Consider the following 71,661-nt stretch of genomic DNA (forward strand, 5'->3'; position numbering starts at 1 on the left):
TTTTTTCCTCTTTTTGTGTGGATGGTTTTCTGGTTCCTCATTGAAAGAAAAGTGTAATAGATGTATTATTGTATCCAGGAAAAAAGTTGTATGAGTGTTTATTTTTAATGTAGTTCTAGAAGATGGAGTAAGAGCTGGCTACTCCCTAAAGACATTTTCTTTTCCTCCTGGTGGATGTATCAAAGCATGGAGTACCGCTAATGATGAAACTAAGCCAAAGCAACAGCCTGGCAGCTGGATGACATGGGGGTGAGAGGGGAGTGAGGGACCCCAAATGGGTTCCCAAGGGCTCTCTCCTTTGGGAATCCTGGAGATGGGGGAAGAGGATCTAGTTGCTTTTCTTCTTCACCTCCAGTTCTCTGGGGAAGGAAATTTGGATATGGAGGCGGCTTTAGTGGCACCCAGGCTTGGCTTTAAGCAAATTGTGAGGTAGGCAGTTTCTCTCAGCTTCTCCTCCTCCTTTAGCAACCATTCCACTCCTCCCACTCCTCTTTATCCCTTCACCTGTGCCATCCCTCGTGCGTCCATCTCAGGAGGTGCACTCGTCTCACTTGGTGTGTGCCTGTCTCTTTAAATTTTCACCCCGATCACAACTGGCCAACACCCTCTGTGGCTTCTCAGCTGCTTTGGGAGTATTGCTAAGAAGCTCCTCCCAGGAAATTTACAGGTTCTTTAAATCTTTTCCCCAGGGCCAGCTTCCTGGGTTTCAAAATCCCCCTTTTCTTTGATAAATGACTACCCAATTAAGAGTGAATTTTGATGGCAACCTTCATGGGGGCAACATCTGGACCTGGTGTAGTGAGAAGAAATGTGCTTTGGATTTGCACAGACCTGGATTCCCATCCCAGGTCCTCCAGGCCGGGAGATCTACAACCTTTCTGAGCTAGTTGCTTCATCTACACAAAGGATGATAAAACCTGACTTGCTGAATTACCACTAAGATATTTATAAGAGTGCCCTATATGAGCTCCTCACTCAATCTGTACTAGTCTCCTTTTCTTTTACAGGGTTATTATGAGCATTATGTGAGGAGATAAATGTGAAAGGGCTTTGCAACCTATAAAGCTCTCTCTACATGTTGGGTTTTTCAAATAATAATATGTTAATAACACTAATAATAAAAGCACCAGTAGGTAAGGGGAAGAGCTAAATATTTTGGTGGAGATTTGTCATTTTTATAATCTATGAATTATAGCAACAGACATCATGACCATATGTCTAAAACAAACATCAGGACCCATGATCTGACAGGTCAAAATGCATTTGTTGGGGCAGAACATTATAAGTAGGAATTGCACCCCCCAAGTAAAAACCTTCAGATGTGTGGTCTCTGTACATGCAAATGACCATCTTTGATCCAGTGATCCTGGAAATCTACATTGCTGGTTATCAACTCATGATATTTTTCAATTCTGTTTCCAATGGCCAATAATAACAAAGGTAGTAGCTGAGTTTGGCCCCAGGTGTTCTAAGTTTGAATGTTGCTGTTTCCACTTGAGGACCAAGACCTACAAATCTCAGAAGCATTGCAGGGGTTAACAAATTGGCATAGAGTTCTGGAAAAGTTGACCAGTGTAGTTTATTTCTGCTTCAAACATGAAAATCACCCTCCCTAATATTGTGCTGGTAGGTAAAGGAAAGAACATTGAGCAAGACTGCAGCCCCTAGAAGAGTAACAAGCCTGCCGGAAATAATGGAATGTGCATATTGGCAATTAATTTCTGTTCATAAAACTCTCTGCTGCAGATACATGGGAGTTCAGTATGAAGAATAAACAAGACTGCTTTTGTGTAAGATCCCTTAGCTGCTGGGACCTTGGGAGTGCCTTTTTCCACAGGCCTTTTCATGAGGATTTTGCTCTTTATAACCTGTTATTAGGTTTCCGTTTGTGCTGCTGTCATTAATAGAATTTACATAGATCTTTCGGAATTTAAAAAGAAGTTTCAGATCAACTTGGTGCTTTGTGACCACCTAGAGGGGTGGGATAGGGAGGGTGGGAGGGAGACGCAAGAGGGAGGGGATATGGGGTTATATGTATATGTGTAGCTGATTCACTTTGTTATACAGCAGAAACAAACACAACATTGTAAAGCAATTATACTCCAATAAAGATGTTTAAAAAAAAAAGCAGCTTCACATCAAAATATCTTGTTTTTTACTTGTATTAATTTATTCACAATTATTTACTGCATTTATTGTTTTTGAATTTTTGAATTTTATTTATTTTTTATACAGCAGGTTCTTATTAGTTATCTATTTTATACGTATTAGTGTATATATGTCAATCCCAATCTCCCAAATCATCCCACCACCACCCCCACTCCCAGCACTTTGCAAAATATCGTATGTTTTCTTGACAGTCCTCCCGTTGGTCTTTACAATAACATTTTAAAATTTTTTTAATTTAATTTTTATTTTATGTTGGAGTATAGTTGATTTACAATGTTGTGTTAGTGTCAGGTGTACAACAAAGGCAATAACTTTTTTAAAGTATTATTACACAAATAAAGAAATGGTGGCTTAATAGTGAAGTAATCCCCAAAGTAAAATTACTAGGACTCCAATCCTCCGCTTTCTTCAGACAGAAAAATCGGGAGTAAGATCCTGGGATGATTACATGCAGTGATGTACCTGATAACTCTTGTTTCAAATATTGATCTGGAAGAAGAAAGTGAAAATGAGAGAGAGAGAGAGAGAGACGGAGGGAGGGAGGGAGAGAGAGAGAGAGAAAGCGTGCATGCGTGTGCGTGTGTTTAAGTCTCTGGCGTTTCGCCCATCCTTTCAGCTAAGCGAGGGCCAGACCTGAACCGCGGAGGAGCCTAGCGAGGGCCCCCAAAGATCTCGCAAACTCCGCCCCGGAAGGCCCGGCTCCTTTCCTGGAGGCCCCTTAACTCTAGTCCAACGGCGCCACGCCCCTCAGCCCGTAGCTAGCTCTGCCTCCCCGCGGCCCCGCCCCTCCCGGGGCTTCCGCCCCTCCCGCGGCTTCCGCCCCTTCAGCGGCCCCCGCCCCTTCAGCGGCCCCCGCCCCTCCCCGCCTCCCCTTAACCTAGGGCAAGACACTGCGCCCGTCCTCCATGTTCCTGCGAGCGGGTCCGGCCGGGCTGTTTCCGCTTCGCCACGGTCTCCGGCCTGTTCTGGTCGCCGCCATGAGCACTGGCACCTTCATCGTGTCTCAGCCACTCAATTACCGCGGCGGGGCCCGCGTGGATCCTGTGGACACCTCCGGCACCGAGAAGGCGTTCGAGCCAGCAACCGGTAACGGGACGGAGACCGGGCGACAGGGCCGGGGCGGCGGGGCGGGGAACGAGGCGGGGACCGGGGTAGGGGCGAGGGTCGGGCGCGGATTGACTCTCCCTCGCCCCAGGGGTGAACCTAGTCTACCTCCCTGGACCTTCATGTAGTGCATTCAGCAGACGTTTACAGAGCACAGGTAAGTGACAGTGTAGAGTATAAAGTTGTATGTGTAGGCAGCTAACGGTGCTGTGCAAACTCGAAAGCATGTGGACCGGACACGAAGGGGGTCGTAGGAAACTGGACAGGCTGGTGAGTTGCTCGACGGGGTCATGGGTAGTTTTACAACGGCCTGAACAGAGAGTCCACAAAGCCCCGGTGGGTGAGGTGGAGTCTTCGTTACTTCTTTTTTTTTTTTTTTTTTTTTTGCGGTAAGCAGGCCTCTCACTGTTGTGGCCTCTCCCCTCGCGGAGCACAGGCTCCGGACGCGCAGGCCCAGCGGCCAATGGCTCGAGGGCCCAGCCGCTCCGCGGCATGTGGGATCCTCCCGGACCGGGGCACGAACCCGCGTCCCCTGCATCGGCAGGTGGACTCTCAACCACTGCGCAGCCCCTTCGTTAATTATTAAATTTTAAGGTTAGGACTGCAGTAATGTCTTCAACCGTGCACGTAGCAGAGGAGTTCTAGAAGGACGGGGTGAAAAGAAACACTTGTGCCAAAATGGAGGAACGCGCACAGAGGTTTCTAGTTAGCGTGAATGAGGACTTTGTTGCCATCCCCTAGTGTTAAAATATTTCCGAACATGAACCAGAACTGGGAAAGGGAAAAAAAAATCCTGCTTTTATCCCGTGTTTAATGTGTGCCCAGCACTGTGCCAGGCCCTCAGTTTGCCCTGGGAGCTCCATAGATCACAAAGCAAATGAGGAACAGGTTTTTTGTTTTGGTTTTGCTTTGTGTTTGTTTTGCTGGGTGTTATGGGATATTTATGAGGAGAAAAATGTAAATGTTTGTGCCAACCAAGTGGTATGTAGCCAGAGGGATAAAACTGGATTTCAAGAGACTGGAGAATTTACATTTGACCAATAACACCAAACCACAGAGCAGCGACTTGTCAGAGCAGGAAGGGGCCACAGACACCATCAGGCTCTTCTTTAGGTAGGAGGAAACAGCCTCTTGACCCCCACCCCCATAATGATACAAAAGAAAGAAAAATTGCTCTTTATTTTAATTGCCTACAGTGTGTGTGATCCTTAAGCACTACCTTTACCAGTTGGCTACTTAAATTTGTAACAAATAGCAGGTTTGTGAAATCTCTGGAAAAAGCAGAGTCCCAGGTGTTCTTGTGGGAGGGGAAAAGAAACTGCTGACTTGACATCTTAAAGAATTCTTTTTAGTAGAGTCAGTCACAACGCTTGGGATTTGGGTCTAGAAAAACTGATCATTTCATATTTTGCCCAGGATAGGGAATAAGACTGAAATAAGAAAATGAGGGACTGTTTGTCTTTTCTCCATATTTGAGAAAAATTTTTTCTTGCTTTTAGGAATATCTTTTCTTGATATTCTGTTTATTAACCATATTCATCAAGTATCAGTATTATATGACTTGTATAGAACATAAACCAGTGATGTAAAATCAGAGTTCATAACCCAGGAGACGGAGTACTTTGATTTTGTAAGACCTCTGGGATTCTCAAACATAGTTAAGGAGCATTGTGAAATAATTGATTGGAGGTTAATGTTAGTAAACCCAAATGTAAAATAGAGGAAGGCAGGGGTTCTTACCCTGAAGTTCATGGTGTGCTAGGCAAGGGACATGTTCTCTCTATAACTCTGTGATACGGTTCAGTACATTTTTCTGGACAGAAGTCTGCAATTTTTATTAGATTCTTAAAAAGGTCAGCTGCTGGTATAAGGGTAGTCACTAAATCAAACCATACTTTAAAACGAAAAGAGGATCAATAAAAGGAAAATTGGATACACAATACTTTATTTAAAATGTGTGGCAACCAATTGAGATAACACTGACTTTCTCTGTATTTATAGGGCGAGTGATAGCTACTTTCACGTGTTCAGGAGAAAAGGAAGTAAATTTAGCTGTTCAAGATGCAAAGGCTGCCTTTAAAATATGGAGTCAAAAATCTGGCATGGAACGTTGCCGAATCCTTTTGGAGGCTGCCAGGATAATAAGGGTATGTTTTAATTTAATGTCTTCCAGAAAAGTCCTCTTGCACTGTTCTGTGAGTTCTTTATGATGATTTGCAGTTAGACCTTGATGCGCTATTAGGTGATACCTTTTTGATGAAGTAGGAAGACATTTCCATATGCTCACCTTGGTATGTACAACAAGCTTTCCATCAGTGATTTAATTCTGGCTCTTGGCTCCTTGTGACATCTCCCTCGGCAGGTTTTCTTTTCCGTCTTTTTTTTTTTTTTTTTTTTGCGGTACGCGGGCCCCTCACTGCTGTGGCCTCTCCCGTTGCAGCGCACAGGCTCCGGACGCGCAGGCTCAGCGGCCATGGCTCACGGGCCCAGCCGCTCTGTGGCATGTGGGATCTTCCCGGACTGGGGCACGGAACCCGTGTCCCCTGCATCGGCAGGCGGACTCTCAACCACTGCGCCACCAGGGAAGCCCTTCTTTTCCTTCTTTGTTGGAGTGATAATGTATCCTTTGTAGCTTGTCTCCTTTTCATTTTACTATGTATACCTTGTTTCCTTTTTACTTTTTCCTCTGATGACTCTTAAGTTCACTTTTCGTTTTCAGGTTTATTTTCTACCTTAGCTGCCTGGAAGATTTCATAGATTCATCAGTGTTCCCCTCTTAAGAAATAAAGTTTAGTTTTTTCCGTCTTAAAGAGCAAAAGTACTAGATTGTCATTACAGAAAATTAGAAAATTCAGAGGATATACACCAAAATATAAGTCAAGGATATCTCTCAGTGTAGGACTGTGATGATTTTTTTTTTCCTCATCAGTGTGTTATGTCAGAAACTGAGGGTCTAAGAGTTACCCTACTTGCAAGGTTATATGTGTGTTCTGACAAGAGACATGAAGCTTTCTGGATTAGGGAAAGGGTTTATTACAGCACCCAGATGCTGTACCCAGAGCAATACTTTAGCACTAGTTTTCTGAGTCCCAGTCCCCATGGGGTGATGCAGTGAGAGGCAGATGTTAACCCTGTTGCATGCAGTGGTTGCACCACAGGAGAGGAACCCTAAAATTATGAGACTCAGCTTATATGGGGGCTGCACATCTGCCCATTCTCTTCTCTGGAGAGAGGTTACTCATTAAGCAGATCTCATAAGGGGGGAAGGTGTCATTAGGCTTACTACCCTGGAATATAAGCAGATGTCTCCAGGAACAGGAAGTAGAGAGCTTTATATCTCCACATCGCTCCAGTGACCTCTATCTTTTGGGAGACCCTGTCTCTGCCTTCTAAGGCCTTTGTTTTTCAGTCAGCTTGTCAGTGTCCTTTGCTCAGAAAGCCTGGACCATGCAGTAGTGTCAAAATATTCCTGGAGAATTTTCTCCCAACAAGGTATTTTCTGCTATTAAAATTTATTTTTTATTTGATAGATTAAAAGTGGTAACTCAAAGCTGATAATTTATTATTCTGATTTGTCTCTCACGTTTTCCTTGTGCATAAGCATTTGGGCTGTAATATCTTCTTAAGAACTGGCTCCTTTATCATTATAAAATTACTTTTTAAATCCTGAATAATATCTAATTTTTTTTTTTGCTCTGAAATGGACTATCTGATATTAATTTTCTTTTCCTTTAAACTCTCCATTCCATTTTCTTTAATATCTTATATAATATTTTTACATATTACAGTCAAAAATATATTACTATATTTCTCTAAAGCTCTTGTCTGATGATCATACCCTGGATCTGCCTTTACCCAAAACTATTCCGTAACTAAACAAATCCCACCCTCTGACCACAGCCTACAGTTATAGCTCTCAGTTGTTTCTCGTAGTGATTTTTCTAGTTAATCGTGATCTGCATTTCTTTGCCCCTTCCATTTTTAAACTATGCACAATTATCTTTTATAAGATAAAAATATTTGATATTTTCCTACATTTTTAGCATTTCTAGTGCTTTTCATTCCTTTGGGTAGGCCCAAATTTCCGTCTGTTACCATATTTTTTTTTCTGCTTGAAGAAATTTCTTTAGCATTTTTTATAGTGCAGGTTTGCTGGAGATGTTCTTTCAGGTTTTGTATGTCTGAAAGTCTTTATTTTGCTTTCCTTTTTAAAAGAATTCTAGGTAGATAATTCTAGGTTGACAGTTTTTTCTTTCAGTACTTTAAAGATGTTGCACCGCTGTCGTCTGGCTTGTGTTGTTTCAGAAGAGAAGCCTGCTTTCATTCTTATTTTTGTTCCTCTGTTTTTAATGTTTTTTCCCCCTTTGGCTGCTTTTAAGATTTTTCTTCTTACCACTAGTTTTAAGCAATTTCATTATATCTTCCTTTTTTTTTAATTTAATTTTTTTTTTTATGCAGCAGGTTCTTATTAGTTATCTATTTTATACATATTAGTGTATATATGTCAATCCCAGTCTCCCAGTTCATTCCACCACCCCCCGCTTGCCCGCTTGGTGTCCGTATGTTTGTTCTCTACATCTGTGTCTCTATTTCTGCCTTGCAGACTGGTTCATCTGTACCAGTTTTCTAGATTCCACATATATGTGTTAATATATGATATTTATTTTTCTCTTTCTGACTTCAGTCTGTATGACAGTCTACGTCCATCCACATCTCTACAGTGACCCAATTTCATTCCTTTTTATGGCTGAGTAATATTCCACTGTATATATGTACTACATCTTCTTTATCCATTCATCTGTCGATGGGCATTTAGGTTGCTTCCATGACCTGGCTATTGTAAATAGTGCTGCAGTGAACATTGGGGTGCATCATTATGGCTTTTGATGCAGTTTTCTTTATATTTCTTTTGTTTGGAGTTTATTGATCTTGAATCTGTACACTTACAGTTTAGTTAAATTTGAAAAAATATTGGCTATTATTTCTTCAGATATTTTTTTTCTGCCCCCTTTTATATCTCCTCTTCTTCAGAGCCTCCAATTACATATATGTTGGGCTGCTTGAAACTATTCTACAGTTCACTGATGCTCTGTTCATTTTTTCCACAATTTTTTTCCTCTGTGTGTTTTATTTTGGGTAATTTCCATTGTTATGCCTAAAGTTCATCTATCTTTTCTTCTATAGTGTCGAATCTGCTATTAATCCCATCCAGTGTATTTTTCATCTCTAGAAGTTCAACATGAGTCTTTTTTGTTGTTGCTCCACGTTGCTCCCTAACATGCTCATGTTTTCCTCTGCCTTCTTGAGCACATGGAATATAGTTATAATAACATTTAATATCCCTGTCTACTAATTCTGTCATCTCTCAATTCTGGTTCTGTTTCTATTGTTTTTTTCCTCCTGGTTAGGCATTATATAACATTCCTACATTTTGCATGTCTGGTAATTTATTACCAGTAGACATTGTGAATTGTATGTTGTTGGATGTCGAATATTCTTGTACTTTAAAAAATATTAATGAACTTTGTTCTGGGACACAGTGAAGTTACTGGGAATCAATTTGATCCTTGCAAGGCTTGCTTCTGTGCTTTGTTAGGTATGACCAGAGAAGCTAATTTTGCCCCACTACTGAATACCTTTTTGAATACCTAGCTTGATGCTCTGTGTATTAGTGAGGTTTTTCTCACTGTGGCTGGTGGGAACATGAACTATTTCTGGCCCTGTGTGAGTTTGGGGGATTTTTTTCACCTTTTTGGTTAGTTTTTTTCCTGGCCTTGGGTAGTGTCCTCACAACTGACCAGTTCTCAGATGAAGACTTAAGAGGGATCTCTGGGGTTCTCCTGTGCAGCTCTCTTCTGTCCCATACTCAGCCTGCAGACTGTAGCCATCACATACTCCCTGAACTCCCAACCTGTTTCCTCAGCTCAGAGTATCTGTTGGGCCCCACCTAAGTTCCTCCTCCCTGCTCTGTGATGAACTCTTTCCAGGCAGTAGGCAAGAATACGTGTAGGGCTCACCTCATTTGTTTCCCTCTCTCAGGGATCACTGTCCTGAGCTGTCTGTCCAGTGTCTGAAAATTGTTGTTTCATGTATTTTACCTGGTCTTTTTAGTTGCTTAAGGTGGAGGCTAAATCTGGTCCCTGTAACTCCACCTTAGCTGGGAGCCCATTGACTCCTAGTGAAGTGAATGGTTTTTAGTATATTTATTGGTCTTATGTTTCCTTTTTCACTTTGAATCTTTTGATGCTTTTTATCAGATTATAAAGATCTTAATGGTAGGCCCCAATCATTTCTTAGTTGGAGTGTTCTTATGAAAGTAGCTATCGTTTGGCTTTAAAAGGAGAGAGAAAATGTGTTTTAAAACTGTGATAACACATTTACATATAAAAAGATTGTGTATATAGATTATGCACTTGCCTTCAGTGACTGCTTTGCTCAGCTCTGCCTCTTAAAGCAAGCAGGGGCTCAGGCTTGTCAGGGTTTAGTGGGCATGTCTTTGCTCAGGTGGTTCTCTTATAAAAGCTAAACACTGAGCTTGCTGAGGGGTTTGAAGTGAAGGAGAGAGGTGAGTCACCTGCCCTTTGCTTCTTCTCTTTCATCCCAGAGGACCCCTGGTCAGGTCACATGTGAAGCAGGGTGGTGGAGAGGATGACAGGGGTAGATAGGAAGTACATGTTTCCCAAGAAATACTTAACAGCAGTACATTGTCATGGTGGACAGTTTTGTTTTGTGATGACTCTTGTACTAGTAGGGGCAGGAAACTTATATTGTTTTCCCCTTCTCCCTCTGCTCTCCTTATTCTGGGAGGGTAAGCGAATACCGTTTCCCTGAAAGCAATATTAAGTATCAGTAGAGATCCACTTGGACTCTTTGATAGTTTTCGTCAGGGACTTTTTTTGATGATCCTTGAAGGTATGTTGAAAGATCTCATAATGGCTTTTTATTTTATTTTTTAAATTTTTGGCTGCGTTGAGTCTTCATTGGTGTGCGCGGGCTTTCTCTAGTTGTGGCGAGCGGGGGGCTACTCTTTGTTGCGGTGCATGGGCTTCTCATTGAGGTGGCTTCTCTTGTTGCAGAGCATGGACTCTAGCTGCGCGGGCTTCAGTAGCTGTGGCACGTGGGCTCGGTAGTTGTCACTCATGGGCTTAGTTGCTCTGTGGCATGTGGGATCTTCCCGGACCAGGGCTCAAACCCATGTCCCCTGCATTGGCAGGCAGATTCTTAACCACTGAACCACCAGGGAAGTCCCTCATAATGGCTTTTTAGAAATAACCTTTTTGTGAGGGTAGAGAATGCTGGAATAAGACAAGAAAAATCTCAAAAGGCCAGCCAATAAATTGAATTTTCTCTTTGAGTTCAAACCTTGAAACAGTCCTCAAAGCTAATTGCCTGTCCATTGTTTACCAAAATAATAATAATAAAACTTCCTTTCTTAGTAAATATTCCAAGGCTTTTCAGCAATAGTCACAGATTACTTCCTGTCTGTCCACTCTTGTATTAATGTGGAAGACAACAGCATTTCACTTTTGCCAGTTTAACATTTCTTCATGTGTTTGAAGTGTAATATACTGATTCATCAGTGTATTCATGCTGATGAGTGAACCAGTACCTACTTCCTCTTTAGGGACTAGTTGCCTTCTTGCATTCTAGAAATGTAGTTTAAGTCACTTACGGTTGATCATGCCTTTTGAAAATGTGTTTCATGTTGATCATACTCAACAGATCCAAGAAGGGGAATAACTTACATGTAGTTAAAAACTGTTACATCAGAACTGATGCTTGTTGTCCTTCTAGGTACCCTCTTTCCAGTATCAGTAACTTGGGAAACAAGTTAATTGTTAAAAAGTCGTTTTGGTGAGTGTAGAATCAGAGAAAGAGAAGGTAAATTGCTGGTTTAAAAGGCAATTTATTTTAGACTGTGTTGAATGTAAACAAATTATCCTTTCTGAAGGAACATGTCTATTCAGTAATTGCAGAATTTATTTAGAAGTTACTAACTTCCTTTTTTATGTTTTTTGTTTTTTGATTTTGTTTTTTCTTGGTTTTTTGGCTGTGAGGCATGTGGGATCTTAGCTCCCTGACCAGGGATCAAACCCGTACCCCCTGCATTGGAAGGCAAAATCTTAACCACTGGACCACCAGGGAAGTCCCACTAAGTGAGACTCCTTGAAGTGAGCTCCTTGAAGGCAGAGACTGGACCTATCCTTTTTTTCTTAGGCAATCATTCCGCATTTGTTACTGTCTCCACTTCACTTAGTTGTTGTTCTGGGGTTTTATCCTGTTCCTTCATCTGGAACATATTTCTCTGCCATCTCATTTTGTCTAACTTTCTGTGTTTGTGGTCTCTGTTCTGCAGGCTTCAGGGTTGTAGTTACTCTTGCTTCTGGTGTTGTCCCCTCGTGTAGGAGGCTGGTCTAGAGGCTTGTGCAGACTTCCTGGTGGGAGGGACTGGTGCCTGCCCACTGGTGGGTGGATCCGGGCTTTGTCCCTCTGGTGGGCAGGGCCATGTCAAGGGGTGTGTTTCGAGGTCGTTGTGGGCTCAGGAAGACTTTAGGTAGCCTGTCTGCTGATGCGTGGGGCTGTGTGCCCACCCTGTTGGTTGTTTGGCCTGAGGCATCCCAGCACTGGAGCCTATAGGCTGTTGGGTGGGGCCAGGTCTTGGTGTCAAAATGGCGGCCTACAGGAGAGTTCATGCCAATGAGCACTCCCCAATACCTCTGCCACTAGTGTCCTTGTCCCCACAGTGAGCCACAGCCACCCTCCGCCTCCCCAGGAGACCCTCCAAGACCAGCAGGTAGGTCTGGCCTAGGCTCCTATGAAGTCTTGGCTTTTTCCCTGGGTCCTGGTGCGCGTGAGACCTTGCATCTGCCCTCCAAGAGTGGAGTTTCTATTTCTCCCAGTCCTGTGGAGTTCCTGCAGTCAAGCCCTGCTGGTATTCAAAGCCAAGTGCTCTGGGGGCTCCTCCTCCCGATGCCAGACCTCCAGGCTGAGGAGCCTGACATGGGGCTCAGAACTCTCACTCCTCTGGGAGAACCTCTGCAATATAATTATTTTCCAGTTTGTGGGTCTCCCACCTGGCGGGCGTGGGATTTGATTAGATTGCGAATGTCCCCCTCCTACCATCTTATTGTGGCTTCTTCTTTGTCTTTGGATGTAGGATATCTTTTTTGGTAGGTTCCAGTCTTTTTTGTCAATGGTTATTCGGTAGTTAGTTGTGATTTTGGTGTTTTCATGAGAGGAGGTGAGCTCAAGTACTTCTACTCTGCCATGTCTGGAATTCAACAAATATGGAATGAATGAATCAAAGCACTTTATACCTCTGGTCTTTGTAGAAACAGAACATGTCCAAATATCATTATCAAACTGTCTTTTCATGTATTTCATACTGATTTTCATATTCCTCCTTCCATCTTTTCTGAGATTTGTACTCAATCTTGATAGAGTTTGTGTTAATTAGATGCTTATGTTAATTTCTGTTGCTATTTCGCTTCTGGTAAGCCTTACTGATTATCAGTTTTAGTAAGAGAATGCATCTTCTTGTCAATTATTTGATTCATCTTTTATGTATGTTTAGATTTTGACCACAATGTTTATTTTAAATTGGATCCATAATAGCAAATATCTGTTTCTTACATATTCAATATTTTGATCTCCTTTAGGGGCATTATTTAGCTTTTCTTTTTAGGTCTAATTTCCCAAACTTTTTCCTTCATCCCTGGACTCTCTTACCTCTAAGTTGTATAAACTACATCTGGAAACAGTATTAGAAAAGAGAATTGATGAGTACTAAGCATTAGAAAATAATTGTCTTGTGATTATCTTATGATTTTAACATGCTGCATTTCTTTGGGTGAATTAAAGCCGTGGGTATATAACCTTTTAAATGCCGATTGTGTGTTTGGCTGTTTTGTACAGTTTTCCTAAGTAAGGACTGTTTGTTCTTACTCTATACATGCAAACACATGCACATGTATCTATACATATTTATACAGATGTACATATATAATATTTATTTCTCAAAACATTCCTTTTCTAATTGATCTTGAAATGAGGTGTTGGTCTTGTATCTGTGACAGTTACTTGATGGGGAGAACAGGGTACTGTTTAGCAATAAGTTTTATTTCTCTTCCAAATGTCCCATTGCCATTCCTTCTGTTTTCATTGAAAGTGAAAGCTGTTTATATTTTTAAAAGTTGGGCAATGTATTCTGGTTTGACTGTTGAATGTGTTGAGGTGTATGGTAATTTGTCTTAAATCTGGTCTTCTGTTTCACCCAAAGGATCGGAAGGATGAAATCGCCACTGTGGAGACCATCAACAACGGCAAGTCCATCTTTGAGGCCCGCTGGGACATTGACACTTCCTGGCAGTGCCTGGAGTACTATGCAGGCTTAGCGGGATCCATGGCCGGTAAGCCCTCACCTGGCCTTCTGTGACCAGCTGACAAGGAGGCAGGAGAGCAGAGCCTGGGGGGTCAGGGTACAGATTTTGGAATTAAGACAGGCCTGGGTTAAAATCCTGGGCTTATCACTCTCTACTTCAGTGACACTGAGAACTACTTTATCTTTCTTTATTTAAACTGGAGATGGTAATCTCTATCTTCTTGGTTATTATAAGGATTAAATGAGATGATGTATGTAAAGCACCTAGCCTCATACCTGAACTGTAGAACAGGTTGTGGAAAAACCAATTCTTGCAAGAGTCAGTAAGTACATCATATTTATTAGTTTTACCTACTTAGCAGAAAATTTTCTTTGTCTAGGAAGTGTACATCAGTTTACATGTCAGCTGCTTTAGCAGGGCCCATGAGGGCTGTGGGGAGCCGGAAGTCTGAGGTTTCAGGGTCCTCAGATTCTTCAGCTGCTGAGCCTTTCCCCATTTCTGTTTCATTTCATCTAAGTTATGTAGTGGATGCTTGGTTAATTTTTAGAGGGTTATATTGAGTTGAACGAACATGGTTTTGAAGGATAGAAAGGACTATTTACGTGAAGAGAACATGCAGAAGCAGTGTAAGAATGACTAGAATGAACAAAAGAACAGAGGTGGCATGAGCCCAGTGGCTGGGGCCTGGGAGGGGGCTGGTCTGACAAGTCCAGAGTGAGTCCAGGTGCTGGTGGAGTCTTGGGACAAGCGGTACTGCACTCTTCTCTACCCTCTTTTTCCGCTTAGGCGAACACATCCAGCTCCCCGGCGGATCCTTTGGTTACACCAGAAGGGAACCACTAGGGGTGTGTGTCGGAATAGGAGCGTGGAACTACCCCTTTCAGATCGCCTGCTGGAAGTCGGCTCCAGCTCTGGCTTGTGGTAAGAATGGATTATTCCTCTACATGTGAGCCACCCTTTCTCCCAGGACACGGTTTCACCCCTGCCCTACCCCTTAGGGAGCTTTGAGGTTATACACACAGACCGTGTCTACATTATTCCCATTTTTATTTAATTTATTTTTGTTTATGGGAAGGAAGAAAGTTAATTTTGGTCTTGGAGGTCTTTCTTTTTTAAACTGTCAAATGAATTAGATTTGTGCTACTTGTAAGTTCTCTTCCTTTATGGACAAGAATTCTGGGCATGAATTTCTGTGTAGGGGGTAGCACTTAGGAGTTTTGACTTCATTTAGGAAGCAGAAGATAAACTTCCTCCTTCATTTATGTCTTAAGAGAAGTGATAAACAAGGCTTCCATCGGAGAAGCTTTGGCTGGTTAACAAAAAGTTTTCTCATGCTATTTAAAGAGAAGAATCTGTCGGAAAAGAAGACATCGTACCTTAGAAAAACTGTCAGGTTAAAAAAGCTTTACTATTAGGACACTATTGAAATGCAGCTTTTTTCTTTTTGCTGCTTCACGTTCTTTTTGCACATTTCTCTGTGATAGAGGAGAAATAGAATTAAGTTACTAGCTTTGGGTACTTGCATCAAATTAATTAACCTTTCTGGTCTTCAGTTTCAACTCTTATAAAATGGGTCTGATCATACCTACTTCTTACTACTGTTGCAAATGTTGAGATTAATATATGCAAAAAGGCCTAGATATGCAAGTGTAAGGTATTATTGGCTGAGACACTGCAAGTGTGTGGCTTGGGGTCTGTTTAATGAGAGAAACCAAAGTGGGAAGAGCAAGATATATTTACTTATTAATAACATTTTTGACCTAGCATTTGATGGGGAACAGGAAACAATTGGAGGGGCTTCCCTGGTGGTGCAGTGGTTAAGAATCCAGCTGCCAATGCAGGGGGGACACGGGTTTGAGCTCTGGTTCTGGAAGATCCCACAGGTCACAGAGCAACTAAGACCGTGTGCCACAGGTACTGAACCTGTGCGCCTAGAGCCCGTGCTCCGCAACAAAAGCCACCGCAATGAGAAGCCTGCACACTGCAACAAAGAGTAGCCGCCGCTCACCGCAACTAGAAAAAGCCTGCATGCAGCAACGAAGACCCAACACAGCCAAAAATAAATAAATAAATAAATAAATTAAATTTTTAAAAAAGGAAACAATTGGAGTTGTTCTTGTTGTGTCTTCTTGTCCTGTCTTCAAAGGATCCTGTCTTAAAAGTCTTTCTGTGTTTGTGTCTCGGTAATGCAGGTAACGCCATGGTCTTTAAACCTTCTCCCTTCACACCTGTGTCCACACTGCTGCTGGCTGAAGTCTATACTGAGGCCGGCGTGCCTCCTGGGCTCTTCAACGTGGTGCAAGGAGGGGCTGCCACAGGCCAGTTTCTGTGTCAGCATCGCGATGTGGCCAAAGTCTCCTTCACTGGAAGTGTGCCCACTGGCTCAAAGGTAAAGACAAGACCAGTATAGGAGAACATAAATGGCATGTAGATCCGGCTGTGTCAAGCCTCCCCAGAATATATGTTGGAGGCTTATCCTCTGATTTTACCCAGCTTGTATTGGCAGGGAGTCTGTAGGTATTATTGGGCAGAGGTCTGAAGTGTGCTTTAAAAGTATGAAGGATAATTAGAACAGCCCACTGGTGTTAGGCTCATTGGGGATGGGAGTCATCTTCTCCTGCCTGTGTCTGAGAGGGCAGGCCCTGAGCTGTCACTTGTATTGTTTGGTAACTTACCTCATCTATAGCAGCCACCTCGGAAGAAAGGGTATTTTCTCAGTTTATTTCAGATTCATTGTTTTGACCTTAGTTTGTGCTCTGAACTCTGTCTGCCTTGAACATAGTAACAGTAATACAAAAGAGTTTCTGCCCATGACAGTCAGGGGAATTGACAGTATTTTTTAAATGAACTCCCTATTCAGACTATCAAGTGCAATTCTGAGGATTCTCTTCAGTGTTCTGGAAAAGAATATTTCAAGTAGACAGAGGACAAAGTATACTGAGAACAAGGCTGCAGGTCATGCATAGTTCAAGATGACTTTGGAGGGTCAGGATCTTGTTAACGTAGCATGTAATCTCATTGGTGTTAGACTTCTGAATGCTTTTGTTCTTGTTCTGTAAGATCATGGAGATGTCAGCTAAAGGAATTAAACCTGTTACCTTGGAACTTGGAGGCAAGTCTCCACTGATCATCTTCTCAGATTGTGATATGAAGAATGCTGTGAAGGGGGCACTGATGGCCAACTTCCTCACGCAAGGCGAGGTGTGTACCTGACCCTGGAAGAGTTTTAATGGGAATCTCGACCCCTTCATCTCACAGCGTGTTTTCTTTTTCTTTTTTTTTTTTGTGGTACGCGGGCCTCCCACTTTTTTTTTTTTTTTGCGGTACGCGGGCCTTTCACTGTTGGGGCCTCTCCCGTTGCGGAGCACAGGCTCCGGACGCGCAGGCTCAGCGGCCATGGCTCACGGGCCCAGCCGCTCTGTGGCACGTGGGATCCTCCCGGACCGGGGCACGAACCTGTGTCCCCTGCATCGGCAGGCGGACTCTCAACCACTGCGCCACCAGGGAAGCCCTCAAAACGTGTTTTAAAGCTTATTATTTTGAAATAGTTTCAGACTTACAGAAAAGTTGCACAAATAGTACAAAGAATTCCAATCTATCTTTGAACCAGGTCCCTCAGTGTTAACATTTTATCACATTTACCATTCTGTTGGTATGTCTATACCTACATATGCATATTATTACTGTTTTTTTCCTGATCTGTTTGAAAGTTGCAGACAGAAGATCCCTAACCTCTACATTCCTATGTGTATTTCCTAAAACCAAGTGCATTCTTTTAAATAAGCACAAAATACTTAGTAAAATATATAACTTGATATTAATGTAGTACTGTTACTCAGTCTATAGCCCTTATTCAGATTTCTCCATTTGTTTGACTAATGTCCTTTTAGAAACAATTTTTTTTTTTGCTGGTCCAAGATCTAATCCAGGAAGATGCATTGCATTTACTTGTTGTGTCTCTTTACTCTCACTTAATCTGGAACAGTTTTGAAGTCATTCTTATCTTTCAGGACCTTGACATTTTTTAAGAATACAGGCCATTTATTTTGTGGAATGTCCCTCGTTTTGGGTCTGTCTAGGTTTTGGCTGTTGTTTTTTTTTTAATTGGATTCAGGTTATGCATTTTTGGCAAAACACCACAAAAAAGATGTTTTATATTTCACAGTGGTGTTGCTGACTTTGATCACTTGCTTAAGGTGGGTCTTTACTGTAAAGTTACTGTTTTTTCCTTTGTGGTTAATAAGTATATTGTAGGAGATAAAGTGAGACTATCTTGTTCCTTATCAAACTTTGACCTACTAGTGTTAGCACCCTTTGTTGATGTTTGCTGGAAACATTTTTTTCTGGTGGTCACCAAGAAAGATTGGTGTATTTCCAATTCTGTTACTCCTTCTACATTTATATAGTTCACTGTCTATTACAAGAAAGAACTTTTTTCCTTTTCCCTAGTTTGTTTTTCATTCATTATATCAGCATGGACCAATGGATTGTTATTTCATTCTGCAAGTTATAACCCATTACTAGTATTATTTATTTTGATGCTCAAATAATTGCAGATTCAGATAGTGGGAGCCTCTTTCTGTGACTTTTTGATATGTTCTCATTATTCTTTGAGCACTTCTTTACCTCCTGGCACAGCAAGGTGTTCTAGACACGTCTTGTGCTTTCTCTGGTGGAGCTCTGTAATGAGCCATTTCTCTAAGGAGGCTTGATTCCATTTAGTGGCAGATGGTATTTAGAAACCAAGATCTGGGTGCCAGCTGTACTCGTTTCTACTGGAGTATCATTGCTCATATGTCTTCTCAGAGGCCAGAGCCAGGAAATATATATTAGGCATACGTGTATGTATGTACACACACATCTATTTATGTATCCATCTATATTAATAACTACAAGTTTATACAGATATTTCCAATCATTCCAATACTGCAAGGTTTATTTTAGCCTCCTCCCTTTCATATTTATAATTTCCTTCTCTGACAGTGAGACATTTAGCTTCCATTACTCACAATATATGTAATTACTCCGTCCTAGAATATGTTTATAATAGTTTCAGATTTGTGAAAGTACACTACTGTGAAAAATCTTCTAACTAGAGTGCAACATTTTTTTTTTACAGCTCTTTGTCTTTAGCCTGGGGTACAGTTAAAATTCTGTGTTCAGAAGTTAACGAGTCAGTTCTTCCTTCACCACCCCCTTCAGTATGGTTATGATATTCATTTTAAATAATGAGTTTATTCATTTCTGTTTGTATTTCATTTGGGGTTTATTTTCACCCATCCTTGCTTTAGGCGAAATACTAACATGGTTCTAAATGTCAGAATTTTACCAAAAAAGGAAACAAATGGCACTCCTCCTATCCCTTCTACCCATTCCCGTTCCCTCCTTCTTCCAATCCATCCCTATCCAACCAAACCTGTTTCTCATTTTTCCTTCCTATTTCTTTTTACACAAATGACCAGGTACTTGTATATTTCTTATTTTCTCTTCTTTCCTCAACACAAAAGATAGCAGAATTACTGTTTCACTTTTTTCACCTGGAAATCACTTCATTTCATAGAAATCTTCTTTCTTTTTTATAGCTGTGTAGTATAATTCCTTGTATAGCTGTTAGTTTATTCAACTACTCTCTTTTGGATGGGCATTTAGTTTCCAGTATTTTGTGATTACAAACAGTTCTGCAGTGAATAACCTCGTGCACGTGTGTGTTCACATTGTTGGAGATATATTTTCAGAGTAAATTCCTAGAAGTGGTAAATGTAATCTTTTGTGCCTATTTTTTTGTGGTAAAATATATATAATATAAAATTGACCGTGTTAATCATTTTTGAGTGGACAGTCCAGTGGCATTAAGTACATTCACACTGTTATGCAGCCATCACCACCGTCCACCTCTGGAACTCTTTTCATCTTATAGGACTGAAACTCTACACATTAAACAATAACTTCATGTATCCTTTTCTTCCCAGTCCCCAGTAACCACTATTCTACTTTCTATCTATATGGATCTGACTATTCTAGGTATCTCATTATAAGTGGAATCAAACAGTATTAGTCCTTTTGTGTCTGGCTTATTTCACTTAACTTAAGGTCTTTAAGGTTCATCTATGTTGTAGCATGTGTCAGATTTTTCTTCCTTTTCAAGATTGCATAATACCCCGTTGTATATGTATGCCACATTTTCTTTATCCATTCATCTACCGGTGGACATTTAGTTTACTGCTACCTTTGGCTATTGTGACTAGTACTGCTGTGAACATTGATGTGCAAATATCTATTCAAGTCCCCGCTTTCACTTCTTTTGGGTATATACCCAGAAGTGGAATTTCTAGATCATATAGTAATTCTGTGTTTAATTTTTCAAGGAATTGCCATAATGTTTTCTACAGCAGCTGCACCATTTTACGTTCTCACCAACAATGCACAAAGGCTCTAATTTCTCCACATCCTTGCCAATACTTGTTATTTTCTGGTTTTTTTGGTCACAGCCATCAGAGTAGATGTGAAGTAGTATCTCACTGTAGGTTTTTATTTATATTTCCCTTATGATTAGTGATGTTGAGTGCATATATAATTTTGTAAGATAGTGCCATATTCCCCTGCAAATGGGTTGGACCAACTTGCATTCCTACCAACAATATATGTGTGCCTATTTCCTCACGAGGTAAGGGGTGATACTTCATTGTAGTTTTAATTTCAATTATCTAATTATGAACGAGATTGAACATCTTTTCTAGGCTTAAGGACCATTTATATGTGTGTGTGTGAATTGTGCATAACTTTTATCCAATTTTATATTGAACATCTAGTCATTTCCTTCAATTCTTTTTGTAGAGATTTTTTTCTTATTCACACATAGTGAAGTTCACTTTTTTTCTTTTTGGCCGTGCTGCAACACTTGCAGGATCTCAGTTCCCCAACCAGGGATCAAACCCAGGCCCTTGGCAGTGAAAGTGCCAAGTCCTAACCACTGGGCTGCCAGAGAATTCCCAAGTTCACTTTTTTTGGTGTGTTATACTATTAGTTTTGATTTTCCCTCAGTTTTTATAAGTTATTTAAATATTGGTGATAGTACCCTTTATCTGTGATGTACGTTGTAAATGTTTTCTTCCAGTTTGTTGTCTTGGCTTTGTTTAGGATGTTTTTGCCATGCAAAAGATTATTGATTTTATGTAGTCAAATTTATCATTTTTTTCTTTCATTGCACCTAGATTTTGAGTACTAGTTAGAAAACCTTTTCCTTCACCTAGGTTATAGTAGAATTCACCTATATTTTCTCTTGGTAATTGGTTTTTTATTCTATATTTAGATTCCTTATACATTTGGGGTTTACTCCTGTGTACAGTATGAGATTGTATCTTTTTTTCCACATGGCTAACCAGTGGAACCATTTGTTACTAATTCATCTTTACTCTAGTGGTTTTAGATTCCACCTTTATTGTAAACTAAATTTCCTTGAGTACTTGGATCTATTTTTGGACTTCCTTTTCTGTTCTACTGTTCTGATATCATTTGAGTAGTATTTATGTTCATGTCTGTGGGAGGGTCTAAATAGTCATTACTTGTGTGTGTGTGTTTTTTTTAAATTTTGGTTGCGTTGGGTCTTTAGCACTGCGTGCGGGCTTTCTCTAGTTGCAGCGAGCAGGGGCTACTCTTCATAACGCTGTGTGGGCTTCTCATTGTGGTGGCTTCTCTTGTTGCGAAGCATGGGCTCTAGGCGCACGGGCTTCAGTAGTTGTGGCACGCAGGCTCAGTAGTTGTGGCTCGCAGGCTCTGGAGCGCAGGCTTACTAGTTGTGACGCATGGGCTTAGTTGCTCTGTGGCATGTGGGATCTTCCTGGACCAGGGATCGAACCCATGTCCCCTGCATTGGCAGGGGGATTCTTAACCACTGCACCACCAGGGAAGTCCCATTACTTGTGTTTTTAGAGACAAACATTGACTCTGAACCACCCTAGGTTTTTATTAGACTGAAGGCCTCAGTTCTTGATCTAGTTTTACTCTTCAGTCCCTTCCACTCTTACCTCCTGCTCTCAAAATATACAGCCAAATTGAGGATCTGAGATGAAGAAATAGAAGTCCTATGGGTCATATGGATCTTTTAATTGCTTTAAGGAAATTTATACAAAAACAAAGGCATAACTTTTTTCTCACAGGGCAGAGAGTTTGTGTGTGGGGTACTGTGTCCACAATTACATGTGTGATCCTATTCAGTATGGTGATAATTTTTAGAAGTGGAACTAACCTTTAAAGAAAGTATACTGTCTCTTTTAAATTTAAAGCTGTTGAACTTTTTATCCTTTTCCTTTTTTCCCCCTCATCTACATATAAATTTTTATGTGTCTGTCCTTTAGGTTTGTTGTAATGGTACAAGGGTATTTGTGCAAAAGGAAATTCTTGATCAATTTTCAGAGGAAGTGGTGAAACAGACCCAAAGGATAAAAATTGGAGATCCCCTTCTGGAAGATACAAGGATGGGTCCCCTGATCAACCGACCACATCTGGAGCGAGTCCTTGGGTTTGTTAAAGTGGCAAAGGAGCAGGTGAGAAACAAGTGGAGGTGAGATGAGAGGAGGGGGAGGGGTAGTTACTCCTAGGTTACTTGCTCTGTGCTTCTTTCCTATGGTCATATCCATTTGGGAGCTGTATTCTGCATTGTACTTGCAGTGGAGTGACTAAGTATGCATTTGTTCAGGACACAAGTGGCATTTCGGGAATGCATACTGGGGTTTTATGTTTAACGTAAAATATGCATTCTTTTTTGGCAGGGTGCTAAAGTATTATGTGGTGGAGACCTCTACGTACCTGAAGATCCCAAATTGAAGGATGGGTATTACATGAGACCTTGTGTGTTAAGTATGTCCTCTTCTTGTTTGCTTTTAAACAGTTTGAATTAAATGTCAGATAGACAAGAATATTTATAAACTGTGTATATGGTATAAGGCAAGGGTTGCCAAACTGTGTGTCCCTGCTACTCAAATTTAAGGAGTAGAAGTTCTCCCTTACCTTAGAAGCCTCATGTGTGCCCCTTCTCTTCTTGGACAATGATATCAGTTACATGGGACTTAACTGGGTGTACAGCTGTTGTTCTAGAATCAAGGCACTCCAAGAAAATGAAAGGGCATGTTTGTTAAAAATTCAGTAATGAATTTCTTTTCTCAAGAAAGTTGGTAAAGAATGTGCTTTTCTTTGAACTTTAGGTCATCAATATAATAAAACCAATTTGTTGGACAATATATTAATATTTTCAAAAATTATATGATATAATAGTTTTAGCACTTCCTTTCAATCTGAAAAATCTCCTGGTTTGGACAGTCAAGTATGTGGTCATCCTACTGTCCTCACACCCATCTCCTTCTCTTCTACTGGGGGTGACACTATTCTAGATGTTGTTGTTGTCATTTACTTTTCTCTGTCATTTTACATTGTATGTTAGTATCTCCTATAAAAATATTGCTAGTTTCCTTGACTTTAAAAACCTATATATAGATGGAATTATGTTGTATAATTCCTTACACCTTATCCTGAAGATAGATTCAGCTGATTTTTGTCCCTGAGGTTGATAGTGGTGTCACACTTTTCAACCCTTGATATTTGGTGCAGTTTAACCTTTTAGGTCTTGCTAAAAAGCTAAAGATCTGCTGAGGTTTAAGGGCTGTGAATTTAGCATCCATGCCATGGATTAGCTTGTAGCTATTAAGGAAGAGGGAAAACTTACTATATGTTTTTACATAGAAAATACAGGTTAAACAGTAGTATATATGGTATTATCCCAAATCTATTAAAAATCAAATATGTGCATGGGAAAAAGAAGGAACAGAGAATATGCATCATATTTTTTTTTAAAGGAATCAGGTTTTTTGTTTTTGTTTTTAAATAAATTCATTTTATTTATTTATTTTTGGCTGTGTTGGGTCTTCGTTGCTGCACATGCGCTTTCTCTAGTTGTGGTGAGTGGGGGATACTCTTCGTTGTGGTGCGTGGTCTTCTCATTGCACTGGCTTCTCTTGTTGTGGAGCATGGGCTCTAGGTGCATGGGCTTCAGTAGTTGTGGCACGGGGGCTCAGTAGTTGTGGCTCACGGGCTCTAGAGCACAGGCTCAGTAGTTGTGGTGCACGGGCTTAGTTGCTCCGTGGCCTGTGGGATCTTCCCAGACCAGGGCTCGAACCCGTGTCTCCTGCATTGGCAGGCAGATTCTTAACCACTGTGCCACCAGGGAAGTCTGCATCATAATATTGATAGTGGATTTCTCTAGATGCTGGGATTAAAGGTGATTTTTTATTATACTTTGTGCATTTCTGAATATTACAGATTTTCTACAGAGAACATGTATTTTACAATTAGGAAAAAAAATGTTTTTAAACAAACTGTGAACCTATGCAAAGGACAGGGAGCTAACTACCTTAACTTCATTCTAGTGATTCTGAAAGCCTTGTTTGTCATCTACAGTGTCAGTATCACTTGGAAAACTTGTTAAAAATGCAGATTTCTCATCCCTGCCCTAGATCCCCAAATGTCACTTTCAGGGCCCAGGACCTTGAGATTTGCATGTTAATAAGTCCTCAGTACATTTTTACGCATATAAAATGACTGGAGAATGACTCCAGAACCTCAATCTGTAGATTCATTTACTTGAGATTTGGGGCTAAAGTATAACGAGTGTTATGTGTGGGGCAGGAACCTTTTCTTTTCTTGTAACGTCAGCTGCCGCTTTATCCCCTCATCTCTTTTGACTCTCCAATATAGAATGCATTGCAAACAGAGCCATACTGTGTTATCAGCCTGTGTAAGACAAACTGTATTCTGGGACTGTTGGGTAATGAATTATCTTGAGTAATTTAATATTCTGGCTAACAATTTCCCTAAAAATTGTATGTGGATTAGTAATTTTCAAAGATTTAGATTATAATAAACTGTCCTTAAACACAACCTAAAATTATTTAATATACCTTTGAAGGTAGTTTAGGTGTCCCCAGAGTACAGTGTAACATACACACGACCAGAGTGCTGTTCTTACTTTGTATGCACAAGCTCTGATTCATCTCTTATGAGATTTTAGAGTCCTCCTCTTTGTAGATATGTGAGAAGTTGGTTTTTAGCTTTGGCTAGTGTAAAGCTGGTGTTTAAAGTAGGGTTCTCAAGCTGTTTTTCTGCCTCCACATTGTTTACATGTATCACACAACCTTACAAACAACATATCTCACTCCATGCGTGGTTTCCAGCATTGAGGTGAGCTGTTCTTCAGCCAAAGTGTGGATAAAAGCACCACTGTCTTGAGGATCAGTGAGGTTCAGTATTTCACATCTAAATATATGAGCTTCTTTAGACATATATGCATATTTTAAAATGTCAAGTGTGAATTTAATCTTTTTAGGGATTTAGCCACTTAAAAACTTAAGTACATTTTCATATAAAATGAACACTCCTTCAGTTATTTCTAAGTTATTTTTTTTACATTGTATTTTCTTTTTTAAAAATATTGTTTCTCATTCTAATCATATCAGAGTCATTAGAAAATGTGAAAAAATATAAAAAATGTTAGTCATGTGTAACATTTTAACAGAAATTGGGAGGATATATACAGTTTGTACCTTTTCCAGTGAATGTTAATCATGAGCATTTACTTATTTTCTTCAAAAACATTACTTCTCTTTTTTAGTAATCATTTTAATTCATTTGAAGTGCATCCTATACACACGCACACACACACACGCACACACCCCGTTTTTTTTTTTTTGGCTGCGCTCTCTGTTGTGGTGCATGGGCTTCTTTAGTTGTGGCACGTGGGCTTCTGTAGTTGTGGCATGTGGGCTCCAGGGCACGCAGGCTCAGTAGTTGGGGCGCATGGGCTCTCCAGTTGTGGCGCGCGGGCTTAGCTGCCCTGCGGTATGTGGGATCTTAGTTCCCCAACCAGGGATCGAACCCGCGTCCTCTGCATTGGAAGGCGGATTCTTAACACTGGACCACCAGGGAAGTCTCCAAAACATTACTTTTTTTTTTCTTTTTTTTGCGATATGCGGGCCTCTCACTGTTGTGGCCTCTCCTGTTGCGGAGCACAGGCTCCGGACGCGCAGGCTCAGGGGCCATGGCTCACAGGCCCAGCCACTCTGCGGCATGTGGGATCCTCCCAGACCGGGGCATGAACCTCTGTCGCCTGCATTGGCAGGCGGACTCCCAACCACTGCGCCACCAGGGAAGCCCCGAAACATTACTTTTTGATGCTTCATAGAAGTTCATCATTCGGTTGTGTACCGTTCACGTGATCATCCCATCTATTTTGGATGTCTAGTGTGTTGCTTCTAGTTTTGACTGTCACAGGGATGTTGTGATGGAAGTCCTTGTATGTACATCCTTGTACACCTCATTAGCTATTTCCTTATGATGAATTCAAAAAAGTAGATTTAGAATGAACACATAGGCCATGGCTCCTTAATATGTAGTGTTAAATCGTCATTGCAGAAAGGATGCTCAGATTTATATTCACACTGAAAATGTCACATTGAAATTTCTCTAAAGCTGTGTATTCACTGTTTACTATGAACAGGAAATTTTAACGTGCCAGAAATAATCATTCCTTTGCTGATGTTTGGTTTTTTAATAATGTTTGCAGCTAATTGTAGAGATGACATGACCTGTGTGAAAGAAGAGATTTTTGGACCGGTTATGTCTATTTTATCATTTGACACTGAAGCTGAGGTTCTGGAAAGAGCCAATGATACCACTTTCGGACTAGCAGCTGGTGTCTTCACCAGGTAGGTGGGGAAGGACACCCCAAGTGGCTTTGAAGAAATGGGGCTGCAGTGTCTTCTTAGATATTTAATTGATCTTATTCCCTCACTGGAGTTTGCCCTCACTGCATTTTCATCAGCACTTTCTATTTGCTTCAGCTAAAGTCAAAAGATGGCAAAGTAGCATTTCACAGTTAGCCCTGAATAGCCAGAGAACCCTAGTGTTGAGTTTAAATTAAGCTATTAGCTTTATTGATGAAAATTCTATCCTTTGTTCATTCATACATTGAATAAATATTTAAGTTTCTGATCTATGTAAAGCATCATGTTAGGTGCCTATTAAAAACATGTATGTCAAGGAATTTAGAAATCCATAAGCATATGAATACTGGGCAGTATCCTTCAAAGCCATGAGTTTTAGCTTTATAGAAGTCCCTAAATTGGAATGCATTGTAACACATGTGGGCCTTTTTTCTATTGTTGTGTATTTAGGGTGCTATTTCCAATTTTAACTGTTGTGAGTAATGTTGGGATTAATATCTTTGTACATAAACTTTAACCACTATAAGAAAAACAAAAAGTGATTTCGGAGAAAAATTTCTTAGAAAATTCTTGCAGGTTGCTTGTTTATGTACAAAATCTGATTAGTCTTTGGCAGTAGTAGGCAGTTTTCTAAGACTGTTTACACTTGGGATTATGCTGTTTCTTTAGTGACATACAAGGTTATTATTTTTTGTAGATTTGTGGTCAGGAACGTGGGATGGAAGACCCAAGTCTCCCTTGAGGACCTGATGTAGTAGCTTCTTTTTGAGTTCTGAAGAAAAAAGTGAGGAGCTACTTTTTTTTTTTTTTTAATAGACTTTATTTTTAAGAGCACTTTTAGGTTCACTGCAAAACTGAGTGGAAGTACAGAGATTTCCCAGCTACTCCTGCCCCACACATGCATAGTCTCCCCCATGATCCACATCCCCCACCAGAGTGGAACAGTTGTTAGAATTGATGAAGCTACATGAACACATCTTTATCACCCAAAGACTATAGTCCACATTAGGGTTCACTCTTGGTGTGCATTCTATGGGTTTGGACAAATGTATAATAACTTGTACTCACTGTTGTAATATCATACAGAGTAGTTTCACTACCCTAAAAGTCCTCTCTGAGGAGCTGCTTTTTTGTTTGTTTGTTTTGTTTTGTTTTGCTTTGTTTTTTTGGGCTGTGCCTCACAGCTTACGGGATCTTAGCTCCCCGAACAGGGATTGAACCCAGGCCCTTGGCAGTGAAAGCACAGAGTCTTAACCACTGGACCGCCAGGGAATTCCCAGGAGCTGCTTTTTTTTTTTTTTGTATATATATGTATATTTTAAAATATTTATTTATTTGGTTGCGCCGGGTCTTAATTGTGCACGTGGGCTCCTTAGTTGTGGCAGGCAGGCTCTTTAGTTGTGGCATGTGAACTCTCAGTTGCAGCATGCGTGTGGGATCTAGTTTCCTGACCAGGGATTGAACCCAGGGCCCCTGCATTGGGAGTGTGGAGTCTTAACCACTGCACCACCAGGGAAGTCCCAGGAGCTGCTTTTTTTGATTTGAGGATTGAGTGGGATAAGTCTCTCCTCTTGCTTTGCTTCGCCACCAAAATACAGACAAAGGCCGGTTACAAAGGAGGGTAACTCCTTTTTTTCTTTTTTTAAACAGCTTTGTTGGGATAATTCATGTACCAAACAATTCACCTATTTAAATTGTACAATTCAATAGTTTTTAGTATATTTACAGATTGTACAACTGTCATAATCTAATTTTAGAACATTTTCTTCATTCTAAGAACAATAACAGTTACTCTGCATTTTCCCCTCCCCCCAGTCCCTGGCAACCACTGATCTACTTTGTCTTTATAGATTTGCATATTTTGAATATTTTACGTAGATGAAATCATGCAGTATGTGACCCTTCACGACTGGCTTCTTTCACTTAGTTCATCTACTGGCTTCTTCTCAAAGTTCACTTACTGTTATAGTATGTATCACTACTTTATTCCTTTCTACTACTGAGTAATATTCTGTAGTATGGATATATCACATTTTGTTTATTCATTGACCCATTGATAGACATTTGGGCTGTTTCCACTTTTTGGCTATTATGAATAATGCTCCTATGAGCATTCATATATGAGTCTTTGTGTGGATATTTGTATATTTCATTTCAGGTATATACCCAGGAGTGGAATTGCTGGATCCTATGGTGACTGTGTTTAACTATTTGAGGAACTGCTAAACTGTTTTCCAAAGTGGCAGTACCGTTTTACATTCCCATCAGCAATGTATAAGGGTTCCAGTTTCTCCACATCCTAGTCAGCAATTGTTATTGTCGGTTCTCTTGATTTTAGCCATCCTAGAGGTTGTGCAGTGGTGTCTTGTATCAGTTTTAATTTGCATTTCTGTGAGTTGTCTTTTTACTTTCCTGATAGTCTCATTTGCAGCACAAAATTTTAAAATTTTGTCAGTGTAATTATTCTGTTTTTTCTGTATCTGTTACTTTTGGTGTCATGTCTAAGAAGATTGTGTCTAACCGAAGGTCATGAAGATTTATTCCTGTTTGCTTCAAAGAGTTCTGTGGTTTTCACTCTGACATTTTAGGTCAGTGACCCATTTGAGTTAATTTTTGCGTGTAGTGTAAGAAAGGGATCTTCCTTCATTCTTTTGCATATGTATATCCAGTTGTTCTAGCACTATTTGTTGAAAAGACTATTTTCCCCCATTGAATTGTTTTGGCACCCTTGTTGCTGCTGCTTATTTTATACATGCGTTTGGATGAGACTATAAAATTCAAATCCTTATCTATTTTGCATGGATGGTATAAGATTTTAAAACACAGTTTGAAGAAACAATTTGGCAATGTTTTGAGACCCTTAGAAGTGACCGTCTAACTTTTCCTGGTAAGGTTGTAGCAAAAGAAACTGTGAATAACCAATGCATTTTTTCTTCATAGGGACATCCAGCGTGCCCACAGAGTGGTGGCTGAGCTTCAGGCTGGAATGTGCTTCATTAACAACTATAATGTCAGCCCAGTGGAGTTGCCCTTTGGTGGATATAAGAAGTCAGGTGAGAATCTGGGAACTGTGAAAGCAAACCCCCATCTCTAGAAACACTGGTCATAATTCAGTCCTTATGGAACAGGTTCCTAAACCTGTGTGTGTATCAGAATCACCTGGAAAAGTATATGAATTCCTGGTCCTCCCCAGGCCCGATGTATCCGTCTCTGGGAATGGAAGCTGAGCATCTTTATTTTTTCCAGAAGCTCTCCAGAAGTCTTTGATGTGTAGACTGGATTGTGAACAGCTGACATATATCTGAAAAAGGTTTATCTCGTGGGTAGGATTACTTTTTCCTCACAGTCTGTGATTGCCATTAAGTGTAAAACCACCCCTAGGCGTTCGAACCATGGCAAGTTTGTAAATCTAGTCTCTTAGGAGATTTGAGGCATCAGGAACATAGCCATTACTTTGAGGTTCTTTCTTTGGAGTTTGTTGCTGATTTCACCAATTCTGTATGAAAATTGGTTTGGACTTTGTAGGTGCACCATTCTAAGAGTCCGACCCCTACTCTCCTGGCAGATACTTATGGCCATCACCGTGTTGGCAAACATGTAAACACGGATGAATGATGACGAGATGGTGGGTGTTAATTTGACAGTTTTATTTGGTATTGCGTTTGGTATCATTCTGGCATTCTCTAGTCATACTTCACTAGTCATCCCTGTCCCTATGGGGTACCTGGAGGAGCTGTAACACAGACCTAAAGGCAGGGTAGGAACCAAGGCTCTGTTTTATTAATTCATAACCCTCAGTTTGTTTGGAATCTGCAGCTTTGGCCTCAGTGGGGCCTCGTGAGGCCAGCTTTCCCTTCCCTAAACCTGAATCTTTGGATCAGTGCCCATGGATATGCCTATATGAGATGAGAGGGACAGAAAGCTGGCCTAACATGCCCAGTGGGCTCCATGCTGAGAGGATTTGGAAAGGAACAAAAGGCAGAGTGAGGCCTTAGCAGGGCCATTGTGTATGTCCCATTTGGAATGATGCCCCCTGGAGATGTGCATTTTTGGAGACTGGGCCTTGCTCTTAGGATGCAGAGCCTGCCTCAGTCTGGGGTAGGGGACACAAGGAAGGCTGTCCTGTAACCTCATCTACTATTGATTGGGCAGTGTCTTGGCTTTGAGTAACCTGAGAGCCTAAAGGGTCCACCCCCCACGTGAGTGGACAGAGTATAAATAGTAGGTGCTCTTACAGATTTAGTATAAGAGAAGGTTAATAAGCCTATTATGTAGAGTTAAGTTCTAAGTTAGCACTGACTTTCAAAGGCATCAGGTTGATTGATAATTGTAGAGAATGCTCTAATGCTTGATAAGAAAGTCTGAACATTTTTAGACCTTAGTCTAGAAGAGTAGATACTAGAAGTTAAGAGTCATACTGGTAAGAAATGAAACCTAAATATTTCCCTATCCCCGAAGGCTAGTGTGTCACTTTTCCCACATCTAGCTCCACAGTTAATACATGCAGTTGAGGACTTGATCCCAAAACTTCTTGGCTCTGCACTCTTCTCCAGCCCTGGGAGCAGTGCCTGTTTCTGCAGGTCACTGTGGCTGGATTACCGCAATGGCTCACCCTCACCCCTTCTCTTCCTTTCAGGGTTTGGCAGAGAGAATGGCCGTGTGACAATTGAATATTATTCACAACTAAAGACTGTGTGCGTGGAGATGGGTGACGTGGAGTCTGCTTTTTGAAAACGTGCAGAGAAGCCAGTGAACACGGCCGGGCCTGGGAATAATGAGAAGCGGCTCTCTTGACCGCGGCGGTGCAGCCACCTACCAGTTTAGATCCAGAATGTTGGCCATTCAGGATAAGAGAATGGTTCAGTGTTACTCTTAATCGCTCAATCAATTTCCTAAGTGAAAATGTGCGTAAGTGCCTTTTAGATGCTAATCAAGAAAGCTGTGATTTTCCTTAAAGCAAATTTCTGGGAAATCTTTGAGAGCCACTAGCACACTGCTGGAAAACAGGGGGAGGGACCAGGATTGTTCTTCCACAGAGCCGACCCACTGACAGGTTCATTCTCTAGCTTGCTTTAAAGAACCCATGCCTTTATAGAGGTTCCTGGGGGAATCAGCAGAGATTTCTGCTCCTTGACGTTTTTAAAGACATGGCCCCTTGTCATTCCATTCAGAAGGCTGGCAGTCGGAAGAGAGGGCTTGGCTTATTAATAGATGGGTCTGTTTGGTGTGAATGCTGACTGGCCAGAGCCAGCGCTGCGGGGATGGGGGAAACCGGCTCCAGTCCTTGAGTTACAGCTTGCTCTCTTATGACAGAAGAGTTTCCTTTTAAACGTACAGATTATTTGTAATCCACTGCAGTATACTGAAACTAAATAAATCACACCGTCAGTCCTTTCAGTGTCATGTTTTGAAGCTATACACATCTCAGGGTTATAGGAGGACACAGGATAGGGCTAAAGTTAAACGTTTAAGGCAGAGGATTTGACCTTCTTTGCAGTGAGTACACATGGGCAGGCTTCTGTTGCTGTAATGAACTTTCAGTGGCCCATTCAGACTTCTGGGCTCCATGTTCTTCCCAGCCCAGATAAACTGGGCCTGTCCTTAAAGGGCTGTCAGATCATGGTGACTTCTCAGACTGTTGCAGTGATCCTCATCTTGCCCTCTTATCTTCCCTTCAGGGGAATAATTTAGATTTAATAGTGGTATTAGGGTTCTCCAGAGAAACAGAACCAATAGAGTAGAACAGATATGTATAAGAGAAGATTTCTTATAGGAATTGGCTTACGTGATTATGGCGGCTGCGAAGGCCCACAGTCTGCTCTCCATAAGCTGGAGATCCAGGAAAGCTGGTGGTGTAAAACCAGGAGTGCTGCTGTCTGAGGGCAGAAGATGGATGTCTCAGCTCAAGCAGAGAGAGTGAGTTTGCCCTTCTTCTGCCTTTTTGTTCTATTTGGGCCCTGAATGGATTGGATGATTCCCACCACATGGGGAGGGCCGTCTGCGTTACTCAGTTCACCAGTTCAAATGCTGATCTCTTCTGGAAACACCCTCATAGACATACCTAGGCATCCCATTGCCCAGTCAGGTTGACATGTAAAATTAATCATCACAGTAGCTAAGAGGTAAGGGATGATTCTTGTTACTGGGCCTGCATCTGATTATCTATTATGATGGGCAGAAACTGTAGTTAGAGGATGAGAACAATTGAATCAGCCTCTCTCGATGGATATTCGCACAGCGGGCACATACATGATACCGAGCAAGGCCAACAATGATCTTACCCTGGGTCTTCGGGGGTCACCCTGGGTCCTTGTGTGACTTCCACAGTAGGAGCCGCCTGGGAGAAGACAAGTTTCTGGCAGTTCCTCTGAAGAGAAAACAGCCAGGGAAAGGGAACCAACATTTGAATACTCCCTGCGATCCATCTGCTACTTCCCTTCTCATTGAATACTCACACTAAACATGAGGAAGTCGTTAGCCCCAATTTTCAGGTGAAGAAGCTGAGAATTGGAGAAGCCTGGACCACAGCCAAGTCAGTAAGTTGAAGAGTAGAGTTCCAGTCCAGCTATGTGGGACTTTAACTCTTACGCTTCCTGCTCTCCTTCCCCGATTCCTAGACCTTAACTCATTGTATTCATTCCGTATGAGTGCTGTAACAAATTACCACAAATGTGGGGACTTTAAAACAACACATTTATTATCTTGTAGTTCTGGAGGTCAGAAGTCCAAAATGGTTTCACTGGGCAAAAACCAGGGTGTTGGCAGGGCATGCTCCCTCTGTAGGCTCTAGGAGAGAATCTTTCCCCTCCTTTTCCAGTCTAGAGCTGCATTCTGCGGCTCATGGCCCCTCCTGTTTGTTTAGCAGCAGCAGCTTAGCATCAAGTCTCTGCTTCCATTGCCTTCTTTCTCTGTGTGGTCAGATCCCCCTCTGCTTCCCTCTTATATGGACACTTATGATAGCATTGAGGGCCCACCAGATGGTCCATAATAATCTCTTATCTCAAGATCCTTAACATAATCATATCTGCAAAGTGTCCTTTTGCCATAAAATATTCACAGGTCCTGAAACTTAAGATGTGACATAGCTGGTGGGGGGCATTATGCAGCCTACCGCACCCAGCGTGGTCCAAAGTGTGTTCCAGGATGTCATCAGCTATCGTACTTCACAAATTTACCTGAACAAAGATTCTTGTTTGTTAATGAAGCATCTTAGGAGAGTAATAATATGTACAAAATGCACTTAAGGAAACATGATTTAACCAAGAGGCCAGGCCTTCCTTTGATGTGGAAGAAGCTGTATCATCTAGTTAAATGCTCCTGGAGTCTCCTTTTTCTCTACTAGTATTTTTTTTTTAATATTTATTTATTTGGCTCCACCAGGTCTTTAGTTGCGGCACACAGGATCTTCGTTGTGGTGTGCAGGATCTTTAGTTGTGGCGTGCAAAGTCTTAGTTGTGGCATGTAGGCTCTTAGTTGTGGCATGCGGGATCTAGATCCCTGACCAGGGATCGAACCCGCGCCCCCTGCATTGGGAGCATGGAGTCTTACCCACTGGACCACCCAGGAAGTACCTCTACTAGTATTTTGATTAACTTTTGAAAGTTAAGCAGAAGGTACCCTTCTTTTTCCTTCTCCCATCTAATATTATCTCCTAGAGGTAACTACTATTAACATTTGGGTGCATATCTTTCCTAGGATTTTCTTAAAGGTAATAACTGCCAACTAACCCTGTATCCTCATGAGGCCACATGTAAATTTATTCAACTCATGTCCTTTTATATGCATTTTAAGATTTATTTGGTTGACAGCTTCCTGTGCTACAGCGTCCTTTAACTGCTACTGATAGAAATGGTTTTGGAATTGTATTAATGAGAGAAATAAGAAAACCAAGACCCATGTTGGCTTACTCCTTTGCAATAGCTTAGAGTCCTGATCTCTGGCTTGGCTTTTCTGTGACTCCAAACAGAGGCAGTCTCTCACTTCGGCAGGTTTTTTTCAGACAACAGGTGGCCACTGGGTCCTTTCTTTCCTCCTGCTGCTCTTTATTTCTTACACCTTCAATCCTCTTGCTGCCTAAGGCAAGAATCTGGCAGAAGGAAGGTGGGCTACAGTTTACTGACACCATCCATGGAAGTCATCCACCAGGAGCTTCCAGAGAAGGGGGGCAACCCTGAGTTCCTTGCCTGCTTCTTCCAATGGCAGAGTCTCCACCCTAGCTTCTCTGAAATGTGTAGTTCTGAGTTTGGCTTTCCTCAGAAGTAAAAATGATTCCTTGGTTTTTCTTATACCTAGAGACCTATCTTTGTATTTCTTTTTACAGTGTGAGGGGGAAAAAATCAGCAAAGGGGAAAGAGGAGACCAAGTCTTAGCAGTTAAATGATGCTGTGAAAAACTATCAGAAAGTCAGATCAGCAGTGAGCAAATCTCTCCATAGTAAATCAGCATTCCTCATGCTCTTGCTTAAGGCCCTACTGCGGCTTTTAGTTCAGTTAGAACACAGTCCAAACTCCTCACCGTGACCACCACTGCCCTTCTCTGATTCCCCCCTCTGTCACTCTCCCCGTTCACCTGTGCCTTACTCTGCCAGGCCTTTTCTTGCCTCAGGAGCCTCACACTCACTGTCCCTCTTCCCCAGAGAGCATGTTTTTCTAGATCTTCACCTGTAGGCTCCTGAAAGCCAAAAACTAAACATTCACCTCCTTAAATCTGCAGTTGGCCACACACATCCTTATCCCACTACACTGTTTCATTTACTTCAAAGCATTTATCACTGTTTGAGATTACAAGCTTATTATTTCTCCGATTAGAATGGAAACACTAAAAGCCAGAACTGTCATGCCACTGGGCTCAGAAAGTACCTAATGTTTGTTTGCGTGAGTGAAAGGATTCGAAGGGCTGGGGTAGAGCCTTGGTACTCAGTGCGGCCCAGGGGCAGCAGCCTGTGCTTGTTTGACCTGTGGAATCTCAGTTCTCACCTCAGGCCTCTGAATCAGAATCTGCATTTTAACAAGACCCCCAGGAAGTTCTTACGCAGGATAGTTTGCCAAACACTGGTTTTAGAGCAACGGTTCTCAACTTTGGACACATGATTGAAATACCCAGAAAGAGCTTAAAAAATACCGAGATTCTAATTTAATTGATTCGGGGTGTGGTCTGCTCATCTGGATTCTTAAAAGGTCCCTGCTGGGGTGAATTTAGGGGACAGACAAGGTTGAGAACCACTGCTTTACTGCTGTGCTATCCAAGTACAGTAGCCACTAGCCACATTTAGCTATTTAAATACAATTAAAACTAAATAAAAACTCAGGTTTTTAGTTGCTCTCGTCACATTTCAAGTACTCGATGCCACACATGGGTTGTGGTAACTATAGTGGACAGTGCAGTTGAATAATACTTCCATCATGTCAGAAAGTTCTATTGGAGAGTGCTGCTTAAGAGAGGGAACTGAGAGAGCTGTTTTCGATTGAGTTAGGAGAGCATCTTTGGAGGCAAGTGATACAGGGATGAAAGGAAAGCGGGGCAAACTCTGGGGGTGTCCTTGGAACATAAGAAGATAACCTGGTTGCTGACTTTTGATGGATGAAGTTTCACCAGCAGGTGGCTCTCCTGCTTCCTACCACATCTTGTGCTGGAAACTGAGCTGGCCCTTGGCCACGGGAGCATCGCGCTAGGTTTGATCCTCAAGAACCTTATACAGTAAGGACAGGTGGAGGTCAAAATGGCGGGATAGAAGGACATGGAACTCACCTCCTCCCACAAATACATCAAAAATACATCTACATGTGGAACAGTTCTCACAGAATACCTGCTGAACTCTGGCATAAGATCTCATACAACCAAAGCTGTAAGAAAGATCACCGGGTAGGACAAAAGAAAAAACAAGAAGTAATTAGGACAGCACCTGTCCCAAAGTAAAAAAAAAAAAAAAAAAGTAATTAGGACAGCACCTCCCCTGGGAGGGAGCTGTGAAAGAGGAAAAGTTCCCTCACTCTGGGAAGCCCCTTCAGTGGCTGGGAGATCAGCTGGGACAGAAAGGGAGCTTCAGAGGCTCGGAGGGCAGTGCAGTAGCTGCATTGTGGTAGGCAGAAAACAGACCTACACAGACGGTCCTGGCCATGGGCAAGCTAAATGATGCAGAAGAATGAATAAGTGATCTGGAAGATAAAATAATTGAAATCACCCCGTCAGAACAGCAGACAGACTAATGAAAAAAATGAAAGCAATATATGAAACCTATGGGATAATATAAAGTGAGCTGATCTACACATAATAGGGATCCCAGAAGGAGAAAAAGGAATCAAAAATGTACTTGAAGAAATTTTGGTGGAAAACTTCCTAAACCTAAAGAAGGAAACAGATATCCAGGTACAGGAAGCACAGAAGGTCCCAAACAAGATGAACCCAAACTGACCTACACCAAGACGTCTAATAATTAAAATGGGAAAAGTTAAAGCAGGCATCCTGAAGGCAGCGAGAGAAAAACAGAGGGAACCTCCATAAGGCTATCAGCTGGTTTCTCTACAGAAACGTTGCAGGCCAGAGGGAGTGGCAAGATACATTCAAAGTCCTGAAAGGGAAATATCTGCAACCTAGGATACTCTACCCAGGGAGAGTATCATTTACAATAGAAGGAGTGTTGGGCTGCACCCTGCAGGCCTACAAGCCTTGTACTTGCCCATCCTTGAGACCAAAGAAAGATCCTGGAGTCAGTGATAGAGACCTCAGTGGTTTAATGGGTGGTGGATCTTTCATGTCTGAAGCAAGATCCTGGAACGACACCCCACCATGTGTGGCAGACAGTGGGTAGGACATGGCAGCAGTCTTTGTTCCTGGGGCGAGGGCGAGGTTACCAGTTATAGGGGGAATTGAGGTCAGGATGGCTTATCAGTTACCAGGGAAACTAGCAGAGGGGCATGCTCTTCACTACCCCATTAATAAGTTATCATGGTGGAGATATTCTGATCTGAAGATTAGAACAATCACTAGCTGGGTTGGGGGCAAGTATGTAGGACGGTCAGTCATGTGAGTAGGGTGTAGGTGAAGCAGGCACTGGTTGAGCAGGGGATGTACAGAGAGCAGCCATCTTGGTGGCCTGATCATACATTCCACCCCTACATAATGCTGCACGACCCTCACAATCTTGGTCTGCCCTTCTTCTGTGATATCCCTGGGGTCAGGTATGTAGGGGGGCACTGCAGCCAGATGCCACAAATACAGATGGCAGCAGCCAAAGAGCATCAAGAGTAAGATACCTAGTAGGCTAAGAACAGTCATTTGCCAGAATGTGGGCAAATTTTGGAGCCAAGCACTTACTGGGGTAATGGAGAGGGAGTCAATAGCAGCAGGGCCCTGTCTGGTTATAAAGAAGGTAAGGCCAAGCCTGTTTTTCACAAATCCCGAGCAACCCCCATGGGGAGAAGAAGGCCTCGGCTCTAAAAAATACATTCTGGTGGAGTTAGCCCACCCCAAGTTTTGTTAGGGGTGGACGCATTAGGTCTCTCCAAACAAAAAAACAGTTAATCACACTAGTTGGACTTGTGTGTCCAGAAGCCAGCCTATTCCACTCCACACAGCATAGCCTGGGTGGGGGGCTCATGGGCAGTCAAAGTGTATGATGTGTTACATGGTAATGTTTACCGACAGGGTCCTTCTGACGTACTGGCATGTGGGATAGGAAGATGGTAAGGGTCTTCCCCCGCCCCTCCCCCGCCCCGCCACTGTCAGTCGTCTCCACATGGTCACATTAGCCAGGTCGATTTTTCATGGAAATCCAGAGGAAGACAACAACAGCATCTTGCTGTTGCCATTAACCCAGCAATTAGACTCTTTTTTCAGTGAGGTTACTGTTGCTGCTCAGTCCTCAAATAGATTTCCTCCACTCAGGCTAGGGGCAAAATGTAAGACACCTAACAGGTACAACACAGGGAAGATCATGACCATTAAGCAAAATACAAGCCGTATCCGTATTCTGAGATAATATCAACCACACCTGCCTGTCGTTTTTGTCCAGGTCTGTAATATAGTTCAGAAAACAAGTTTTCAGTAATACAGGAATACGTCCAAAATCACACCTACAGTGGCCACCTAGGCTCCTCCAAACTGGCTCTTGTGGAATTCCTCAGAAGTCTCAGACTGAGTTCCCAAAAGGCCTTTCAAGGCCAGGAAAGCCATACCAAGGCCTGCCATCAACTCTGCCTCGGTGGAGTCCTCTCTTGTAGAAGTCCCCCAAATATTGAGATTCCTGCACATGCCAGGAGACAGTCTTTCCCATTCACCTGCTTGGAACCCAAGAGTCTTCAATTTCTGGAGGGACCAGGTAGAGAGAAAAGAAAAATGTTTCAATTCTACCCATAGGTATAGTTTAACAAATTGCTGGAAGTCATAACTAACTTGAAGGGAAGGGCTTCCCTATATCTGGAAAACATAGATCAAAACCAGTAATACTCCAGACAAAAACCATAAAAATTATAACCATATACACCAGTTCACTCAGTAACGAATCCTTTTAACTTTTTATGAAATCATCAGGTTTTCCATTAGCATTGTTTGATTTCTTACCCAGTTCAGCACTATGAGCTGAAACTTATGAGACCTGTGCTTGTCAAAAAGTCCTTCCTATGAATCTTCTTGAAGATGGAGCACTTTTTGCAAGAGCATCAGAGTACAACAATAATTGTCTATAAATGACAGAAGACTTAAAAAGGTATAGTTAAACACCTGATTACAATGTAATCAATAAAGAAACTTGGTTATAATAACTAGAATTATGACATTATAATCTTAACCCTTAAAAACCTTAATCTCTGGCAGAAACCAAGGAGTAAGTAATTGTGAACTTTTTTTAATACCAGCATTTCCTGATTGGAAAACTTACGCTTTAGTCTTCCTCTCCTAAGAAGGCAAAGGTAGGTAAACTTAGACCCACCTGGCAATTAATGTTCCAATATTTTATCCTATTTGAAATGACCCAGATAGTCAATGAATTCTCTTCATTTAGTTTCAAGTTGCCAAAATCTGGAGAGACTATTTTAGATAGACATTCCCAAAACATAGTAATTCCTAGAGAGTTTGTCCCAAATCTCTTATCTCATTTACATTTCCTTAAAGTTTCATTATATCAAGTTCTTTTATTTTTTTAATTAATTAATTTTTGGCTGCGCTGGGTCTTCGCTGCTGTGTGCAGGCTTTCTCCAGTTGTGGTGAGCGAGGGCTACTCTTCGTTGTGGTGCGTGGGCTTCTCATTGTGGTGGCTTCTCTTGTGGAGATGGGCTCTAGGCACACGGGCTTCAGCAGTTGTGGCATGTGGGCTCCAGAGGGCAGGCTCAGGAGTTGTGGCACACTGGCTTAGTTGCTCCACAGCACGTGGGATCTTCCCGGACCAGGGCTCGATCCTGTGTCTCCTGCATTGGCAGGCGAATTCTTAACCACTGCGCCACCAGGGAAGTCCTCAAGTTATTTTCCTTGCTGACAGATTTGCAACAGATATATTAAGGTCTTATTTTACCTCTTGTAAACCTAGGTACAACAGAAGTATTATACTTAACACTGATGACTCTAAAGACATATCTATATTAAACCAACAAGCTTAAGTAGTTTCAATAGCAGATATCAGTTCAGTACTGAATATTTCCCAGATCATGTGAACCTGAAATTCATTCTGGACAGTTTCTTTTATCTTTCTGAGAATTTATGTAAGTGCTTAATTTCTTTTAAGCCAATTAAACAGAGCTCATCCACAAACCAATCTTCGCCATGCCATTTGGAGACAGAGACACATCATATTTATAAGGTACACATAGACATACATATATCTATATAGACACAGAGAACTCACAGTTTTCCTAGAGTTTAAGAGGGTCTCTTTTTCCCCCTTCACTCTCAGGTAGATTATTTACATCTCAAAGGCACAGGAAGAGAAATACCATTTCCTTCTAGAAAGCTAATTTCCTCTAATGGCATATGCAGAAACCAGTTTTAAAATGTCAAGAGTCCCATCTTGGACATTTTCATGGAATTTTTTCCATTTCTGAATAGCTAATTCAGTTTAAATAAATAATAGTGATAGACAATAGTACATATCATTCACTCACATTCATATCCATCACTTTCAGAGGAACATGCATCAGCACTCAAGTTACCAGGACCCCCTAACAAGGGTCAAAACCAAGGAGAGACAACAGGATTTGGACTCATATACTGGGGCACTCATGCACACACCCAAGATTAAAGCCAAACCAATTACAAAAGGCTCATTTTAATACAGTAGCAGAGCCATTAGGCCATTGTTCTCCATACTCTCTTGGCAGCCCTCATTCATCAAGGACAGCCACCACAGGGCCCCACATACTAGTGGATAGCCACCCTAGGATTTCCCCTGCAACTTATGGGCCCCATGTGTAGTGGACGGCCACACTGGGATTTCTCCCACAACTTTTGTACCCCATGTGTTAGTGGACAGTCCCTGCAACTTTCCATTCCCTGTCCTTATTTCCTGATATCTCTGTGCTCACAGGAGTTTCCTGGGTCTCCTTGCTGGCTTTGTCAATTGTTGGGCTGCACCCTGCAGGCCTACAAGCTCTGTACTTGTCCATCCTTGAGACCAAAGAAAGAGCCCGAGTCAGTGACAGAGACATTAATGGCTTAACGGATGGGGGAATCTTACATGACTGAAGCAAGGTCCTGGAGCAACACCCCACTGTGTGTGGCAGATGGGAAGGACATGGTGGCAATCTTTGTTCCTGGGGTGAGGGCAAGGTTACCAGTTATAGGGAGAATTGAGGTCAGGTTGGCTGGCTCATTGGTTACCAGGGAAACTAGCAGAGGGGAACACCCCGTCACTGCCCCTTTGATAAGCTATCAGTCATGGTGGAGATATTCTGATCTAAAGGTTAGAACAGTCATTAGCTAGGGGCAAATATGTAGGAAGAACTAGCTGAGGTGGGGGCAAGTATGTGTAGGAAGGTCAGTCATGTGAGTAGGGTATAGGTGAAGCAGGCACTGGTTGAGCAGGGGATGTACAGAGAGCAGGAGAACAACCGTCTTGGGTGGCCTGATCATACAAGGAGAGAGAAAGAATTTCTCAGACATGCAAAAATTTAAAAGTACAGCAAGACTAAATCTATCCTGAAAGAAAGATTGAGAACCTTCTCTAAATAGAAAAGAAGCAAGAATCTATAAAGGAAAGAGAAAATCACAATAGGAAAGTAAAACACTAAAATAAGCCAGTATATAGATTTTTAAAAAATCAAAAATTTTTTGTGGAAGTGATTATAACTACAATGAACAGCAAAAGGATAAGCATGAAGATGTAAAAGAGGATATCAGAATCATAAAATGTGGGGGATGGGAGTAAGAAAAATACAGATTTTTTCTTAGAATGTGAGCTTATATGACTACCAATCTAAAGCAAATAGATATAGTAATGGGTTAACATACTTGAAAACCAGGGTAACCACAAACAAAAACATACAATAGATTCACAAAAACCGAAAAGAAGAGAACTCAAGCATAATACAAAAATAACCATCAAACCACAAAATGAAAAACAAAAAGAAAGGAACAAAGAAGAAATACAAAATCAACTGGGAAACAAGGTTTAAAATGGCAAAAAAAAAAAATACATATCTATTAATTACCTTAAATGTTAATGGACTAAATGCTCTGATTAAAAGACATAGAGTGGCAGATTGGATAATAAAACAAGAGCCTACAATATGTTGCCTATAAGAGATCCACTTTAGGACGAAGGACACACAGATTGAAAGTGAGGGGATGGAAAAAGATTTCTTGCAAATGGGAATAACAGGAGAGCGAGGGTAGCAAGATCCATATCAGAAAAAAATAGACTTTAAAACAAGACTATAAAGAAAGATAAAAAAGGACACTATATAATGATAAAAGGATCAATAAAAGAAGAGGATATTATACTTCTTAACATATATGCTCCCAATATAGGAGCACCTAAATACATAAAACAAATACTAACAGACATAAAGGGAGAAATTGATGGGAATACAATAATAGTAGGAGACGTTAACACCCCACTGACATCAAGGGACAGATCTTCCAGACAGAAAATCAATAAGGCAAAAGAGATCCTAAATGACACAATAGAACAGTTAGACTTAATTGATATTTTCAGGACATTACATCCAAAAAAAAAAACAATACACATTCTTTTCAAGCACACATGGAACATTCTCTAGGATAGACCACATACTAATACACAAAACAAACATCAACAAATTTAAGAGGGTAGAAATGATTTCAGTCATCTCTTCTGACCACAACAGCATGAAACTAAAAATCAACCACAGGGACTTCCCTGGTGGCGCAGTGGTTAAGAATCCACCTGCCAATGCAGGGGACCCGGGTTCGATCCCTGGTCTGGGAAGATCCCACATGCCACGGAGCAGCTAAGCCTGCGATTCACAACTACTGAGCCTGTGTGCTGCAACTACTGAAGCCTGCATGCCTAGAGCCCATGCTCCGCAACAACAGAAGCCACCACAATGAGAAGCCCGCACACCACAAGAAAGAGTAGCCCCCATTTGCTGCAACTAGAGAAAGTCTGTGCAGCAGTGAAGACCCAACGCAGACCAAAAAAAAAAAAACCACAGAGAAACAAGGAAAAAAAATGATTACACGGAGACTAAACAACACGCTACTAAAAAAACCCAATGGGTCAACAATGAAATCAAAGAAGAAATTTTAAAAATACCTTGAGACAACTGACAATGAAAACACAACTAAACAAAATCTATGGGATGCAGCAAAAGCAGTCCTAAGAGGGAAGTTCATAGCAATACAGGCCTTAATCAAAAAAACAGAAAAATCTCAAACAACCTAACCTACCACCTAAAAGAATTAGAAAAGGAACAAACAAAACCTAAAGTCAGCAGAATGAAGGAAATAATAAAGATCAAAGAGTAAATAAATAAAATAGTAAAAAACAATAGAAAAAAATCAAATCAAGAGCATGTTGCTTTTTTTTTGGCTGAGTTGGGTCTTCATTGCTGCACACAGACTTTCTCTAGTTGTGGTGAGCAGGGGCTACTCTTCGTTGCAGTGCACAGGCTTCTCATTGCAGTGGTACCTCTTGTTGTGGAGCATGGGCTCAGTAGTTGCAGCATGTGGGCTCTAGGGTGCACAGGCTTCAGTAGTTGTGGTGTGGGGGCTCTAGAGTGCAGGCTCAGTAGTTGTGGCACACGGGCTTAGTTGCTCCGCGGCATGTGGGATCTTCCCGGACCATTGGCAGGCAGATTCTTAACCGCTGCATCACCAGGGAAGTCCCAAGAGCATGTTTTTTGAAAAAATAAAACTGATAAACCTCTGGCCAGGCTCACCAAGATGAAAAGAAAGAGGATCCAAATAAAATAAATGAAAGAAGAGAAATAACAACTGATACCACAGAAATATTAAAAACCATGAGAGAATACTATGAACAATTATATGTCAACAAATTGAACAACCTAGAAGAAATGGACAAGTTTCTAGAAACATACAGCCCACCAAAACTGAATCAAGAAGGAGTAGATAATTTGCACAGACCAATCACTAATCTGCAATTTAAAAAACTCCCTGCAAAGAAAAGTCCAGGACCGGATGACTTCACTGGAAAATTCTACCAAACATACAAAGAAGAACTTATACCAATCCTTCTCAAACTCTTCCAAAAGACTGAAGAGGAGGGAACACTCCCAAAGTCATTCTATAAAGCCATCATCACCCTGATACCAAAACCAAGGACACTAACAAAAAAGAAAACTACAGGCCAATATCTCTGATGAATATAGATGCAAAAATTCTCAACAAAAATATTAGAAAACCAAATCCTACAAAACATAAAAATGATCATACACCATGATCCCAGGGTCACAAGGATGGCTCAACATATGCAAATCAAAACAAAACAAAACTGCTTAGTTTACTTGGAAAAAGCATGCAGCTTATAGCTATTGAATCAAAAGTCAGAAGTCTTTACTATTGGCATAGAGAAATCAGGTGAACTGTTAATTTATAGTCCAGTTACAAGCATAATTTATCCTTCAGTGTTGGTCACATGAAAATATTAACATCATAGTAATACTTCTTTGTTTATTCAAAGTATATGTAATCTAATATGTACATATATTTCCCATTACCTGTTGGAGCTCATGCAATATAATCTATTGTAAAGTTTTCTTTGGTTCAACTTTTCCTTTGTTTCAATGGGATAAGCCTTAAAACTTTTCCATAAAATAAATTACTTCTCCCAATACGATTTGATTTTAAAAAATACACAAGTCAATTGATGTGATACACCACATCAACAAAAGAAAAGACAAAAACCACATGATCATTTCAATAGACACAGAAAAAGCAATTGACAAAATTCAACATCCATTCATGATAAAAACTCTTACCAAAGTGGGTATAGAGGGAACATATCTCAACACAATTAACAGTCAACATAATACTCAGTGGTGAAAAGCTGAAAGCCTTCCTGCTAAAATCTGGAACAAGAGAAGGATGCCCACTTCTGTTCAACATAGTACTGGAAATCCTTGCCACAGCAATCGGAAGAGAAAATGATATAAAAGGTATCCAAATTGGAAGGGAAGAGGTAAAGTTGTCATTACATGCAGATAACATGATACTATATTTAGAAAATCCTAAAGATGCCACATAAAAACTACTAGAACTGATAAAACGAATTCAGCAAGGTAGCAGGATACAAGATTAACATACAGAAATTGGTGGCATTTCTTTACGCTAACAGTGAAATATCAGAAAAGGAAAGTAAGAAAAAAGTCCCTTTTAAAATCACATTTAAAAAATACATAGGAATAAACCTGACCAAGGAGGTGAAAGATTTATATCTGAGAACTATAAAACCTTGATAAAGGAAACTGAAGATGATTCAAAGAAATGGAAAGTTATCCCATGCTCTTGGATTGGAAGAATTTGTATTGTTAAAGTGGCTACACTACCCAAAGCAATCTACAGATTTAATGTGATCCCTATCAAATTACCCATGATATTTTTCACAGAACTAGAACAAATTATCCTAAAATTTATATGGAACCATGAAAGACCCAGATTGCCAAAGCAATCCTGAGGAAAAAGAACAAAGCTGGAGGCATGACCCTCTCAGACTTCAGACAATACTACAAAGCGACAGTAATCAGAACAGCATGGTATTGGCACAAAAACAAACATGGATCAATGGAACAGAACAGAGAGACGAGAAATAAACCCACACACCCACAGTCAATTAATCTTTGACAAAGGAGGCAAGAATATACAGTGGAGAAAAGACAGTCTCTTCAGCAAATGGTGTTGGGAAAGTTGGAAAGCTGCATGTAAATCAATGAAGTTAGAACACTCCCTCACACCATACACAAAAATAAACTCAAAAGGGCTTAAAGACTTAAATATAAGACATTACACCATAAAACTCCTAGAAGAGAACATAGGCAAAACATTCTCTGATATAAATCATAGCAATGTTTTCTTAGGTCAGTCTGCCAAGGCAATAGAAATAAAAGCAAAATAAACAAATGGGACCTAATCAAACTTATCAGCTTTTGCACAGCAAAGGAAACCATAAAGTGACAAGACAACCTATAGACGGGGAGAAAATATTTGCAAACGATGCGACCCACAAGGGCTTAATTTCCAAAATATACAAACAGCTCATACAGCTCAATAACCAGAAAAACAAAACCCAATCAGAAAATGGGCAGAAGACATAAACAGACATTTCTCCAAAGAAGACATACAGATGGCTAACAGACACATAAAAAAAAGCTCAACACTGCTAATTAGCAATGGATTAGAAAAATGCAAATCAAAATTACAGTGAGGTATCACCTCACACTGGTCAGAATGGCCATCATCGAAAAGTCTACAAATAATAAATGCTGGAGAGGGTGTGAAGAAATGGGAACCCTCCTACACTGTTGGTGGGAATGTAAATTGGTACAGCCACTATGGAGAACAGTATGGAGGCTCCTTAAACAACTAAAAATAGAGTTGCCATGTGATCCAGCAGTCCCCCTCCTGGGCATATATTTGGAGAAAACCATACTTCGAAAAGATACATGCACCCCAATGTTCATAGAAGCACTATTTACGATAGCCAAGACATGGAAGCAATCTAAATGTCCATTGACAGATGAATGGATAAAGAAGATGTGGTGTGTGTGTGTGTGTGTGTGTGTGTGTGTATAATGGAATATTACTCAGGTATGAAAAAAATGAAATAATGCCATTTGCAGCAACACGGATGGATCTAGAGATTATCATACTAAGTGAAATAAGTCAGACAAAGACATATCAAATAATATCACTTATATGTGGAATCTAAAAAATGATACAAATGAACTTATTTATAAAACAAATACACTCACAGACATAGAAAACAAACTTACAGTTACCAAAGGGGAAAGGGGATGGGGGAGGGATAAGTTAGGAATTTGGGCTTAGCAGATACAAACTATATGTAAAATAGATAAGCAACAAGGACCTACTGTATAGCACAGGGAACTGTATTCAATATCTTGTAATAAACTATAATGGAAAAGAATCTGAAAAGAATATTTATATATATGAAACTGAATTACTTTGTTGTATACCAGAAACTAACACAACACTGTAAATCAACTGTACTTCAATTTTAAGAAAAGAACCTTATACAGTAAGTATTATCATTATCCTCAACCTACAGCTGAGCAAATGGAGGCTTAGGGAGGCTAATAAACTCAAGGGCATATAGCTACCTGTGGAGGGGGGGATACTTGAGGTTCAGTATGGAGCAACGGTAGACTGGTATGGTTCTCTAATTTCCACCTGTAACAGAACTCAGAATGTGTTTTTCCATAGAAATAAACTGACTCTTTGGAATGTACCCAGTGGAACAGCAGTGAGTGGAAGCAGTACTTATGCCCTTTTTTTTTTCTCCACGAGACCAGGGAATTTAATAGAAACTAGCTTGCCAGGCATGGTTATTCTCTATGGCATTGATACAAACTGGATTCTGCCCAGCCCTTGCGTGCCCTGGAAGTGTGTTGGCGGAGGAAACAGGGAAATGAAAAGGCAGAGCTCTGGGTTCCCCACTTCAACCACAGCACCCTTTCATGTGTTGGGTTCCTTATAAAACTTCCTTTGGGCCCATTCTATAATAGCAAAATGACAAAGATGGATCATATTACTTTGAAAAGCATACCCTGTTAAGACTTCAAACAAAGGTGAAAACCCAACTTTGTCTCCATGTCTCCCCTGCCCTGCTTCACTGATGCCTCCTATACTCCGATGAGAAAAGAAACCTTAACAAGTTCTCCAATTTCTTTAGGTGCATTTCTTATCAAACAAAAACCAAAAAGGCAAAAATCAAAATAAAAAACAACCCAAACCACAACCCTAGCTTATTACAAATTTTTAATTATCTTTTTAAGTCAGGAACAAAAAAACCGTACTATTCATCACCACCATCATTTCATAAAGGGACATTTTAATGTAAAAAAGAATACAAGTTAAAGCTTTATGAAAACAGTCCTCATTTTTCTTATTTTGCTCTCCACTGGTGAAAATTTCTCATGAACCAACACTGATCTAGTCCAGCTTTTTCATCCAATGCCCTGAGGACTCCAGGCAGTCACCTGGCCAAAGCTGACCATCTTCAATTGCTGACCAGGGCATTCTATCCTTAAATGTTTTAGCTCCTCCAAGTGGTAGTGGGGTACAATGGAAAAAGCATGGATTTGAGAGTCAGGCCTGGGTTCAAATCCTATCTAATCCTCAAAGGCTACTGAACACTTGAAATGTGGTTAGAGCAACTAAAGAGCTGATATTTTTGTTTGTTTTATTTATATAGTATAGCATAAATTTAAATGTAAATAGTCCTATGTGGCTAGTGGCTGTATTGGAAAGCACAGATCTAGACACTATTACGGTCAAGTAGTTTAGGGCCACATTCATTTCTGGAACAGCCATCTCATTCTGCCAACTCGCATTGTTCTCCAAGTCAGCTAAAACCTTTTAAGTCTTCCATATTTTGTTGCTAAGGGTGTCCTTCCCTATCTGTACCTATGCAATCAGATCTTTGCATCCAAATGCAGGAAATTAGATTCATCTCTATTAAGTTTCATAACCTTAAATTTAGTCTATCATTTCAGTTTTTAAGCATTAGAAGCAATCTTCAATTGAGATTTTTAAAAAATCCTATTGTTATCCTATGTATTAGCAAGTGATAAGATAATCTTATAACTAGCAGTAAAAGACTTTCTTCGAGCCCCAGTTTTTCACTGCTGTGGCCTGACTATGAACGTATTTCCACAATTAGACTTTTTTCCAGCTCACACATTAAGTAAACATCCTCTGGCAGGGTGAGAAGGGGTGCTTAATACCTGTGGCCCCTCTCTCATCTACTAGGAACAGGCTACTTATATTTTAGATAAAGACTCAAAAAGAAATAAGTGATAGAGTCAGGGTTAGGTATGAGGCTGATGCCAGGTAAGTTTTTATTTAGGGAAAAAAAAAAGTCACTGAAAATAAAAGTCACTCAAAATGAATGAGAGGTTCAAAACACCCTATAACTCTTTAATGGCAGCTTTTGCACCCACTGCTCAAGCCAGTTCTAACCCAACCAAGATGCTGGAAAGCAGAGCACACAGTGGTGCCCATCAGGCCAATGAGGGCGATGAAGCTCAGGGCTCCCCGTTGCCGCTTTCTAGGTTCTAAAAAAGAGGAAAGAGCAGAAGTTACTGGGGGTGTTCCACAGTGACAATGCTGTCAACATCCACCAGCCATTCTGTCAAGGCACCTGGAGCTGTACATTAGACCATCTAGTCTTAGGAGGTCAACCAGCTCTTCAGCCTCAGCTGTCAGTATGTCAGATACTGCATGCAAAGTCGTGTGCCACAACAGTATTGAACTTTAAAACACATTAAGGGATAATAATTAGAGCACCTCTGCTCCAGGATCTTTTGGAGTTTTCCCTCTGCCAAGAGGTAAGGACAGCCAGAAGGATCTCTTCCCCCTTCTCTCAGGCACACCATTTATAGCACTGATTAGGAGCAGGGGATCTGGGCTCAGACTGCCTGGGTTTGAATCCTGGCTTTCCAGTTTACACTTAGTAGCTCTGTGACCTAGAGTCTTAATCTTTCTCAGCCTCAGTTTCCTCATCTATAAAATAATATTATCTATGTCATAGAATTGTTGTAAGGCTAAACAGCATATGCAAAGTTCTTAGAACAGCAATTGACACGCTGAAAATGCAGAATGCGCTTTGTTACTATTCAAAGGTTAATAAAAAGAAAGAAGATAACAGATATTTCACCTAAATATCAAGTTACTTTCCCTTTTCTGAAAGCCCTGCTAAACAGGAAAATGTAGTAATATAAGATTTTAAATTTGTTTCCTTGACAGATGTCAACATGTCCTTACCTCCTGTGTAATAGCCATAAGCATAAAGAACTCGTCCAACAATCCAGGCCAAGCCCAAGCCAGAAACTACACGCTAAAATAAAAAGCCTCCATTAGTTATTTGCATGAAAGAAACAGGCAGAATTTTATTAACATCTAGGATTGATTACACAATGTTTTAACAAAAAGTTAACAGTTTCATGGATATAGTAAAATACTCCCTACCAAAGTTAGGGTAGAATGAAGTTGTTTTAGTCAGGAAAATCAAAGCGCTGTGATCCTTCTATGAACTGCTCAGAGACCTGGGAGGTGATTGCTGGCCTTCTCCTAGGTAGGTGGGATGGGAGGAATCTCCCGGCCTGCCCCAGGGGACTCAGTGTGCTAGAGCACAGGGGAAGGAGAGGCAGGCCTGAGGGTCACAGAGTAAGCCAGGAGAGGAAACCGACTGAAAGGCAGGACTAGGGGAGGAGCCCTGTGGACAGGAGATGGACTGTGCACTCCACGGCTGTGTGCTGCTTCGTCTCAGCCAGGTCTCCCCTGGGAGGGCTCTAAGGGGCTGTGCTGCGGCCCACGCATAGGCATGGGGCTCCACTAGAAAAAGTCGGGGGAGTGTGTCATGTTGTGAATCCCAGAATATGTGGTGTTGGAAGGGAAAGTCTCCCCATTCCCAACACCCTTGGGAAGAGAGAGTGAAAACTCATGCAAGATGGGAAATCCTTCCATTTGGACACCCTGCTGGGGTGACGAGCCCATTTGGTCTAAAGGAGACAGGGGAGAGGAAGAGAGAGGGTGTGTGCGGACATGAGTCACTGTGCGTCACTGTCCCCAACTGTCTTTTCAATTTAGCAGTGGCATCAGTGGGGGTGAGGTTCCTACTTTATGATTTTTATTTGTTTTTTTTTGATGATTTAATGGAAGTTAAGTATCAGTAGGAGAATGAAACAACTATAAATAAACCCCCAGGCACACAAGTCGCTATCTAGAAGCTCTGTAGTTTCTGCCTAGTCTCTCTTTAAAGTCGCATAATTACCATCAACCCGGGAACAATATCAGGTGCTCGTCTTCAGAGTAGTCTTAGAGTATTTCCAAGAACTAAGCACAAGGAATAGGATCTAGGGGAGTGGGACAGGAACGGGGCTGGGGCGGACGTCAGGTGACGCCTAGAGAGACCAGCTAGTCTGTTTAGACCAGTTAGCCTAGTTACTTGCTAGGATTGGGGCTCTTTAGAGGCACAAGAAAGAAATATCCTCTCTAAGAGAGTAGCAGACTTTTCTTTGAAACAAATACAAGACTTCGAGGTCATGAACTATAGATGTGCCATTCTGGCAGCTGACAACAAAAGCACAAGGCCATTCAGGTACAGACCAGAGGCTTATGAAAGTCTCAGAACCAGAAATGTGAGGTGCCAGCACTCTGGTCTGAACTCAGTGGAGGGGAAATCTGGGCCCTGAAAAGGAAACACTTTATGTGTAAGGCAAGACCCCAGTGGCAACTAATCAGGCTCAGATAAACTTGCTTTATTTAGATAAGGTGTAGTGCAGACCAAACCTAAGGCTCACAAGGGCCTTAGCGGCCCACAAGGCCCCGAGGTCCACCCTCACCTCCAGCCCTCACCTCCTGCTCACCACTGAAGCCGCCCTACTCACTGTGCACCACACAGACTGGCCAGGCTCCTGCCCCAGGGCCTCGCCCTTGCTCGTCTCCTGCCTGGAGGTGTCTGGAGACATCTGCAGCACCTGCTCCCTCACCTACTGCTTAAGTGTCACCTTCGCAACAAGGCGCTCCTCCTGACTGCCCCACTCAGCACTGTTCCCCCCAGTCCCCAGGCACTCCCTTTCCACCATCCCTGCTTTTGCTTCCTCTGTGGGGCTCATCACCTTCTAACATGCTACGCGATGTCCTTGAATTGCTTTTTGTCTGCGACCCCCAACTAATAGTCAGCTCCACGAAACCAGGAGTCTTTGCCTGTTTTGTTCACTGCAGTAACTTCTGGTGTCCAGGAAATGTTCGTTGCATGAATAATGTGGCAAAGGAAAACTCAACGGACATGAACCTCCTAGGATCAGAGAGACCTGGGATCAAATTCTGATTCATCTACTCTGTAGCTATTTGATCTTGAGAAAGTTACATAGTATCCAAGAGGTTTCTCCTTATCTGTAAAAAACGGGAAAAATGCTACCTACTTTAAGGAACTTTGTAAGAAGTAACTGAAATTCTTTTAAATACATGGTGCCTAGACATTGAAGATGTTCATTAAATTTTCATTTCCTCTTCCCTCCTGAATGGCTCAGTGAATTAAATCTATTCAATCTAATTAGATGAACCCCCTCCCGGGAAAAACTTACTGGGTGGTAAACACCTCCGACAGCTAGAAAAAATAAGAAGGGAGGGTACACTTCCAACCTGGAATAGATAAAAAAAAAAGTTTTTTTTTTCCTTTTAAGTGCTCTATATAAGTATGTCTACGTAAAACTAAGAACCCTTTACATTCTTACTTGCCAAGTTAGAAACTTGAGAATAAAAATAAACATTGACCAGAGGCAGAAGGCCTGACCACTAAGATCCACCTTCTTTTGCTCTGCTTGGGATTAGATTAGAGGTAACTCAGAACACAGTGAGTCAAAGACCTCAAATCTAACAAACTGATGGGGCGAATTAGAGTAGATTTCCTTGCAGAGCTCAAAGCCTCTCACCCCCTAGGCTGAGAGATTCAGTATCAGTTTAGAGTGAACGTGCTGCAAATACCGCAGAAGAGTAATGCAGCATTAAATTCATATTTGAAAAGGGCATTGGGGGAGGGATGAAGTGGGAGTTTGGGTTTAGCAGATGTAAGCTATTATATATAGAATGGATAAACAACAAGGTCCTACTGTATAGCACAGGGAACTATATTCAGTATCCTGTAATAAACTATAATGGAAAAGAATATCAAAAAAGAATATATATATTTATAACTGAATCATTTGGCTGTACAGCAGAAATTAACAACATTGTAAATCAATTTTACTTCAATTAAAAGAAATGGAAGAAAAAAAGAAAAGGTTATCTAGAATCCCACCATCCTAACAACTCTTAACTTTGCTTAATATTTAATCTGTTCACTTATACATTTTTAATGATACTTTTAATGAGTATTCATGATCATCATCGTTGCTATTACTCAGCAAACAGAGTACCAAGGGTTGAGGTGTTGTACAGAAAACACCCGCTCTGCAGATGTCTCGGGGGCCGGGCAGGGCCAGCACTCACGTGTTCTGGTGGGCCCGCTGAATGCAGTTGAAGAGGTGTCCGTTTTCAGGGTCATTGCTATACATTGTAGGATACTGTTAAAACAAAGTGTGTGTGATCAAATGGTCAAGTGTAGCATTCAGTGTTGAGAGTTAAAATCAACCTTAAAGATAATGTATCCCAAAGCATCTTCTGCCATAACCTTGGTAAGATGATCATTCAGTTTCTGCTTACATGCATGTGGTGACAGAGGTCTCATTCTCAGAGGCAGATTCAATCTGTGTCTATTAATATCCAGTGACGAGAATATATGTCTGTGCCATTCAAGGGATAGAGGCAGCTTGTGCCAAATTCAGGGTTTCTGTTGACGTTATGCCACCACTGGTGGCTTTGGGATGGATTACAAGGATGCCATTGGGAAATAGCTCCTTCCCAAGAGTCAGCAAATACCACATCTTTTTAAGGTTCCCCTTAATGGGGGAACAGAAACTGAGTGTGTGAGAGTTTTAATGTGTCCATCAAAATAATAAACTAGACATGAAAACTTTAAAAGGAGCTCTAATTAGAAATTGCTCAAAAGAAGTAGACATTTTAAATTGCTCACCAGGGACAGCTTCAGTAATTATCCCTTCTAGATCAGCTAGAGCTAAAGGAAGCATTCAATAGACCTCCTCCCTATGTCTGATGTCCAAACACAGGCTAACTCAGCACCATGTGCTTCGTTTCTACTTGGGAAACAGGAAAATCACCAGAAGACATCATTTTAAAGTGGCATACCAGGAAACAACTGCTATTTAACTCCAACCCCCGTTTTTTTTTTTTTGGCCTCACTGTGCAGCTTGTGGGATCTTAGTTCCCTAAACAGGGATCGAACCTGGGCCCTTGGCAGTGAAAACACAGAGTCCTAACCACTGGACAGCCCGGGAATTTCCTATTTAACCCCCTTTAGAAAATAGCTGTCTTCCTAGCAAAGAGCTCCAGCCAAAAGCATACCTGGTCTTTTTACAGAAGAGACAAAAGTAAAACAAGATGGAAATGACTCTCCAGAAGGGCCCCATATTTCTTGGCTTCCTCCTGCCAGACAGGGGCAGAATTTCTAACAGGAACAGGCCGGAAACTGCCACCGCTGACCACTAGCACCTCACCTTTCCCTCCACAACTGAAAACAAGTTCTTGCCGCGACGAACCCACAGAGGCACCGCTGTGTTCCCACTCACCTCCACTTTGTACTTCTTGCGGGCCTTGGAAACGTTGATGGCTAGATGAGTTACCATTAGGAAGCTGGCAGCACCAGTTAGAATCACGAAACCATATTCCTTAGAGAGGACGGCCATCCTGACTCTGCGGGAGAAAGAACACATTAGACCGCCACCTGGCACTGTGGGCTCCAAGCTGCAGGAGGCCTCAAGAGTGGGACGTTTTGTTACCAGCAAACATATCCCTACAGATCAAAAAGAGGCGTGAGCGATCTGGTGGTTCTAAGAGGTAGAGATATTACTGTATACCGATATTACTGTATACCACCCAACAGAATTAAAAAATGATTCAAGTCTGCAATATACACACAGAAAAGTTCACGATCACATTGTATATTCTCTTTTGCGCCCGAGTTCTTTTGATCAACATCGCATGTATGAGATTTATCTAAACCACTGCAGTAGCCATTGCTATTGGATGGTCTGGCCACTAAAAACCGCAATTTAAAAAAATATTTAGCAAGGCAAAATGCTAAAAGATATACTAAGTTACAGAGAGAGAGAGAGAGAGAGAGAGACAGAGACAGAGACAGAGAAACAGAGAAAGAAAGAAAGAGAAAGAGAGAAACAGAATATAGTCAGTAAGTACATAGTGATTCCAAGTTTTTCGCTTGTATGTCTGTTGGCATCGGGGACACTCAGGGCAGGAACCCTAGGGCCTCCCTTGGATCCTGAGGCACGTGCTGGTACAGCAGCAGAAATATCACACTGGTAGGGAAGGGATCAGTTATAGTTCTTTGAAAGCCAGAGCAAGGCTCTGGGCAGCTCTTGGAGAACCCAGATTCTTCATCAAATTAACACTTCAAAACTAACCCCATGATGTGTTCTAGTGTCTGCAATGCAGCTTATTTTGAAATGCATCAAAAAATGATGGTGCAAGCTAATATAGCAAAATATTAATGCTAGAACCTGGGTGGTAGCTATATGGATGTTCACTATACAATTCTTCCAACTTTTCTGCATGTTTGAAAAATTTCATATGAAATGTTTGGAGAAAAAGCTCATCTCAGCATTTTTCAGTGTTCAGCAATTTCAGCTCTTTTAGCTCTTGTCCTGCTCCAGCAGGAAAGAACAAAGAAGGAAAGAAACAGACTGGAGATCAAGGAAAGGAAAACCTGCTGGGTGGGAAGAAGCCCTAATAAATTCAGAGTAAGTTAGTGCTGCCCTCCAGTCTCTCTGAGCATTGATCACCAGATGTCTGAAGGGTCAGAGCACAGCAGGACACAGAGAAATAGCTACAATGCTTCCAGAGATCCTTAGCTGCTGTCCCATCACGTGCATGGCTGCCACAGGCCAACAGCTCCTGTGTGTATTCTGTCTTCAGTTTAAAATTTCCATCCCTAGGAATTCCCTGGTGGTCCAGTAGTTAGGACTCCGCGATCCCACTGCAGGGGACACAGGTTCGATCCCTGGTCAGGGAACTAAGATCCCACATGCCACATGGCGTGGCCAAAGGAAAAAAAATTTCCACCCCTGAAAACTGTTTGGCTGCAATCTCTCCTGAAAGCCTGGGAAGGTTACCCTGCTCCAAAATGTTTTAGCCATCCTCACAAACAACCCAACAAGATGCTAATATCCCTATTTTCCAAAGAGCACCCAGAGGTTAAGTAATATTCCCAAGGTCTAAAAGAGAAAGTATCCGATTTGGGATTCAAATTTAGGTTCCAATTCAGTTCCAATGTCCCCTTTCAATCCCACTTGATGATTTAGAGCTGAACTGACATTGGGATCACAGAATCTTTCTCAGTGTGGAATTTGGGGCCAGCAAACAGGTCAGTTCTTTAAAAGTAAGCTTCCCTTAGGTCTGCAAAATAACATTTGGAACCAAAATCCTAAAACCTGCCCATCCCCAACCATGTTTCACAATAATTCCCGTTAGTTTCCCCTGCTATATTCTTTCTTTACCTGGAGCTGCTTGTGGAGGGGCACCCAGCATCCCCTCCTCCGGGACAGGGGACGCACACACTGGAAAGGGCCATCCCCAGGACTCAGCATGGGAATCACCTCCAGGTCAGCCTCTCCTGGGCCATCTTGTGTGGCTGCGGAGAGCAAGGAGTCTTTGGCTGCCTCCCAAGCTTCCCTGCCCTCATTCTCTTTTAGAATTAGTCCTTTCCAGAGTTTAGAAAATCAGCTTGGGGAGGAAGCTTTGGTAGTAGTTATTAAATCAAAAATATGGGGTGAATACTGAACACCTCTTTGAAAATAAATAAATATGAATACCTGATATCCCTGGAGTTCAACCCATCTGGGCCAAACAGGCCACTGAAAATGGAGCTATCTCTAACTTTGTCAAAAGCCGCCTGTTTAAGAACGATACAATTAAGCATATCCGGTTTAGGTCAAAGTGTGCAAGTTGAAAGTCTGTTCAGACCTCACCTTTAGACAGGAGGCTAGGCTCTCACGCAGCCTGGGGTCACCTTGTGTTGGTGCAGACTTTTCAGCTCATTTTTCATCTCCCCCCAAATCCCATAAGCTCCATTTTACAGAAAAAGAAATGGAGGCTCAGGTAGAGAGATGAGGGCAGAGCTAAGACCAGAGCAGGTTTTAGAATTCTTCCCCAAATACTCCAGCTAGCCCAGGCAAAACATTAGAATTCGGTGGCTCGGTCACTGGCCTCTGTTTTTCTGGCCTGTAAGGATTTGGGTAGGAGAAGCTAGGTGGCAGGACAGAGAAGTATCTTTTGAGTAGATGTTTCTGTTGCAGGCAATGAACACTCAGAAAGGCAACCGCTCAAAAACCTGCAATTAGAAATTAATGTTTACTACTGACCTCCTCTTCCAAAGTATAAATGCAACCTGGGAGGTTACACTCTTAGGCAGTCACACCCTAGTGAAAGTGACTCTCTTGACACTTTGCTATGGTGATAGGCACTGAGGGGAAAAGAATCTAGGTGAGGGCAAGCAGAGCCAGGAACAAGACCTTTGAAGGACAGAGAATTTACAGTAGGGGAGACCCAGAGTCCGATGCTAAAGTGGGTAGTGTGCAAAGGACAGTATAATCGGTCAGGAAACAGTAAGCGTACTAGGGGCGGGAGGAGACAGGCGGCCCTCCCCAAGGCGCTCCCTGCATGAGCCCTGGACACACCTGCATAGGTGCCGGAGCCAAGCCTGTTCAGCGCTCCCCGCCACACACACCTCCTTGCACTTTCACCACGTGAGGAGCCCTGCTTCACAGGCCATTGTAGCCAGCACTTCCCAGCTGGTGTGATCAGGGCTAGAACAGAAAGAGCAGCCAATTGCATCAGACACTAAGCTCCCGTGAGGGAGGGACCGTGTGTGTCCAGCATCCCCCGTGCCAAGCACAGAGTGTGTGCTTATAGAAAGCTGTGGAATAAATGAAGCAAGCTGTAAGTCCAGGTACCTTTCAGAATGCCTCCTCTGCTCTGCACAGTGCCTGGCATAAAGTGTGTGCCTAACCCATGTCAGTTTCCTTTTTCCCTCTCAAAGCCTCTACTGAAACAATGGAAGCAACTGGATGTATGAATTCCTGGAGAAAGAGGAGATCAGAACACAGAGAAAAGCTCTGTCGCTACAGCTGCTGAAAACATAAATCCAGTAGGGACTGCAAAATGCTTAAGTCTTGTCCTTTAAGGAAAGAATCAGTTTAATTCACTTAGGGTTCAAAAAAAACTTTGTCATTTGCTGAATTCTTATTTTCTGAGGGCAAAGAGATGCACGCTCCCGCCCCGTCGTGGGTGCGGGTGCGTACACTGGCGAAAGGGGAGGCACCTCGGCTCACAGCAGCCACGTTCCAGGCAGCTCCAGCCACGCCCGAGGTTGGGCCGGTCCCGCAGCTAGCCGATAGCTCCCAGAGCACAGGCTTGAGAAGCTGATACGTGCAACACAACCTCCTTCTGACATGAGCACGCATTCGGACTGCACACTATAGTTTGTTGATTACATACCTGCTCTGTGTCACTGGCAACCCCTATATCCACCCGACAAGATAAGGTTCTTGGGGGTGGGAATTCTGCCCTAGAGTTTGCCTTTTACATGGTGATAGATACACAGCATGCAGTCCAGTGGTCCTTTTGGAGCTGAACTTTCATGACTGGTATAGATTACTTTGTAACTCACTTGGTTGTATAATAGCACTTGTTAATTATCATGCAGTTTCCGAGGTTAGTTGCACACCAGCTGTAAAGATTAAAATTTATGATTTGTACAAATAAAAATTTATTTAGTTACTTGGTAGTATTACACACTGCTGGGAGAAGTGTAAAACAGAACCATCTGGAGGACAGCCTGGCGGCAGGCAACATGCTTTACATTGTTCATAACCTTTTGCTCATTAATTCTACTGGGAATCTATCCTGGGGTAATAATCAGAAAGGCAAACAGATTTGGTTCAAAGACATTCACTTCAGCACTATTTATAACAGCAAAAACAGAAATGGTATAGATGTCCAAACAAAGAGGACTAATTAAATAAATAATAAATCTGTAAAACAGAATAGTATATAACCATTAAAAATGGTGAAACATTAAGGATGGTGAAACAGACTTAATATACAGCATGTTAAATTAAAAAAAGAAAACAAAAAGTATATCTAGTTTTCTCAATAGAAAAAAATTAAAGAATATCAAAATCATAAGCATAGCTATTTCCAGATGGCTGAATTATAGATTTTCCTTTGTACCTTTCTATAATGTGCAAAATGAGCAAATATATACCAGAAAAGTTATGTAAAAAAATGGCCTGACAATAATTAGTAATTGAGGAGACAGGAGGGATAGACAGTATGTTACAAAGGAACCAAAGAATCGGACCTGATTTTTAGCTTGAATCCTGTCACTTATCCACTATGTGCAGTATAGAGACAGCCTTGCAGGTAAGGGGGCAGTTTTGGAATCACATTGTCTGGGTTTAGAGCCTGGATCTCATATTCCTAGCTGTGTGTCCTCGGGAAAATTACTCAATGTCTTTCAAGCATCCTTGGTTTCCTCACTTGTTAATTGGAGATAATCACGACACCTACCCCACACCATATAGTTGTTGTAAAGATTAAATGGGGACACTGTCTCTAAACACCCATCAGGATGCCTGTCACATAGTAAGTACTCAATAAATGTTATATATCAGGTTATACTATGTGTGCTAATGTTCTGTTAACTGTCTCTGCCCTGATTCAGTGATAAAAGCGGATGTTCGAATACATGATGATGAGATACATTTAAGAATTTAGAATTTAGAATTATCATTTTAAAATAGCAAACAAAGCTCAGAACTACATATATTCCCCTCCTTTTTGAACTCTTAATAGCCAGCCATGTTATAATCTATTATCTGATGGGCAGGAGTATTCAGAAGGAAGCAGGCTTCTAGTACAGACTATGGAAATCAGCAAACTGCAGTCATGCAGACCCTCCCTGTAGCCAGACATGCTTATCCCCGCATGGGGCTGAGCATCCATTCATTTACTTGTTCAAGTTTATTGAGTGCCTACTATGTGCTACTCAGTGGGCCAATGCTGGGGATGAGGTGAACAAGCCAGACTTTGGTCCCTGCCCTCAGGAAGCTCATGCTTTACTGGGGGAAGCAGGCAAATAAGTAAACAAATACCCAATTCCAGATTTTTCCTTCATACCAACGATCAGAAACTGAGTACAAATCCCCCCAACCCCCCAAAAAAATGAAACTAAAAGGGTTGGGGAGAGGCAGAGATAGGACAGAAGTGTTTCTGTTCTGTCTTCACTTATTAGTAACTACAGAGGTGTATGTTCCTAGTTAACTGTTTCCTGGCAGGCTTGGGTCAAAATAGTTCAGTTGAGAGAACATTAAGTCGAAGGTTTAAAAGGAATTAGTTTTTCTTTGTGTTTAGAAAATTCGTGTCACTTATTTAATGATAGAGATCCTTTTGGGAATGTTTTGTTTGTTTGTTTTGCGGTACGCGGGCCTCTCACTGCTGTGGCCTCTCCCGCTGCGGAGCACAGGCTCCGGATGCGCAGGCTCAGTGGCCATGGCTCACGGGTCCAGCCGCTCCGCGGCATGTGGGATCTTCCCGGACCGGAGCACGAACCCGTGTCCCCTGCATCGGCAGGTGGACTCTCAACCACTGTGCCACCAGGGAAGCCCCCCAGTGGATTTTTAAAAAGCTACAAGGCACCATTGTAAAGTCTTACTTTAGGAGTGATCAAGCTTGGACTTCAAATGAGTCAGTGTTGGTCTCACCCCTAGAAGGTATGCTCTATTCCAGTGCCTGAGTTAGCAACATGAAGTTTCATTATGATATTTGGCTAAGGTACTCTCTCACAGGAATGTGACTGACAGATTCACCTGGAAGCATAACTACTCCAGCGCTTATACTTCGCTCAACTTTTCCTCCAATTCCTGCTTCTGCCACCACTTGCCTTATCTCACTGGGGCAGGGGTTCCTTCAGTTACAAAAGGGTTACTCAGAGAACTTCCTGAACTACATTCAACGGAATACTCCCGGGGTAAAGCTCTCCTTCACTTATTTACTCCACTCCATCTTAGCTGCCAACAGAAATTCCCCAGGGCACAATCAACACTGCACAAATGGAGCAAAAGGAAGGCTTTATCATTTGGGCACTGGCCTCAAATAATTTATGACTTCTGAGCCATGAAGTTACAAATTATCTTCTCCTAAATGAAAATCTATCAAATGTCTTAAGGGAGAGAGGATTTCAACTTTCAGCTCTCTCTTTGCCCTCAAACAAATAAAAACCAGTGTGGACAATGGTAACCCTTACTTCCATTTGCAAGATTGCTCCCCTCCAACTGTACTGCAATTTCTCAGCAGTCTTTTTTTTTTTTTTTTTTTAATGCATCAGGAATGGGACAATGCTAAAGCACTTATAGACTGACTTGGAGCCATTCCCCAATGTTTCATTAAAATACTTATTTGGCTGCTGTATTATTAATCCAATCTTCCTTATATATGGTCCTTTATTTTTAAAATTTAGCTATTTTATTTATTTATTTTTGACTGTGTTGGGTCTTCATTGCTGCGTGAGGCTTTCTCTAGTTGCAGCGAGCGGGTGCTACTCTCCCTTGCAGTGCGCAGGCTTCTCATTGCAGTGGCTTCTCCTGTTACAGAGCACGGGCTCTAGATGTGCAGGCTTCAGTAGTTGTGCCACGTGGGCTCAGTAGTTGTAGCTCGTGGGCTCTAGAGCGCAGGCTCAGTAGTTGTGGTGCACAGGCTTAGTGTCTCCAGGGCATGTGGGATCTTCCCAGACAGGGCTCGAACCCGTGTCCCCTGCATTGGCAGGCGGATTCTTAACCACTTTGCCACCAGGGAAGCCCCGGTCCTTTATTTTACATGGCATTTTCATGAGAATAATACAAGGATGGTAACTTAAAGGGCTTCATCTGATCACATCAAATGGACCACCATGAGTCCCCAACGCTGAGAGGTGGTTCCAAAAACTCTGAGGTTGTGCTAGGGGTCTACTCAGCCTGTACTCTTTTAATGAGGTAGCTGTCCAGCCTCGTTTCTGCCTCCAAATGTATCTACAAAGGAATAGTCCTCAAAATTATTTCTAGGCAAGGCAGCTGAGCCCATATAAAGCTAAATGGAAGAGAGATGGGAACATTGTATGTATAACTGATTCACTTTGTTATAAAGCAGAAACTAACGCACCATTGTAAAGCAATTATACTCTAATAAAGATGTAAAAAAAAAAAAAACAGCTAAATGGAGAAACTTGAGATCCTAGAGGCAAGCAGCACAAAAGTAATTCCCTGTTTCCATGATGGGAGAGAAAAAAAGGAGAGTCACAGAATTTCTTTGGGTCCATCCTACATTTTCAGAACGCCAGTCTGGTCACTTCTACAGTACACAGATGATAAAATCTGTTTGAGTGTCAAAGTCTCAAATGGCAGTGAGATTTTAAAAAGAGTACACGGGGGCTACCCTGGTGGCACTGCCAATGCAGGGGACATGGGTTCGAGCCCTGGTCCGGGAAGATCCCACATGCCGCAGGGCAACTAAGCTCGTGCGCCACAACTACTGAGCCTGCGCTCTAGAGCCTGTGAGCCACAACTACTGAGCCTGCGCTCTAGAGCCCACGAGCCACAACTACCGAGGCCCATGCACCTGGAGCCCGTGCCCCGCAACAAGAGAAGCCACCGCAACGAGAAGACCACGCACCACAACGAAGAGTAGCCCCTGCTCACCGCAACTAGAGAAAGCCTGCACACAGCAACGAAGACCCAATGCAGTCAAAAATAAATTTATTTAAAAAAATTAAAAAGAAGAGTACATGGACAGTTGAGAGAAGGAATAATAACCATGTGAAGAAAAATAACTATTCCCCACAATTGTTTTGCATATTCAGTAAATACCACTCCAAGGGCTAAAAATGAAAAGTTAGTTGAATAGGCAGGCCATTATTTGTCCAGCCTTGAATATTAACTCAAGTGAGGCAAACAGCAGAGGCAGGTAATAAAGTGGGTCTTTCCCGGTTTCTCATATTCTTTAATTCCTCATCAGTGTTGCTGGCAGAACACCTGGAAAGTGGAAGCACACTACAAGTTAGAGGGATGGAAGATCTGTCTTCTTAAGAGATAAATGTCCTATAAATTCAAATATATTCAATTTTATAGTTAAGTGGCCACAGCTTGGAATATAAAATATTCCAGTTCCACATGTCATTTTAATTCCAACACTCTCGTGAACGGTCAGTGCTGAGGACAACTACATTACTGCACTGGCTGAGAGCGGGAGGGGGGAAGGAAGGACCAGCTTGATGCTCAAGTCCAAGTGAATGTTTCCTGGTTACGTGGGATGAGCCTGCACTGACACAAATAAACTTTGTTAAGGCCAAATAAGCAAATTACCTGCTCTTTTCTTCTCTGGAGTCTGACTTCTGTGCAAAAAGGCACTAGACACATATGCTTAACTGAGTCTCCCCTGGGAAAAACTGGTAATTCAGCTCTTCAGGAATCTAAGAATAGTAGATTGTAAGACAGAACAAATCCTAGGTTCCCCTGTTTGTAGAATGACAAACTTTCCCAAACAGACTCTTGACCCAAAAGGCCCTATGGGCGAGAGTTCCTTGATGTGCTGACCTAAAAGCCTTGAGCCACGCTGGAGCATCTGGAGCCCAGCCTCCAGGGAGGTGTGATCCCAGGGACAGGATGCAGGACATTTCCCATAGTCTGAAGGCACCAATCTCAGAGGACAGGGAAGAGAATGGGGAGAAGTTATGGGATGCAGAAGAAAATAAAAATCTTGTAACAATGCATTCGAGGGAGCAGATCTGACAAAGTCAATGCAGGACAAAGTGTTTCACCTAAATGGAATGCTCACTTTAAGTCCACATCTACCACCTTCCTCAGTAGTGCCTTAGAATGATTCCTTTCCTGATGTATCCCCTACTGAATGCTGGGTACCACGTGCAGTGCAGGGCTACAATAGTGAACAAGGCTGAGAAAGAAGGTCCTGACCTTCCAGAATACAGAGTCAAATGGAGGGAGACAACTTAGGAGGATCATGAAACAGGAAAGTAACAGATTGAGCTAAGGGCTCTGAAGGATGTAACAGTGATGTAAGAGTGAGCACACAGGTAGAGAAAACAGCAAGTACACAGGCACGGAGACAGGAAAGGGGTTTACTTGCATAAGGATGAAAAGGAAACCAGTGTTGGCTGAAGGGTAGTGATATAACCTAGAGGAAGAGTGGTAGGAGAAATCAATGATTATTAATAACACATTATTAGCACATATATTACTTAATATGTGTCAAACACTAAGTAGTTCATCAATATTAACTCATTTAAACCCTCACAGCGTCCCTATGATATATTATTACTCCATTTTACAGATGAAGAAACTGAACATCAGGGACACGCAGCTATAACAGAGAAAGCCTGGATTCACACACAGCCAGGCAGTCTGGCTCCACAGTTATGCTCTCAAACCTTGGCTGTATTGTCTCTCAATGAGGTTGGGGAGCAAGTTTGACCACACTTGACCTCTTTTGAAACTTTTCTATCTCTCCGGACCCTCTCCTGAGCATAAAATATATTAACGAGAACAGAAAGCTAAGAATTAACTCCAAGTCTGTGACTGATTAAAGCCTGAGAGCTTTCTAATTGGAAGAAGAAAAAAACTTGGAAAAGGTCCAAAAAGGAACTTTTTTTTTTTTTTCTTTTTAATGAGTGTCAGCACTGCAGTATGACAGGAGGAGAGATTACAGGGGAAAAAAATCCTCCAAACTTTCGGGCATTCGGGTTTGCAAAGGGCAAAGCAACACAGAAATTGGCACTTCATTTTTACATCACGATTTCCATACAACCTGTCCCTTAACTGGCATTATATATGAACTGAGGGGCAGAGTGAAACTAAGCCCTGACTTCCCAAAGAGGAAAAGAAAAATCTCTAATGAGCCACATGGACACCATTTGGATTTTCCATCACAAGAAATGTGGGTGGACTGTATGCAGTGAATTCTTAGCAGTTGCTGAACAAGTCCCCAGCAGGCTACCAGCCATTCTGAATGAAGGAACCGCACAGGCTGCAGGCTCCTGCCTGAAACAGGGGTCTAACTCTTCAGGCCTGTCTGTACTTAGAATGAAGTTGTGTCACAATCATTCACATTTCTTAGGCTGGAGAAATAAAATAACACTATTAAATAAAAAAGAGTGAACTAAGTCACCAAAATATTAGAACACATGTTCCAGTTAATAAATGGGTCGACTCTAGAAGGAACTCTTAGCGTAACATGGGACGGTTGATTCTAAATGCTGAACTCCTTAAAGGTATTTGCAAATGTATTTGGAAGGTAGTACAACTTCCCCATAGGAAGATAGGCACATAGACAGTGTAAGAGATAGCGAGGGAAATGCAAAAATTCTATTTTACATAGCAGTAAACTACCTGGTAACTGCTGAATTCTTCTTTTTCAGAAGGATGGTATACTCATAAGTAGTATTAATGAAACCAGTTGTAAAAACTGGTTGTAGCAGTATATTCTTTTAAACACATATTGCTTTAAAAAATGCTAAATGGTTCATGGTCAATTGTGGTTGGCAAGGGTGATCTGAATACAGATTCAGAATATTTAAATAGAAATATAGGGAAGAATATATTTAAATATTGCTAGCTGTGCAGTAGGCACTAAATTACTCTTTGACACATTGATTTGTCATTCACTTCATTCCAGATTTCTCCACATAGGTTCAGTGTCTTTGCTATCCTCCAGGTTAAGAGGCTCCCCTTCATGGATTGTGTCTCTGCAGAACTCTAAACTGGCAGGATTAAGTCTAAATAAGGGGGAAGGCTGCCCTTCTCCAGTTTTGCTCCTTAATCTAAGGAGGCCCCTGCAGTGCCGTTTCTATGACTGGGCACAGTACCTCTACACAGTACCTCTGTTTTATATGTAGTAACATCATTTGCGGGGGGATTCACTTGACAAAGTTTTCTATTTCTGTAACATTGTCAGGAGGGAAGCTTTACAGAACGTCTTCCCCAGCTGAAAGTATTTGTTTGGGTTTTAGATGTAAACTTATTTAACTCTGTTAAATTTAACTCCCGTGAGAATAAACGTTCTTGATCCCTTGACTCAGATACTATGCTCTCAACACTGAATTCGTTGACCTAAACATAGTCTATAATTTTGACCAATAACCTTGGGTGCTTCCCAGAAACTGTAGGCTCCCAGCGATCTACAGATCTCCCAAGAGATGCCCTTGCTTCCACCGACAGAGGAATCGAAGATCTGCGGCAATTCCACATGACCACGCCCAGGTCTACAGCACCTGCAAAGAGCCATATATCTGCAGAGCAGTAACTGTCCTTCCCTCCAGATCTCCCTTTCTCCAGTTAGCGGATTAAAGCCGCAAGCCCGTAGTTCTTTTCCTACCCACCCTCCTGTCTCTGCTATCCTTTTACCTCCCTTTCCACACTCACTTGTCCCCTAAGCTACAATGTAGCGGTAAACTCGTGACTCCCAAGGAAAGTGACAGCAGAAGCCAGAACTTCGGAGAATGACTTACCAACCAGCCTCCAGCCCCTTCCACCGCCCCGCAGCTGCCCCACCGCTGTGGCCCTAGCGCTCCCTGCAGCAACACCAGATGAGGGAAATTCTCTGAAATCAACCTAAAAGAAGACTCCGCCTCCTCTCCTGCTCTAAGGCAGCGGTAGGAAATGACCCACTCGTAGGTTCCAATTCAAACATACGACAAACGTTTCTATGAAACCGGAGGAAAACAAACACAATTCCCTGGGAGGCCCTCCCGGAATGTCCCTAGCAACACATGCACATCCGCAGCTGGCGCAGCGCTCTCAGGCCACTTTAAAAACCTGTGTTACCGATCAGGCCTGCACTGCCAGCTGCCCCTGCAGTGCCCTGCCCGCCCCTCCTGTGCATCAGAGATGCAGTTGGCAAGGTCAGGTGGGTTCTGGGAGGCAGAAAGAAGGAGCCCGGCGTCCGCACAGCCCAGGGAGCGGAGGAGAGAAAAGGAAGTAACTGAGGAAGGGTTGACCTTGAGAATTTCCCTGAGTTTTAGATAGCGTGGCCGGCCTAGCTTAGACGCTCCAAACCCACTACATCATGGGAAGGATGGAGGGCAAAGGGGATGGGAAGGTAGAAAGAAATCTACAGACAAGAAGGGAGAGAGAGAGAGCGAGTCCCTATTCAGCTTGGGATGGCCGAGATATGGGCGGTGCCCAGCGCAGGAGCTGAAATGCCTCCGAGGCCCACGCTCCTCGCTGCCCGCAGGTGCGGGGACTCACCAGGATCACCTTCGCTCGGCTGGTGCAGAACGCAGTGCGCAGCGGAACTGTAGGTGCGGCACCCTTGGCCTCCTGCAGAGTGGGGCGTGGCCCGGAGTAGTCCCCGCCCTCTCCCGGGGCAGCGCGAGGCCACGCCCTGAAGGCGGGCCTCTGGGTGTCAGAGCTGAGTATCACTTCTGGGCCGCTCGTCTTGAGGCAGAGACTGCATTTTCTTCCTCCTCACCGTGGTCCACAGATTTACCCCTCCTACTCCCAAATGCATTTATCTGTTCCTTTCTGCAAAGGCCCTCGTGGCGGCCTTCCTAAACTGTCCCAGCCAGTTCATACTTCTCGGGTTGAGTTTGCAGCACGGTAGCACGGTAATAATTTATCCCCAGCAGAGCCACCGTAGCTTGCTTCTAGGGGCTCTGGGGTGAGGGCGGGGACACGGGTTTGCAGGCGCGTGCGGACAAGGGGCAGGTCACCAGAGTCGGGCTGCAAGGCTGGGATGGGTGCGTTCTGGCTGCGTCTAGGGTGTGCGGGGCGCTCAGTGTCTCAGATTGCTACAGTCGCCAAGTGAAGGGATTTAGGGATGTTAGAGCCTATTTCCCTAACTAATGTTGTTAGTTTTGCGAAGATCCGGAAGCGAGCCCTGCCCTTGTGGTGGCCGCACCCATCCTCGCCCACGCCGCCCGCTCGCCGGGTCCAGCTCTTCGGGAACTAGACCGCACCGCCTCGGAGATCCACAGACCTTCGATAGCGAATACAAGCCCCAGTTAGGCCCTCTAGTCCAAGTCCGATGAGGTCTTGAGTGAGGCCTGCAGGCAGGGTCGAGCCGGAGGGAGTAGAGCTTGCATCTAAGTGCCGTTAACTCAGCCTTGGAACCGCCGACGGCAGAAGGCACCAAACTTTACAGTTTTCACGGGCCTTAAGTGCGCCCGTCACCCCTTTCCTCTGGATACCCCACATCCTACTAGGGATTGCCACATCTGGGCCACCCCTAGTGTCTCTTATGTGGGAGTACTTCCCCTCTCTACGAGAGCCTGTGCTTCCAGGTTGAGGTGTAGAAAGGCTGGAATCTATATCTTACAAGGCTGTAGGCTGGGTGTTGGTTCCTTTTTGTTGATTTGTCATATCCACACATCCGGAAGTATTTTGAGGTCTCGTAAAATCTTTACTATTGTTGTTTAGACAACTTCCAACCATTCTCACGCTTTTAACTTTTTCAGTACAAGAAGGCCTTACATGGTAGGGTCTCTGGCATGTTGATTGTAAAGGACTTGTTTTCACTGAACACTGCAAGTAGAAAAAGTAGGAAAGCATTTTTACATTATTGAGGGACACTTTTTCCCCCTTGCGTCTATAGACTGACGGTGTTCTCTGTTGTACTCTTTGTCTACCTCCCCCCACCCCTCCCCACACAAACCTCATTTCATGTGTTGAAACCTAATCCCCTCTGCCATGGTATTCATGGCTTGGGCCTTTGCCAGGTATTAGTTCGTGAGGGTAGAGCCCTCATCAATGGGATTAGTGTCCCTATAAAAGAGACCCCAGAGAGCTCCCTTGGCCCTTCTGTTGTGTGAGGACACAGGCAAGACAGCCATTTATGAACCACGAAGTAGGCTTTCATCAGACACTGAATCTGCCAGCACCTTAATCTTTGCCTTCCCAGGCTCCAGAATTTGGAGAAATAAATGTTTGCTGTTTAAACCCATCCTATGGCATTTTTGTTATAGCAACAAGTCAGAAGTAAGACACTTACTGACTTCTATATAAGAAGACGTGGCCTGAGGTGGTAGAAGGAATGATTGAAGAGTCAAGAGCATAATTCTGGCCCCTCCTTTCCCAGTTATCCCTGTTTGACACAGAGAAGTACTTAACCACACAGAACCTTACTTTTAAAAAATCTCATTATAAGAGTAATATTTGTTTATTGTAGACATTTTGGAAAATATGGGGAAAAAATCCACAAGAAGCAAAAATGGAATCATACTGTATATACTTTTTGTTGTCTGCTTTTTCCATTTCATAAATTATAAACCATTTCCCTTTTTCTTTCTTGAACAGTTTATTCTGCAGCATTATTTGGTACTGATTGCACATCATTTCACAGCATGTACATACCAATCCCCTCTTGTTGGAACTAGCTTGTTTTCAATTCTTTACTATTACAAGCAACATATAACCTTGTAGATTAATCTGTATGCGTGCTCTTATTTCTTTTGGCTAAATACCCTTAAAGAGGAATTTCTGATTCAGAGAATACATACATTTTAAGGTCTTTTGATATCTATTAACAAGATGCACTCCAGGAAAAGATTTATAATCTCCAACACTGAATATTAGGTATCATTTTCCTCCATCTCACAGTGAGGATAAGACCTGTCTCACAAGGTTATTGTGAAGTTCAAATGAAATGAGGACAGAAGTCTTACATTCCTTTTGACACAGGATAATATATTTTGCAAGTTCCTTTATAACAACATGAATTATGATGTAGAACACTTTGGCTCAGAGGTTACTCTGTCCCTACTTCACTCACCATTGGTTCTTTCTCCATTTACAATGTCTTCTTCCAAGCCTCTTCATAAAGTCACCATTGACCTCATAAGCTCTCTCTATCCTTGGATTCTCAAACATTGCTCTCTCCAGATTCTTTTCTTTCTGCTCTCCTTTACTAGTTCCTCTTCATCAACCTGCATCTTCAGACGTATTCAAAATTCTCCAAAGTGCTATCCTTTATTTTTTCTTCTCACTCTTCTCTTTGATGAGTCTCTTCTTTGACTCTCTTATTGGTTGCATCCACTCCTGTGGTTATTTGGGTTTTTAGAGGCCAAACACTCATCTCTTTTGGGAAAATCCCTCATTTTATGTATGTTCTTTGTAGGTAGCGCTTATCAAAATATACAAGTTGAAAGGCAATTCTTCCTCTCCCTCATTTCGGAAGAGATAAGGGGGTGAGCACATGCCTTCGTCTTTGCCAATCAGATGTTACTTCCAAGAGAATGAACAGCAACAAGGGGACATTTGGAGTTCTCATTCATTCACGTGGCTGCAGCAGTGGATGGACCAGGACTCTCCGAGGGGCTTTTCTGACCACTCCATTGAAAATTGCAACTTCTTTCTCCTCAAGGCACTCTTTATCCCCCTTCCTTGTTTTATTTTCTACCGTCTGACATATTTTTGGATTTAATTAACTGATTTGTTTATGACCTGGGTGCCCCATTTGAATGTAAGTTGCATGAAGGTGGCGGTATTGACTCTTCACTGCTGTGTCCCCAGTGCTCTGAGGTGCCTAGCATGGAGTATGCACTCAATAACTCTCTGTTCAATTAATACACATATGGCTAGTTCTTGTTGTCTCACTGTCTGGAACTCCCTGGGTTTGTGACCTTTTCATGAAGCCTGTCCCTCTAGCCTACCAATGATTCTGGGAGTCCCCATAGCCTTCCAAGAAATACCCTATTTGGCGAGTTAACCAGAGTCAGTTTCTGTTTCAGGCAGAACCACCTACTGTATTACAGGCTTCTAACCCACAGGGTAACTAAAACCACATTCATTACCTTTCCCAGCAAACCTGTATGTACTTCAGCAAAGGACATCCTAAGTAATTACCTTAGCTGGAAACTTAGCACCACTCCTTGTCTTTCACTCCCTGGGCTTGGGAATCAGATAGTCCTGCAATGGAATTCCAGAATAGTCATTTATTTAGCTGTGAGATTCTGGGGGGAAATTATATAAGTTCTCTGAAAATTTTTTTTAATCTGCAAAATTAGTATACCAATTCCCATTTTGCTTGGCTTTTGTAAAGATAGCATAAAGTCTGGGCCTACTCTAGGCACTTAATAAATGCTGTTGTTATTAACCGATTCTTGTTGATGACACCTCAAAGCAGTCTCCCTTCTAGTCCCTCTGCCCTAGTTTATGCCTCAAGTCTCCTCTAACCTAGACAATTACAGTAACCTTTTAACTGCTTCTCTTTAGAGATTCATCACCCAGCTACCATCATAGTTACCCTTCTAAAGCAGACCTCTCCTTTGGTGACTGACTAATGCCTTTAGGATGGAGTCCAGACTCTCCTACATGATATTTCAAGATCCTTTAGCAGTGTAGCCTCAAACTGCTTTTCCAGAATCCTCTCATTTAACATTAATTTCATAAACAGTTGTTGAATGCCTACTAGACGCCAGGCAGGAACAGAACCTGCATTTTCATAGGGGAAATTGCCAGTAAAAACAAGATAATTACGAATCGTGACTGAGATTTCAACCTGAAGCTTTAGGAGGCATGGACAACTTCTGTCATCTCTTTTGTGCTCTGCCACCCATGTGAAAAGAGCATGTTTCAGGAAGCCATTGCTTCTTCACTCTGAGTCCCAGAATGGGACACATGGCTTGCAGACCCAAACCTGATTTGCAATCTGGAGCCAAACTAGGCTGAACACAAACAAGGTCAGTCAAGCCTAGCACAAGCACAGCCAGCCTGCAGACTTGTATGTGAGGCATAAATATTTACTGTAACTCACTGTGAGTCTGAGTTTGTTAGTTATTTTAGCAAAACTGGAATAATACAGAGATAGAACCAAGAGAGCTTGTTTGTGGGCCGGATGTGTGGATAAGGAAAAGAAAGATATCAAGGCTTCTGTCTTGAGTAATATAATGGAGAAAG

The 71,661-nt window shown here is 42.1% G+C and overlaps 2 protein-coding genes across 4 annotated transcripts; one reads left to right on the plus strand and one right to left on the minus strand.

Annotated features, from left to right (window-relative positions):
- The first annotated feature begins 3,036 nt into the window (after positions 1-3,036).
- ALDH9A1 (aldehyde dehydrogenase 9 family member A1) lies at positions 3,037-31,816 on the plus strand. Of its 3 annotated transcripts, none has more exons than XM_022563267.3 (11): positions 3,037-3,255; positions 5,275-5,420; positions 13,553-13,682; positions 14,442-14,576; positions 15,848-16,044; positions 16,716-16,856; positions 22,010-22,198; positions 22,424-22,511; positions 26,266-26,407; positions 27,123-27,209; positions 29,366-29,478. In XM_022563267.3, exons 1-10 carry the CDS (start codon positions 3,075-3,077, stop codon positions 27,178-27,180), a joined length of 1,407 nt encoding a protein of 468 aa, XP_022418975.1. In that variant the 5' UTR covers positions 3,037-3,074; the 3' UTR covers positions 27,181-27,209; positions 29,366-29,478. The 3 variants fall into 3 exon arrangements, with proteins under 3 accessions (XP_022418975.1, XP_089767892.1, XP_022418974.1); XM_022563266.3 differs by lacking the exon at positions 27,123-27,209 and adding an exon at positions 31,062-31,816 and having other exon boundaries at positions 3,039-3,255; XM_089911766.1 differs by lacking the exons at positions 26,266-26,407; positions 27,123-27,209 and adding an exon at positions 31,062-31,816.
- Positions 31,817-48,897: 17,081 nt separating this feature from the next.
- MGST3 (microsomal glutathione S-transferase 3) lies at positions 48,898-67,144 on the minus strand. The gene is made up of 6 exons (XM_022563275.3): positions 67,015-67,144; positions 54,277-54,400; positions 53,081-53,154; positions 52,177-52,234; positions 49,853-49,925; positions 48,898-49,143 (listed from the first exon to the last, which is right to left on the minus strand). Exons 2-6 carry the CDS (start codon positions 54,391-54,393, stop codon positions 49,007-49,009), a joined length of 459 nt encoding a protein of 152 aa, XP_022418983.1. The 5' UTR covers positions 54,394-54,400; positions 67,015-67,144; the 3' UTR covers positions 48,898-49,006.
- Between the last annotated feature and the right edge of the window lie 4,517 nt (positions 67,145-71,661).

The sequence above is a fragment of the Delphinapterus leucas genome, chromosome 1, assembly GCF_059928025.1.
Source record: "Delphinapterus leucas isolate spDelLeu-1000000601 "Yukka" chromosome 1, BTC_Dleu_Yukka2, whole genome shotgun sequence".
NCBI lineage: Eukaryota > Metazoa > Chordata > Mammalia > Artiodactyla > Monodontidae > Delphinapterus > Delphinapterus leucas.

Bases quoted from the DNA above. Each gene is read 5' to 3' on its own strand.
- ALDH9A1 (XM_022563266.3), top strand. From the start codon at position 3,075: ATGTTCCTGCGAGCGGGTCCGGCCGGGCTGTTTCCGCTTCGCCACGGT. The intron at 16,857-22,009 runs GTGTGTACCTGA...TCTGTCCTTTAG, and splicing joins ACTTCCTCACGCAAGGCGAG to GTTTGTTGTAATGGTACAAG. The intron at 26,408-29,365 runs GTAGGTGGGGAA...TTTTCTTCATAG, and splicing joins GCAGCTGGTGTCTTCACCAG to GGACATCCAGCGTGCCCACA.
- MGST3 (XM_022563275.3), bottom strand. From the start codon at position 54,393: ATGGCCGTCCTCTCTAAGGAATATGGTTTCGTGATTCTAACTGGTGCT. The intron at 49,926-52,176 runs GTAAGTTTTTCC...TTTTTATTTTAG, and splicing joins TCGGAGGTGTTTACCACCCA to CGTGTAGTTTCTGGCTTGGG. The intron at 49,144-49,852 runs GTAAGGACATGT...CCTCTTTTTTAG, and splicing joins TTATGGCTATTACACAGGAG to AACCTAGAAAGCGGCAACGG.